The sequence below is a fragment of the Polyodon spathula genome, unplaced genomic scaffold, assembly GCF_017654505.1.
Source record: "Polyodon spathula isolate WHYD16114869_AA unplaced genomic scaffold, ASM1765450v1 scaffolds_1305, whole genome shotgun sequence".
In the NCBI taxonomy this organism is placed as follows: domain Eukaryota; kingdom Metazoa; phylum Chordata; class Actinopteri; order Acipenseriformes; family Polyodontidae; genus Polyodon; species Polyodon spathula.
In genome coordinates this window covers 26,580-97,818 of record NW_024472788.1, presented here as the reverse complement: position 1 = coordinate 97,818, position 71,239 = coordinate 26,580, and the positions used below count along the sequence as shown (strand labels likewise).

The following is a 71,239-nucleotide window of genomic DNA, read 5'->3' as shown; positions in this document are numbered from 1 at the left end:
GCATTGAAAGAGACTTGTAGTCGAAATGTTTGTTCTGAAGGCGGCACAGTGTTTGTCTGCTTGGCTTGGTGTCTTTATAGTGTTCAAATGTTGATAGAGACAAACAGAGAGACAGAGAGACAGGGAGAGACTTACACAAGTTGACCACAGAATTTGTGCAGATTTCCCCCATGCTTTTCCCATGGTTATACTATGCATTTATTATAGTTAACCCTTGTCATGTCTATTAATATGTTCTACCACACCTCTCTGTGCTTTATCGTGCTTTCAATGTGCTTTTTATACTGTACGTTTATAAGGGGTGAGAGAGAGAAAGAGAGAAGTCCCTGACTTTCTAACCAGCATGACTCCTTTGTTCTGCTGGCTCGGTCCCGTTCTCCATTAGCTCTGGGATCATTAATTGGCTACTGGCCTATAAAGATCCTGCTTGGACGATCCCAACCTCCCATTGTGACGAGCGGAATGTTCCACACACTTGAGCTGCTTGTTCCGAAACAGAACTCTGAACCCGGAGCTGGAATTCCACAGCTATGAGCAACAAAGGAGCTCTGTACTGCACTGGAAAACAGACTTAAAGAGAGTCCAGTCGAGCCAAACCAAATCCCTTTCAGTGCTGCACGCCCACCCAAAGGCTTTGTGGTTGTCCAAGCCCCTTGTAAAACCCTTAACATTTCTATATGTTTTTAGGATTATTATTTTACCTGTCAGGTTTCTGGCATTGCAAAGTTAGCAACACCAAACATGAGGACGTGCTGAGTGTTTTATTCCGATTAATTTTTTTAACTTAAAGGAAAAATGCAATGGGGTCTCCATGAAGCGATAATGGATTGCAATTCTGCTTTGGTTTAGATAATTTAAATAGAGCCCTTTGTGAATCAAGATCGTGAAAATCAATGTAATAGCATCCCAGTGTGAGACTCTTCTGTGTGATTAAATCTCACCCAGATGCGCGCTGCCCCCCTCACACCCCCCACCTCCCCATCCCTTACCTCTCGAATCAGCTGGATTTTGGTTTTCAGCAGTGAAGCCAGGAGCACCCTCACTCGGGGGTCTGCAGGGGCAACGCTGTGATCCATCTCAGGGTTCAACATGGGAGAGGCACCCCCCAATCCCCCTGCAGTGTCTGGTCAGCAAGACCAGTGTTGAGGTCCAGACAGAGCCGGGACAACGCAAGCTTGGGCAATCACAAACAGACAACGCTGGTCGACAGCAGAATAATCCAGCTCAGTGTGCTGGTCCAGTGGGTCAGTGCTGGGTGATCTGGTTCGACCAGACAATGCAACCCCAGCCGCTCCCTCTGTGCCAGTCTACTCCAGCTGAGCAGTTCCTGCCCGGAGGCTGCATGCACAGCGACAAGATCCAGACAGCAGCACACAGAGAGTATCTGAGTAAGAGAGAGCGAGGCCAAGTCCTACACCCAGAGAAGGAGCTCCGAGCCAGGGGCAAGAAGCCAGGTGTGCAGGGGAAGGAGGGAGGGAAGGGCAGGCTTTATTCAGTCTGCGTAGGAACACCACTTAAATTATTCTAATGTTAAACAAATATGAAGTAGAAAATTTAAAAATAGAACACCACTCCCTGCTTCGCACCTCTCTGTCTCTGAAACACCAAACAGGACCCCCAGAGTCTTAGCAAAAGTCTTGGAACGAGGATTCTCCCCCAGTGATTGGGATGAAAAAAAATCAAACTGGTCAAATCCCTCGTGTTCCTGATTCTTCTCAAGTCCACACTGTGAAGCCAGTTCCACAGAAGAGGGGTTTTGCTGGTCTTGAACCCGAGTCCTGAGAGTTATGTCTGTGTTGGGAGCCGAGTGCTGGACTGCAGCGAGCTGGCCTGGCTGTTACCAGTCTGCCGCAGGAGAGAGGAGAGGGGGGAGAGAGTTTGGAAGTTGGGAGTTTCTGCTTCCCGGACTTTAGAGGAAATGACGGAGATGGAAACTGCTTCCATAACAATACCCGTTCCAAATATAGGAACATTATCTCCCTCTCCCTCTCTCTCCACCTCTCCCTCTCCCTCTCCCTCTCCCTCTCCCTCTCCCTCTCCCTCCCCTCTCCCTCTCCCCTTCCCTTCCATCCCCTCCCCTCTCCCTCACCCTCTCCCTCTCCCCTTCCCTTCCCCTCTCCCTCTCCCTCGCTCTCTCCCTCTCCCCCTCTGAAACCAGTCAGCCTGAACACTCAGAGTGACAGCGGGGTGTGGATCTGGGTAAAAATCAACAGATTGGTGAGCACAAATCAACAGATTTTTGAGCACGATTCCTGCTCTAACTATTGCAAACCATTGAACTGTCAGCCAGTCACAATACCAGATGACATACTGCAGAAAGCATTATCTCACACAGAGAAAAACCATTGAATGTTTATCGCAATTGAGCTGATTTGTTTAGTGTTTGCCAGATGAGACTTGCACTCTGTTTAGGCAGGAGCCGGTACACAGTCTGACAGGCTACAGATGTCAGCGCTGATGAGCTGATGGAACCCTACCCACACTTCCAGCCCCCAGCTCTGTTCCTACGGCAACGAGGCCTGAAGAATACCCCTCTTGTCTCAAACAGAGAAGGACTGAGGCAGGAGCTGGAGCGAGGAGAGAGGGAGGGAGGGGGAGAGAGAGAGAGAGAGAGAGAGAGAGAGAGAGAGAGAGAGAGAGAGAGAGAGAGAGAGAGAGAGAGAGAGAGAGAGAGATGGGGGTGGGTGGTAAGAGAGAGACTTGGCAATTATGGGTACTGCACTGGGGCTATCTGCTATCCCTTACAGATACCATAGCAGTAATAAGTGAGAAAGAAAGAAAGAAAGAAAGAAAGAAAGAAAGAAAGAAAGAAAGAAAGAAAGAAAGAAAGAAAGAAAGAAAGACTGTCTCTTAGATCAGTAAGACCGGTTGTAACACCACTAAACACAACTACCATTGCTGTCCAGCTGAATTGTGATGTCCAAACAAAGAGCTTCTTCACTAACATTGATTGAATTTGACTGAAGCGCTGTGCTGTGTCTCCCTGCAGAGCTCAGAGCTCTCCCGCAATAGGCTCCACAGTAGTTAATGACAAGTACCAACGTGGCACAGGCTGCTGCTTTGCTATAACAGAGAAAGTGTTCGCGTCTGCCCCAGGTCTCACTCAAGAGACTGAACATGCAGGAATTCAGTGTAATCTGGGCTCAGAATAGTCCAACAAAAAACAACAGAGCTTCCTAATCCTGCTCAGAGTTTACAACACGTTCACTTTCACTGTCAATAACACTTTGCGGTCGGTTTAGAAGGGCATGATCGTAACACCTTATAATGAGGGATGACAGTATGTAGAATCTATCTATCTATCTATCTATCTATCTATCTATCTATCTATCTATCTATCTATATATATATATATATATATATATATATATATATATATATATATATATATATATATATATATATAAATGCTGAGTGTTTGTTTTTATTGATCTGCTTTTAAAGGCTTTCTAGCTACCATTCATAATTCAAAATACATTGTATGACAAGCAGGTGGCACTGTACTTTAAGCAAAAATCCCATAATGATTCAAAACACAAAAGGGGAATGATATCAGCCACGTAACATTGTTTTCATTTCTTTTTAAAAAAGCGATTTTAAAAAAACACATTTTTACGTTTTTTAAAAGTAAAAAAAGAATTATCGCAAACTCACCTGAGCGCCCTAAAGCAACATCTTCAACATCTCCAGCTGAAGACTTTAAGAAAACTACAGGGAAAAAAATCCATAAGCTTTACAGTCCCAGGAAGTGATCCAGAAAAACAAAAAACTAAAAAAAAAACATCCCAGGCTGGTGGCTTTGTGGTTTCTCAGGTGTTTGTAAAATAGTCCAGACACGCTTCTCACTGAGGATTGAAAAAAACACCTTGAAGAGGAGGCAATATACAGAGATGCTCTCTCTCTCTTTATGTATCTCGATGTGTATGCCTCTAACAATCTTTCTTCTTCCTGTCCCTCTCCCTCCTCCCCCTCTCTCTCTGTCTCTTTCTGTGTCTCTGTGTGTGCCTCTCACACTCCTTCTTCTCCCTCCCTCTTTCTCTCCCTCTCTGTCTTTCTCACTCTCCCCCTCTCCCTTCTTTCTCCCTTCTCTCTCTCTCTCACTCTCTCTCACTCTCTCCCCTCAGCACAAGGCTCCCTTTATTACTGCTCCAGAGTTGAAGAAACCCCTGCTTGTTCTCGTGGACGCACAGAGGCAGAGATGCACCACAGTGAACTCAAAATACCCACAGTGTGCCGGGGAGGAGAAGGCTTCTGTGAAATAGCATCAATATCAACACAACTCCGGCTGGATGAAGTGGCTTTTCTTTACTGACAGCGTCGCTCACAAACAGGGTCTTGGATGTCTTCCCAAGAACACCAGATGTTAAGTGTCCCGTCGTGCAGGAAAGTGGAAAATGCTCTTTTTTATAAAGCACTGAGATGACATTTCTTTAAAGGAACTGTAGTTCAAGGATGTGTCTACTTGTTGTCTCTCTCGTGTCTCAATCTCTCCTTCTTTTATGCCGTCTCTCTCTTCCTCTCAGTCTCTCTTCCTCTCTCAGTCCCCTCACTCTCCTCAAGCTAGCTGTCCATCGACAAATCTACTTGTCAGCACATCTCCCAAAACTTTCTTTCCACAGAAAACGGAGAAGAATTCCTTACCCACAAAAACCACAAGCTGGGCAGAAAAAGAAGCCAAAAAAACTATTTCCTCATAAGAAAACAACTTGAGCCAGCGGAGGAAATAGAAGAAGAATATCTGCAGCCGAGAACACAGAGATCATTTTCTCTTTTCCAGCCTGGCTTTTAAAAACCACAGGCAGATGGAACACTCCTGTTGTTGTTGGACAGTCACTCTGAGCTGATCTAATGGGTTCAAGCTGCACTGATCCCACTGCGTCCAGCTTGGCAAGGCCGCCAGCAAACAAAAACTCCACCCACCCCCACCCTGAGCATTGCTAATTTCCATCCCAGTCTCCAATGGAAAGTGCGTGGGGTGTACCAAGTGATTAAACTGGGTGGAAAGTCAGAAACCCTCTGGGATCGGCCTGCAGAAACACAAGTGTTACTTGTGTAAGGGGGCTAAAACAATAGATACACAGACTGGACCGCTCCCTCTGCTGGTCAGTGAGGGACACACACTGGACCGCTTTTAAAATGGTATAAATATCTCTCAGTACGTTTGCTCCACGTGATGGCTTGTGCATTCCATTAAAACCAGTTGCTCATATAGCTAGTCAGTTTATTAAGAACCTTAGTTACTTGTGGTCAATTTCTTTTTTCTGCTTTAACTGTTTATTAAATATAATTGCCAGTCAGGCACAGATATCTGAGCTCCAAACCTCAAGATTTTAAGCAGCCTGGAAAGTATAGTGGGAAGAGAGCTGTGTAAGAGACACAGCAATATCGTTTTGAGGCTTTGGAAAAAAACCAGCCCAGGTTTTAGGTGCAGCAAAATACCCTAAAGGAGGACAAGGTGGAAAATCTTACTGCTAGCAGCATGATCACCAGTCCCCATTTTTTTTCAATCATAGATTCTTCTTTGCTTGTATTTAATGCTTCAGTTTTGGGTAATGTAAGCTTACAGACAACACTATTGCTGCTGTTGCTTCCTGGTACCTAATCACTTCTTGTTGCGTCGCAGTTCAAAATCACACCATGTGAATTAAGAAGAAAAAGGACAAGAGGAAAGATTCTCCGCACCATAGAAGGGAGCCCAGTTATCAAGTCAATGAAGCGAGTAAGAGGCAAGGAAATGCATTTTAAACTTTTGCTTTGCACTCCTCTACGTCCTTAATTTGGGACCAGCAGAGTAAACCCAGCAGGGTCTCTATTCATTAACGGCTCGAGGGAATTTAATTGCAGCTTCGTGTCGCAAGCAAAGCAAAAGTGGAGCAGTAAATATCGACCAGGATTCAATTGAAACATTGATCCAGTCTTGACGTTTCAAATGGACTGAGGTACAAGCAAACTGCAGCTAGTCTTGAGAGCGTCTGTCTACTTCTAACATCACGCCTTAAAACAGTTGCATCTTACAAGATGATATTATAACTTACCTGGTGAGCACTTCCACATGTAACAGAGGGCTCCAATGGGAGGCTTTGTAAAGAAAGATTGGTACAGAACACATGTGTTTCATTTTAAAACATCATATCTGGTACCACACAAGGTGAAAGAAATCTCTGTTTGCAAGCCACGCTTTCAGATGGTACTGCACTTCCTGGAGGGTGAAACTGTCTCACCCCTTCAAACGGCTTCTTTCTTAGCATTAGCCAACTAGCTGCTTCTTCCCCTAATGTGATTCTCTCAACACTGCAGTGAACAGAAATGCAAACCAGCTAAGATTGGCGGAATTATTTTTTTAGCTACAATCCCTCCTAGAGCTCACAGTTCAGTCTTGTACCTTTACCACAACCCTATAAAACAGCACTGTCTGCATTCCCTCAGTGGCAGAGCACAATCCCATTCCACGATATTCAACATGAAACCCAGTCTGCCTTCCAGCCAGCTTGATAGCTGCTACAAGGCTGCTTGCAATATAATGGGAACCACATTTCCAAGGATGCTATCTGCCCTCATCAAGCCCTTCACAGCCTAGGCTGTAATTGAAGGAAAATGTTTATAAAACATCAAAGCAAAGCTGACATGCGGCTTGACTCCTGGCCCCGATCAGATCAGCTCAATTTAGCTTTAATTGAATGGGGGTTACAGAGGGGCGCTCGATATATTTTTGATGCTTTTCCCCATTTTCATGGCGACACGTGCTCAACAGAATCAAGTTGCTTCGAAGCGGTTTTAAAACACCTACTCATTCAGTTTTTGGGAGGACTCTGCTAAACTTTAGGCTTCAGTGGATAACCCATAAGGAAGAAAAAAAAACACACACACACACACATTTTATAAATATCACAGAATCAAAAGGATATAAAAAAAAACACGTGGTTAAATTTCAAAAGCTTGAAAAGCACAATCAGAAAGATTTGTTTGTTTCAATTCCCCGGCAGTTTCTATAGTTAGCATTTTTGTCATTTTTGGACCAGCCTCCTGGCCCTGTCTGTGTTATACAAGGCTGTACGATGATGTCACTCGGCTCGTGGCTCCCTGAGCTGTGCTGTGTGAGAGGTTGCCTTGGCGACCACGTGGATGTTGGAAAGGATGATGCGTTCCAGGAAACGGGGGGGATTGCAGGACTGCTATTCTTAGACTGGCATTGGAGCTTACTGTGGAGGAAGTGTGCGTTACAGACCTTTCATCCACCAATCAGGAAGCTGCATGTTTCCCAAGCACACATGGCAGGTGATCGCGTGACTGGACAGAACTTCAACCAAGCTTTCAGACGACAGTTAAAACAGCAAGGAGAAGCAAAATATAAACCTGCAAATTAGAGATTTGAAATGCTTCCAATAACAATAAGGCATTGTTTACTGGTTTCTGATCGCAGTGAAATTCATCTGACCTTGCCTGGGTAGTTGATCCTGTCTGTGCAGCAGTTCTATAGGACAGTGGAGCAGGAATACTCAATTAATCGCAGTCAGAATAGATCTGTCTTGGTTCTGCTGCTCTTTCCACAGAAGAGATTTTACGAGCTTGTTGGAGGCTGTTTAAAAGCGGAAACGCAGGTCTTGTTCTGGAAAGGTTGTACGAGACACAGTGGGGCGGTGGGAGGCTGCTGCAGAAAGCCTGCAGAATGATATTTAGGAAAGTGTTTCTCAGGTGTTGTTTCCGCTTGTAAAAATCCCACTGCCGTCACCATCTGGGTTCCACATGTTGCCACTCTGCCACGTGGCTGTGGGGTACACGATGGCTCACAGATGCACTGTGGTGTGGGCGTGAGAGGGGAGCCCAGGGATCTGCTATGAGTCAGAACCTCACTGCGACTGGGCACTGCGGTCCAGGAGAGGGGCCAGTGAAGAGCCGCCAGATTAGAGTGGTGAGGGTAGGGAATGGGCCACCTAGTCATGTTGCTGATGCTGAATCACTGGGATCTTCTAAGAGATTAACTATCTACTATTGGAAACAGGTGAGCACTGATGGGCTGAATAGCCCCTAAAGCTTTCTTGTGCTCTTCGGCAGGCACTGGTGTTGCTTCTGAGTGACAGGGGGATCTGGGGTGCAGAACAGGCCACTGCTGCCCTCTGCTGGGCAAGTCCAGAACAATCCCACTGAAACACAGAACTCACACACTGCCTTTGATTTAATTCGAGCCTGGATTCCTGACACTCAGTATTAGAGTCTTAGAAAACTTCAGTTCAACACTTTTATTTTTTTTGTGGGTGACTAGAAAAGATTTTAAAAAGGCTTTTAAAAAATACATTTTCCTCTCGCTTATTAACGCAACGACTGTCCCTCCAAGTGAGTTCCCCTTTCTGCTGTACAATATATTCATGAGCACTGCTGTGCCTCTAATGCACCTTATCAATTTATCCACTGCCAGAACCTGCGCTTGCTGGAGCATCTACACATAAACCTCACCGTGACTTTAAATCACAATTGCACCCCCAACTTTAAACAAGATCCCAGCCTTAAAATATCAGATTGCAGATCTGCAGGACGATGACGTTATCATTCTCACACTGGTGCCGATATTCAAGGGCAAAATGACTGCCTCTCTCCATGAGCTGTATAGAGTCTATAAGTCAAGCAGACACATTTTCAGCTGGTGCCTTCATGGGTTTCTTCTAAGTGTCATTACAGGGCTCCACAGTGGTACTATTTGTGCATCTATAGGTGTTTTTCTGAGGCTGCACGCACCTCACACTGCTGAGGCTGATAGGAGTGGATGGCAGTAACTGTGGTAGAGTATTGGGTTCAATAGCCCCACTGTTCTTCATTGTAGTCCCAGTGGGGTCTGGATGTGGATGCTAGAGCAGAGGTAACAGGCCAGCCCTCAGTGAACGTTTGCTAGGCCCCCCTCTCTCTACCCACACACAACAGGGCTAGTCTGTTCAACGGCCATCGCCGGTCACGAAAAGGAAATTCCTCACCGCCCCGCAGAATGTGCCCAATTTCCTCCCTGAGCCTAAAACGGGACAGTCTCTGATCCCAGGCCAAGGGGCCATCTACAAAATGGGGGGGGGGGGCACGACAGATCACCAGCACACAGGCTTGTGACACGGATGTGTCTCCCTGGGCTACTTTCACCACGGTCCCTTAGCGAGTCCATGAAAGAAAACGGTTTTGAGTTCTCTTTCATGTGCTTTGTTTGCTCCCCTTCCTGTCCCTCTGTTTTTCTCACTCCTGTCCTGCGCAGATGTCGGCAGTTTGCGCAGATGAAAGAGAGGTTAGATGGAGTCAATGTCTCAGCTTCTCGCTGCTTTCTTTAACGAAGCGGAAACTCTTCCAATTCAAACAGATGGACCCTCCAATGACTCACCTTCAAACACAAACACAGGGCTTTGTATTCCTATGGAAGTCTATTAACCTGTGGATGTAATGGTTCATGAATTTCATTCTGTATTGAAATCAAAACGATGTCTGTGACTAGATAAATAAGTACAGCTCTGGCCAAAAGTTTAGCATCATCTAGAATTTTAGGACTGAGACATAATAAAAAAAAATTATAAATTATTTCTTTTATTTAACATCATGTAATCAAAGAAACTTCACAAATGATATCGCAATAGTCTACCGGAAGTCATAATAGTACAGCAGTAAAATATTTCATGTTAGATTTCAAAATGTCATTTACAATTTTTGTCATTTTTCTTTAAGTAGATGGAGAACTGCAAAGCGGTGTGTAATTCAACATGTTAATAATGTAATGTTATCCAACAGGTTTCATTCGACTTTATGAAGCAAAATGAGTTCATTCTATAGGGTGACAGCTGTATACTGTGCAAGAAAAAAAAAACAGAACAATCTGTTTGTGGTCCCTGTTTTGCAAATGCATTAGATTCCCCAACACACTTGATCCACAGCATAGAAATTACAAGAGTAGTTAGCCATTTATAAAGGTGTTGAGTCTATTTTAAAAGCTGAGCATTTCTGTTTAAAAGTGCAGCACAGGAATGGGACGCTGCTGGCCTGAGTGCAAGAAGGAATCAGACAGACTCCTCCATTGATTCAGGGGCAGGAGAGACTAGTCCAGCCAGCAGGTAGAATGGCACTGGGCTGCAGCAGCTTAAAAATGTACAGTTAAAACACAAAGCCTCTGCAAGGGAATGTGCACAAGCAAACTAAGCAGTGAGACTTACTCTATAAGTGAGCTAGCACTGGATCTGGAGCAGCCGAGCCCAGGGAACAATAGAAAACAAAAGCAAAAACCAAAAGAAGTCGCCACATACCTTAAACCTCACTTTCTTTGCCATCCCTGCTTGTGGAGGTCAGTCTGCCCCCCCCCTCTCTCTATCTCTGTAGCTTTCACCGGGACTTGGTGATGCACTGGGTATCACTTTTAAAAACGAGTCTTCTTAAAAGAGAATTTAAAAAACAAGACCAGATCTGAAGCTTTTTAAATAAACTGAGCACTTAATCCCACAGTATTTCAATCCAAAGGCTGCTGAAACTTGCTGCTGTTTCTGTCTTGCTGTGTTGCAGTCTCTCTCTCTCTGTACACAGATGCTAACAAAGCCTGTGACCCCAGCCCCCCTCTTTCTATTCAATCAGGAGACAGAAGCATCAGGACCCTCGGCTCCTCGCCTCTCCCAGCAGGACAGACTGAGCTACAGCTGGAGACAGAGCTATAGAAATCCACCATGGAGAGCAGCCGTCTTCAAACACTTCTGCCTTTTGACTTTCTGATTTCTGATTTCCAAATCCTCTTTCTCTCTCATTCTCCAAAACGTAAACAGGTATCACAGTGAAAAAGAGGTCAGGACAGTATTAATACCCCCTCCCTCCACACACACACACCACTGTGCTGTGTCGTAATCTCCTGTATTAAAAATCAAAATAAAACAGGACTTGTCTCTGAGAATGCAATCAATCCTTGAATGTGTCTGAGAGATCCACAGCTCCATGCAGTCTCGCCGGGGTCGAAGGACAGTTACCTTTGAAAGCATTGGAATGTCAGTAAGCAGCCAGGTGGTTCGAGAGCAGTTTTTATTGAACTGGAATTAATTGCACAGCAACATCTGTGTTTGTTGAGATTGCTGCATTTCCTCTGTAGTTAAACACTGGTGTGGGTGCCAGTTACTCCCTGCACTCAGAATACAATTGCTTTTCACCTGTTAGAACTCTGACTGGTCCCAGTGTAACACCTCTGATGGGAAACCTGATACACAATGCCTAAATGCATTGGTAAAGCTTTTACACTTCCTGTTCTTTGGCCAACTGACAGCTCTATGCCTTATAAAGGGCACTGTCAGGTCTCATGATGTGCCAAAGCTGTTTGTGGTGTGTGTGTGTGTTCCAAATAAAGTTTCTAACACCTGCTGGACTGTCACTGCTGTTCCTAATAAAGTGGCCACACTTTGCTCTGTCACTGCTGTTCCTAATAAAGTGGCCACACTTTGCTCTGTCACTGCTGTTCCTAATAAAGTGGCCACACTTTGCTCTGTCACTGCTGTTCCTAATAAAGTGGCCACACTTTGCTCTGTCACTGCTGTTCCTAATAAAGTGGCCACACTTTGCTCTGTCACTGCTGTTCCTAATAAAGTGGCCACACTTTGCTCTGTCACTGCTGTTCCTAATAAAGTTGTCACACTTTGCTCTGTCACTGCTGTTCCTAATAAAGTGGCCACACTTTGCTCTGTCACTGCTGTTCCTAATAAAGTGGCCACACTTTGCTCTGTCACTGCTGTTCCTAATAAAGTGGCCACACTTTGCTCTGTCACTGCTGTTCCTAATAAAGTGGCCACACTTTGCTCTGTCACTACTGTTCCTAATAAAGTGGCCACACTTTGCTCTGTCACTGCTGTTCCTAATAAAGTGGCCACACTTTGCTCTGTCACTGCTGCTCCTAATAAAGTGGCCACATGCACGCCACTGTACCCTGCCATGATCTCCCTGTGGGAAACATCGGAAAACTTGGCTCTGCACTGATAGCAATTGTTTAGTCTTGGGTTGAAATTGGAATGCTGTTTAGTCAAGTTCTGCCCTGATACTGCGGCTCATTTTCAGGGTCATTCTATTGGCAGGACACCCCTACAGTACATTATAGTATGTGCAGAGAACAGGAAGGACCAGCCTACATTGCACACAGGCCTGTCAGTGCCCTGCTGGTAATGAGATGCTTGCAGAGCACTGGCACTGCTCCCTGCCATCATTTACACAATTACATTGTCTGAAGAGACCCACCAAGTGTTCAGACAGCTTCCCACTGCGGCATGCCGTGATAAACAGCATAGCAAAGTGTAGTGAAGCACCGAAAACACAGCGATGGCACTGCACAGCACAAACAAGCTCGCTGAATCACTGGGAAACATAGGAAGCCACTTAACAGAGGGACACATATATATAGAGATGCTATTGCTTTATCTGCGGTAGCATTTTGGCTGTGAACTCCTGTTAAATGGATTGGAACAAAAGGGAGGGGGTTACACACAGATGCTGACTGTGCTTAGCATTACAAAGCATAGTAACCCCTAACACCCCATTCATCAGTCCATCCACTCACCGTCCTTTTACACTCGTTAAACTCTGCTACCCTCTGGTGGTTAGTCCAGAGAACTGCGATCCTTCAGTCATTTCCAATGCTTCAGGTGCAGTTAGCTCTGGATATTCCTACTTCAGATGTCTCACTGATGTTTTACAACACAGTTCAGAACAAGCCTGGCAAATGCTCAAGCATGGTACAAGGTGCAGTGTTCTAGAAATCCTCCCAATAGAGCACTAAGCAAACCACATGATGCCCGGTACAGACTGATATTTCTGTCTGTTTTTCTGAATGTGTCAATCACTTATATAAATATATTTTTCACTGTTATTGTAGATTGGCCCACACAATTATTATATAGAATTTATTTCTAAATAAGTGTTAAGAATCCTGCCCTTTATATATATGCACCTGCATGGCATATGACAGTTCTAAAATAGGGTGTCTCTTATTAGAACAGGCTCCACTTCTCAGTTTGATCTCATTTTGATTCTAATAAGAACAACAGACACAGAACACTTGTCGTTTCAACTTATAACACAAAAACCTCTCTTGCGCTGGGCCCAAAGCCACAGGAGCTTGAGGGTCAAGTTTAATAGCAATGTTTGTGTTGTGCAAGTCTGCAGCTGTGGGAAGACAGCTCTCCCAGAACTGGCTCTCCTCTGTTCTCATGCAGACAAGACAGACACACACAGCCCCCCAGCCCTCGCCCCTAACACACACAAGCTCCCCCTTAAGCTTGCTTGGTTACTGACAGGCTCTCCTGCAGGCAATAGAAACCACTGCACTACCCCTTCAGACTTCAGTTAAAAATGAACGCATCCAATATATTAAAATACAACAAATTATACTATTTATTTATTTAGATTTTTTTAAATCGGTTCGGTTGAGAAAAACAATGCAGTGCTATTAAATCAGCAATCTGTGTCGACAGACGCCAAATTGCAGCATGGTTTGCATCACTACATGAACGACTTAATGTTCAAGAGAAAAAACAAGTTTACACAAAAAAAAAAGGCACACTCAGAATTCCATCTTTTATAATACACTTTAATCGATTAAAGTTTTTTTTTTTTTTTCTTTATTTTTTACAGTGGAATGTTAATTGTATTCCCCTTTCTAATGATACTTTTACAGGGTTACAAAACCATTTGAAATCGCCCCCCCCCCCAAAAAAAAAAAAAAAAAAATCCAAGAAAAACAAAAAATAATTTCTTTCTCCAACTGAAGTCGCCAACCAGCTAAAAGTCAGTTCGCAGACGTAAAGGACAGGAAACTAAGATCTGGGGCATCTGGAACACGACTGGGTAAGAGTGGGGAGGCGAGGTTACAAAGAGCACCTCCTCCCCCTGAACGGTAAGAACAGGTATTCTGTACAGAGCAAAATCAAGCAGGTTCCCTCCTTCACTGCCTCTCTACAGACCGTGCTTACAAGAAAGCACATTTCAGGTTATAATGCAGGCATTACAGGGGCTCTGCAATCCAGGATTGCGTTGGTGCTTTCAATTACTCGCAAAAAAGTTACTGGACAACAAGCGATCGGGAACAGAACAACTCCACCAGGCACTGCAGTCGGACCAAGCAAAACAAATCCGCAGTTCAATGTGCCGAGCAGATGTAATGAAGTTAGCAGATTTGGGATCGAGTTTGTGAAGGGACAGGGGGATATGGAGTTTTAAAAAAACGGGGTAGGTGGGGGACAGGATATTTTCCATAAATAAAAACCCCCCATCAATGAAGAAGAGTTTGATTAAAAACACTGGAGTGGATCAGAATTTATTTTGTCTGGTCAGTCTGGCTTTTATTTCTTTTATTTCATGCACAACAGGAGCCAAACCTGTGTCTTAAAAACAAACCAATCTTCAGAATGACTTGCACTGGGATCATCCTCACCAAAACAAACAGAAACGAGGGGATTCAGAAGGGAGCAACTTTGTACCGTAATGCCCAGAGTCACAATCTACTGTTTAACAATCAAAAACATCTGAATTTATTTAGTGTTTCGCCCAGGGATGTTTAATGTTGTGAGGTTCATGTTTAAAGAAAAAAAAATAATAAAAAAAAAAATTTCCCTGGGCAACATCAAGGCCAAGTTGTCTGAATACCCCACGTTCTCTTTCAGAATGAATAAATCAACAAGGAAAACAAGATCACACATACTGAAAAGAGAAAAGGAAACAAGGACCGTGCTGCACGGAATCGATATGTCCTCTGATGGAACTGCAGAAGACTTTACTTACAGGAAACCATCAGGCGACAAGTCAATTACCCCCGCCCCGCCCCACACAAGGACTGCTCTTCCACTTATTACCTGGTTTTTGATTCTTGTTTCTCCTTTGCTAATGCAGCGCACACTGTGCTTCAGGGTGACATTGACATTTTTAACACATATTTATATATAAAGGTATAAATACACCAAATACTGTGCTCCACCGCAATGGGCTTAGTTGGGCGTCGTCCAGCTGAAGGACTGTTGTTTCTTGAACACGTTATACAGGCGGTTAGACTAGATCTTTTACGTTTTCTTTTTCTTTACAGTATTTCGTATTTGTCGACGACGAAGGACGTCTCTGTGGAGAACCTCACAGGGCTGTTACCGTCTACTTGACTCACTTTGGAAACCTGGACAAAGAAATAGATAAAATGACTGATTCCATTTACACCATTCCAAACAGACGCAATCGTTACAATATGCAGGCATCACTGTTTAATGTTTTAATCATGTCCTTTAATCGAAAACACTGACCAAGCCCTTGAACACTTCTGGCTGGTTTCACTGATCCCGGTCAGCACTAATCTTGCACTACTTTACCTTAGGCAAGGCAGTCTCACATTAATACCAATAGGCGGTCTTTCAAACCCGCTTATGGTTGCGTATCAGAAAACCTCCCGACAAAAGGCACAGCAAAAGGTCCCTGCATCGTACGGTTGGATGACAATGACACTTTCAACTGCTGATTATCTTACACCATGTGCAATTGCTTTTGGATTTTTAAAAATACTAATGTAATGTAATCTCTACACACAATAGAGAAGAGGGTACATTTTTCTTTATGGACAAATCAGCTATTACTGGGAAGGAGGGAGGGGGAATAAAAAAAAAAAAAAAAGTGGTGCTGTGATCCTTTTCATCTTTAGATAGTACGCTCATCTCTAGTAACTTCCAGTACGATACAGGGCTGGAAATAAGATTCCTATTGCATAGAAGCCTGATCCATTCCTGGTTTTATTACAAGTTTAATAAGACACACCTGAGTTTGTTACCTATACACTGGGCTAATCAACCTTGTTGCAAAACCTGGAATGGGTGTAAGTGCTCTGCAATAGGAGTCTTACTTCCACCACTGCGATAGACAATCAAGACTAAACAAATCTATGGCTGTGGGCACAGTCCACTGTCGCTCGGAGCCCCCTGTACAGTACCTGGATGTCGCAGTAGTTGCGCTTGGACACAAAGGACACGTTGACTGGGAAGAAGTCACTGGGCTGCCCCGCGATGCTGAACTCCATGCTGCCCGACTTGTTCTTGGCGTCGATGATGGGCAGAGTCCACTCCAGAACGTTCCGCCGGCTGTCGTGGCGATACTCCCCGTCCAGGTCTCCGATCACTGGGGCACCCACGCCCGAGCTAAGCAGAGAGGAGACATTTTAAAACTTTCTAACACAAAAAAAACACATGCAAGATCCCTACCTAGATGCATCACAACGTCTGCAACCGATCAGAACAGCCATCACAGTAGTGCTTAATCGACATGTATACATATAACTTGTATATGTGAGTTTATGGTTATAGCCTGTGTAAATGACTATAGAAATTCTTAATATATACATACATTGACCAACACTGGCTATGTGAAGCACCTATATTTGGCCTGGGTATTTTTTGAAAATTGGTCAAAGGTTAAAGCGAAATTCGTACTGTCTAACGTTTAACCATTTGCAGTCCTATGTCGGACCAGGTCCGACATTACTGTTTTCCCTTTCCAGTCCGATGTCAGACCCTGTCCGACATCAAAAAGCACAGATCTCTAGTCATTTTTTCTCCGGAAAAAGCAGAGAAAACCTTTCAATGGCCGAATGAAACAGGAAAAAAAAAAAAAGGGCGTATCTCACAGCCCCATGCACTACAGAGATAACACGGACATAAAGCAGAGAGCCGCTTCTGCATCCAGCGCTCAAAGAATACTCCAGACATTTGCAGAGCTTTTTTACATGGTATAGTAATAAAATAATGACTTGGATCGCATTATTGAGGAGTCTGGTGATAAAATAAGCGATCAGGAGAAGATTTATCAGTATGCACGTCTATAAAAAGGTATGTGAAAAACACAGTGGTGGGGATTGGCTGGAGATGCAGTACTGAGTGTCCTTTTGCGATTCAGTGCCTTTCAAACCTGTTTTACTCTGGAAAAAAAAAAAATTACAAACAGTGCGTGTAAAATAAACAGCGCGCGTGAAAATAAATTGGACCCGACGTGCCTGACAAGCGCTGAATAAATGGACTGCAAAGGGTTAAAGTGTAAAAGCACAGTTAACAGCCCTACTGCGTGTGGGTCTGCCCCGTGCTCCAGTCTGTCCCGGGAGCGTGTCCTTTGTACTTACGGCACAGGGATGGTGATGACCACATCGTTGAGTTCCAGACTCTCCTCCTGCAGCTCATACTCAATGTTCACATCGCAGCCGTTCCCACTCTCCGAGGGCCAGCAGTTTACTGCAGAGAGGGGGAGAGTTAAACACCACATCATCGGAAAAAGGAGGGGTCAGGAGGAAGATTCGTCCCCATCCTGCCTCACAGCAGCTGTGCAAACGTTCCGAGGCTTTTGACATTATTACTTCCTAAAACAGTCCAACACAGATCCCTTTATGAGTTCTGGTGCTGCCCTAAGGAGAAATGCACAAGTTAAATTTTGTATTTTCATAGCTGGACCGGACACGAACAATGGTGTCTGTACAACTAAACATACGGATTTTTAGTCAAGGCATCTTACTAAAGCACTTTACTGATGCATGTGAATTATATTGCAGTTACTGAAAACAAGAAACCCGTTCCAGAGCAGTTTGATCCGCTCTTGGTTTTTATTAGGAGTTCAATGAGACTTGTTGCCTACACACCGTGGATAATCAAGCATGTATTAAAACCTGGAGAGGGAGAAACTGCTATGCACTAAGAGTCTTACTTCTGCCCCTGTATTGCAAAGCACAAGGTCTGCTAGAGATAAAGTCCTAGACAGCAGCAGTGCTACTCATTTCCACATGTTCTAGTCTGGAGCAGTGATACACCATTAGAGACAGCTCTCTGCAGCACTCACTGGTGAGAGGGATGTGGGACTCTTCAGTGCTCTGTAACCTCCACTTCAGCACGCCCACGTCGTTGTTGAGTGGAAACGATTTCTCGGGGTTCTTCAGCCCAATCACGGAGTCCGCTGCAAATAGTTTCTTATCCACGTTGGGGTGGGTCTGGAAATACGGAATTAACAAAACACTAAAAGCTCTGTGCTGTTTAATATTTATTTCTAACTAGCATTGCTAAAAACTTACAGGAAGCTATGAAAATCATAAAGACAACAGTCAAAACCTTAACCTGCTCCAATGTATAATGAACAGCTAGTTTCACTGACCACGATAAGCACTAACCTTGAACTACCTAGTGCAACCTTACAGCTTTCAATGCATAGCAGTATGACCCATTCCTGGTTTTACTGCGAGTTTAATTAGACTCACTGGAGCGTGTGGCTTACACACTGTGGCTGATCAAGCTTGTTACAAAACCTGGAATGGGTGAAATTGCTATGCAGTAGGAGTCTTACTGCCGTCGCTGCCTTAGGATTCAAGAGCTGTGAAAGCAGCCGTCAGCAGGGTTGCGGTCAATTCCAATTACTTTTTAAAATCAATTCCAACACATCACTGATCAAAATTAGCAGGGTTCTGTTAAACTGAAGTCACTGTTAGTCAATTAAAATGGCTTCAAATGAAAGTGACTGAACGATCCCAACAGTGATCAATTCCAATATCAATTCTAATCCCTTCGAAGGAACTGGAATTGGAAATGCATTCTGAAAAGGAATTGTGGCTGTCAGTGTCCCAGCACTTCAGTGTACCTGCAGCTGCAGTCCCTTCTTGTCGCTGTTGTCCACGTAGACACGGATCCTGCTGGTCTTGTCGTCGGAGACTCTGAGCGTGATTATCCCGTGAACCTCCATGTTCTGCAGCCCCCCGTCTCTCCCGCATGTCAGGGAGATCTTCTCCTCGATTTTCAAGTGCACGCTGCAGAGAGACAGACAGTCAGGAAGGCAGTCAGTACCTCCACAGCAAAGAGTCCTCATTCCCTGTGCGAATTTCAATCATCCACTACTCACGATCAATTTGGAAACACCAATAGAAATCTATTATTAAGTTAAATGACAAACAGTTTGGCTAGAAGTCGCTTTCAGGGTTTTTTTAGATGGCACTCCAGGACCTATTACAATAGCCTCTATATAAAATCCAGCATATACTAGATATTGATATTAATGTTATAGGGCCATCTGAAATGTCTTTGTATCAGATGGAAACAACGTCATGTTAACATAAGCTATACTGGGTGTGGCTCAGACCAAGAATTTCTCCGCTGACTCGAATCACAGATGAAATCTACTCTCTAGCGCTCCGAGCTGCTCAGCGGGAGTGGAACTGAGTAAGCCGTTAAGTGGGTTCTTTCACTGAGCTGCTCAATTACTTAAAGCACCCACTGTTTAATTACTCTTACTTCATTTACTTTAATATATAGGGCGCTGTGCAAGATACAAGACGGTTTTCATCCCACTCAAGATCAGAGTGGCTAGCAAGCTCGCAATGTGCTGCACCCAATAAGATCTTCCTGCATGCAATCCAGGTAAACGGCACCCCCTGGCTGCATTCCCCTGGAGCGAGCTGGAGCCAGTGACAGGGTGCCGTACCTCTCCATGTTGACAGGAGGTGGCAGCACCTTGGCTGCCTCAGAGCTCCTCTTTCCTGAGCTGGACAGGATGATGTTCTCCCCTTCGGACTTCAGCTTGTCCACGAAATTATCCACTTCCTTCCCTTTCGCTCCCAGTTTCAGAGCTTTACTGGGACCTGTCGGCCTGGAGAAAAAAAAGAAGAGTTCATGTGCACGATACATTCAGGTCCCTTCTAGCACCTATAAACGGCACTACTATAAACAACACCTCATTGCCTAATAAATAAAAGAGATTCACTCCACATACTTCTTCACAAAAGAAGAATCTGCTGCGTTGACAGTTTAGTAAATGCTATTTATTTTTTAAATCTAATTTATTGTGTGTTCTCTTAAGACCACGAAACTCCAGATAATTTTTTAGGCAACTGCCGAAGCAACTGGTGGATTGTGACATTTAATGAACTTCCATCAAGCTGATGAAATCAAGAATGATTTGACATGGTTCTGAACCCCTGGACTGTACTTCATTAAAAAGGTAGCTCTGAACCCCGGGACTGGGTGCGGCAGGGCTAGTGCCATCCCGCTCCCCCCTCGCAGTACCTGATGGTGGCGGGAGTGCTCTTGGGCTTCTCCTGCTCGATCAGCGTGTCTGTGATGATGTTGGCGGAGTTGCTGCTGGTCATGCCCGAGCTGCCGAAGCCACCGAAACCGGGAGCCTTCTTCCCAGAGCGCTCTGCGTCCCGGCGAGCCTGCTGCAGCTCCTTCGCTTTCCGCCTCATCTCCGCCTTCGCCTCGCGCTCCTGGGTCTGAGGGGGGGGAGAGAACGAGGTCATCACAAGACCAGCGCAGCATCCACAGAATAGCAAATGAAAAGAGAAAAAACTGCAAGTCAACAGGAATGGAAGTCAGACGCCCACTACATAGCAGTGTGATCCATTCCTGGTTTTACTGCGAGTTTAATAAGACACACCTGAGCTTGTTACCTAGACACTGGGGCAACTCAAGCACACATTAAAACTTGGAATGGGCGAAACCGCTATGCATTTAGGCATTTAATTTCCATCACTGCTGCAGCGAAAGGAAATGTATATTGTCTGCAAGTATACTGTTGTAACAGAACAATTACAACAGTATACTTGCAGATTAAAGCATCATCCAAAATATTATTATTAATAACGTCTACTTGACTTTAAATTTGATAGCCTAGAAATACATTGCCTTACAATACACACGACCCCTGGTTAGCATTACTCTTGGGGCTCCCTAACGCGGTGCTAAGATTGGTCTGTGAAGCCAGCATACAAAGCCCAAAAATCCAAAACAGTTGGAATACTCGATCTTGGTGTTTTCCATCAAACAGCCCCCCTGCGTCTCCGCCTCTCCTCCTCCTCCTCACCTCTCTGACTGCTCTGAAGACCTTCTCCTCGTGAGAGTCCATCTCAGTGAAGGTACGGATCTGCGCCAGGTTGACGTTCTCGCGGTACCCCAGCGCCACAATCTCGTCGAAGGCGAAGATAAGGTCGAAGCAGTGCTCTGAGATCTCACTCTCCTCCAGCACACGGCAATACTCTGGGATCTGCGCACAAACACACACAAAAAATTAATTGTAAAATTAGACAAAACTAAGATATAGTTAGAACTGTTATTAGAAAGATAGGCGCCTGATCCAAGCCTCTCTTAGCCCAGTTATCAAATCATTTGAGAATGTAAAATATCCCGACAGTGCAGTTACTGTGCAGTTAACCCCACAGCGGAGAGCACACTTCTGCTTGCCATTAACTTTATTCTAAGAGGTTGTGCCAGTCTACATAACCCAAGAGAAGAAAGGCAGGGTGCTGCAGTATTTTAAATACTCATTACGCATCACGGCTCCTGGCAAACTCTTTACCTTAGAAACCAATGGCTCCCAGGCCAAAAACGTTGCCAAATCCAATTGCTGCAGCCACTTCAGGAGCAAGTTGGTTGCTATGGTATTTAACTCCTTAAAATACAACAACTTGCTAAGACAGTAAAGCGATACAAACCCAGACTTGCTTACTCGCTTGTTCGTCGCCTCGTTCTGCTGAGTCTATGCTGCTGGTGACTGCAATGAACTCAGAATGTTTGTATTTTTAATATTTTGCAAGTGTTGTGTGTGGAATTGCTGACCACACCTTTAATTGTGTCCAGCTGTAACATGGGAAACAGCACGCTGCAGCTCCCATGCTCTCTGTCAGTGAAGTCCTGATCTGACAGCATGTAACACACGCAGCTCTTATGATTACATGCTACTGTTTACCTTTCAGCAAAAACTATTTTAAAATTGCACCGAATTCTATCTGCTAGATTTACGATATTAAATACACCACATCAAGAACATTGCCATATATTCTATATATTTTCATTAGCACTTATAAATTGCTCTTTTTTTACTGCAATCACGTAAGCTGCAGTACACATCATTTTTAATTACCTCAAATGTTTTTTTTTTCCCCTCTCAGCAGTACACTTTCACAGCCCCAAGTATTTTTTTGCGTTCTGCTTCACCTTTCTTAAAATGATCGGTTTGAGAAATACATTTTTCCCTGTAACAGCTGACCCTGCTTTAGTACAAAACTCACGCTACATTACTGCTTTTCATTATGATAAATTACCATGCCTTGCTTTGGCTGAAGAGATATTATCATTATAGGGAATCTGCAGCACAATTCAAACTTCTGACGGTAAACACTGTAACAAAATCTATTATAAATGGGATAGTTGCAGCTGCTGAAGATGCATCTGACAAAAATAAGTGTTTGTTGACTCAAAACTTTACTTAGGCACCCTACAATATGACTGGCGAAAGAAAAATAGTTTATTGGAGTTCACAAGGAAGAAAATGCCAGCTTGATGCGGTAACCTTTTCACTTGGCAACCATTTTAGTCGCAGTCAGGAGCCCCGTGCATATATAAAAGATCAATACTTGTGATTAATTCAATGCAGCAGGGATGGAAATAAAACTCCCACTGCATAGCAGTTTGATTCATCCCTGGTTTTCCACCGAGTTTAACAATACACACCTGAGTTTGTTACCTATACACTAGCAGTACTCAACTCTGACCCTCAAGGTCAACTCCAGTCCATGATTTTATTCCAACCAGGTTCTGAATTAGTTGACCTTACTGGTTCAATTTACTAATTTAGGAGCCGGCTAGAATAAATATCTGGACAGGAACAGATCTTCAGGGCCAGAATTAAGAACAACTGCTACACACTGTGGCTAATGAAGCTCATAGTAAAACCAGGGATGGGTGGAACAGGAGTCTTCGTCCCCTCCCCGAGCAGGACGTTGCTCTCACCACCCGGGAGAAGAGTCTGAGGGTCTCCAGGTCCTCCAGGATGTTGCTGTTCTTGGTGGTGATGAGCACCATGTAGAGCTTCTCCAGCGGCTGGTACACATAGCGCACGCTCTCCGTCTCCACGAAGGTGTGCTGCTTCCCCATGTTCATCAGCTTGGGGAAGGCAGCCAGCAGCCCCTCAACGCGCGTCCGGGTCATCTCCACGAACTGGCGCGACACGATCGCCTTCCCAGCCTTGGTGCACACCGCCGCTGCCAGCAGCACCTGGGGAGGAGGGGGAACAGTGGAGCAATGAATAGGATCAACTTATTCACAGTGTGCCGCCATAACCATCTCAAACTAGGGGCTTCAGGGGTAAACACAGCTAAAGAAGTTTGCAACCAATCATAAAAGCCAGCAATCATGCAAACGCTACTTTATAAAATAACTGCAGCACGTTGCCTGTCTGTGTAGAAAGCTGTGAAGACACATTGAAAACAGACAACTGGCACACACTGCTAGGGTTTACTACTATTTAAACCCTCATATTTACAAGGATGGAACTAAAACATCTACTGCAGAGCAGTTTCATCCATTCCTGGTTTTACTGTGAGTTTGATCAGACACACCTGAACCTGTTACCTACATACTGAGGCTCATCAAACTAATAAAAAGTAATAAAACCTGTAATGGATGAAAACTGATATGCAATACGAGTCTTATTTCCACCCCTGTATTTGGCTGCAACCAAAATCTACCACCATATTGGTCTTCTGTTGTCATCAGGAGGGGAAAAAGAAAATAATGAATTAATTGCAGCCCTGACTCTGTCTATATATATATACACTCCTGAGCTTAGGTAACACAAGGAAAAGTTGTTGTTTTTTTCATGTCGTACTGTAGCGATCTACTTCTAATACACCTGCAGAATGTTTTTCTGCTTGGTGGTTGTTATTTGGAGTTAATATGTAGTCAGGAATATGCAAACACATTTAACGTCATCCTATGTACAGTTTAAACATCTTGTGTGTGTGTGTGTGTGTGTGTGTGTGTAGCTACAGGAGTGTGTTTAGTCGAGTCTGCTGTCATTGAAAATGCCTTCCCATGAATCCACAAGAACATCAGAGGTGTAAACCGAAGTTTCCAACAAAAAAATAAAAAAATAAATATAAGCAATGACTTCACACGCATTGTTTTGCATGCAAACAATGAAGTTTAAATACAGTACTAGCACCATTCCAATTTTAAAACAATACACCCCTTTCTTAGTATCAGTAAATACTTTATTATAATAGACTATTATAATAGCTTTAACCTTATTGGTCTATTGTACAGAAGTATATATAGGCAGTGTATTTACAGTGTTTTTGTGGGGAACCAAACAAACATGCCTAGGGCTGGAACCACCTTTGTGATTCATCATTTCGGACCAATGCAGTACGGCAGGGGCAGTAAAGGGCACAGGATTCATCACACCAACTGTAGTGTGTATCGTTACCCATTACTGTGTTGGGAATATATAAACGAGGCTTCGCTTGGCACATTTAACACAGATGCGAGGGCACTACATGTAATGCCTATACAAAACACAAATACGTTTAAGAATGCAAAATACCGCTTCCCATCTTTAAAAACTAACCGACCCCCACCTATAACTTCAAGGCAGGGTTGCAATCATCAACACACCCGATGTGGACGCAAACAAATCAATAGAAAGCGATACATATGTTTCAATCTGAAAAAAAAAAGGAAACATTTTAAATCCCTATTCCTCAATTCGGATCAATGCTGTTCGGTAGTTCTCGCAGTCGCAGGGATAGTACAGTTATTCTAGTTTCAGTTAATGTGTTCACCTTCCCGTCAGTAAGAAGCCTCTGCTCGGCACTCCGGCAGATTCGTACCGAAGCAGCTCGCTTTATCTAAACTTGCGCTGCCGTTTCAGACTAACATCTCTTACCGTTTCATAATCCATCATGTGATAGATACACCACGACGTTAATATCGCCTAATGAGTTTGCAACAGGGCCTAGGCAATTCGTGATTATTCTCTCCAAACTCGGGTTAATAACCACGGAAACTGACACGACTTCCCCCTCAAAAAATAACCCCAAATCTCCAGCCCCACGTCTAACAACACCCGCAGCTTTAAAACAACCCCTTTTGCTATCCTACAGTTTGCAAGCCGCGATTTTAACTCATGTTTACAAAGATTATTATTTTTCCCCGTTTAATTTCCCAGGGCTGCCATTATGAGCCGGAACCTGTGCGACACACACAAGAAATCAATTTTTAATAGCAAAAAAAAAAAAAAAAACATGCTCTTAGAGGGGACTCCTGCTTACCATTTTCGGTCTGTGTGATAGTTAAAGGGTTTAGTTTCCTAGTCGCGGCGGTCCTGTCGACTCGAACCAGTTTTAATCGGTTTATATTTTGCGTTTCTCAGCAGCTCCTCCGTCGCTGTATCTTCAATATGGCAACCCAGAGCCACGTCTCCAACCGGAAGCAGCTCGTCGGGAGTCAAGGTGCGCCGCGGCGGGGTGACCATGTGGAGCTTTCCGCATCGGCGGGGCCATGCAGGGGGCGGCTGGGGAGGCGGCTGGGGTCTCTCCGGCCTCAAACCGCCTTTATTCTTAATGGCCTTGGTGGGAAACAGTAAACGTGTTCATGTGTTTAAGTTCTGTTGTTGTATTCACATTTTTTTTTCAAAGTGCAGTAGTGTTCCCTGCAAGTCAACGGCAACGTATTAGGTTGTCTTAGCGACATTCACAAATAAAATGAACAGCGTTTTGTATTGTGTGTGATTTCCTGGACCATGTCTACTTTTTGTGGTTTTATCTTGCTGACGCCATAACCGTTTAGGTCAGTCTCAATTGTGTCTTGATCATAAATATTTATGATATAAATATCACACGACCAAATGGTAATATCTTATCCAGATGCCCCGGTTTTTCACCCTTGAAATCTGGTAACACTACCCACAGTGCAAAGTGCCACCGTGCCAGCGCTTAATAACAGAATTGCGCACACTGCATGCTAATTGTAACGATTACAACAAGACCGGAGTCCACTCTGTTGGCTTTCTCATCTTCATTACATACACAACCTACAGCACTGTGCAAATACACATGATAATAATTCTCTAGAGCCTCTGAAACGCGATCCCGTACAATTACTACTACGACTGCTGTTATTATTATTATTATTGGGGATTATGTTTCTGAGGCTCTAGAGAAAACGTATATAAACTTGTTTCTCTTTATAGAACGTTTTTAGCAGAATAATACAACAAACACAAAGTAGCACACAGTAGTGATCTAGTGTTACTGGCGACGCTGCCAGTTCTGCTAGTAACTGCTAGGGGAGACTGCTCTGAGACCCCGGGTCCACCCCCGGCTCCCTCCACTCCAGCTGAGACAGCGTGCGTCTTTATTCAACTGTCCCATCCACACTTCTTGCAATGTGATAATGTGGATCCCGGGTTATAGTGAGTGTCTGTTGCATATTTGAAGAAACAGGACACTAGAAGCCAGTATCACGCAGTGCTTGAAACCCAGGCAGCACATTCACCAATATAAATAAGAAACTATTCTGCGTGCATAAAACATTGCAATAAAATGAATAATCAACGCAGTGTGATGTGTTCGCACAGTACATCCTAAATACAGTAAACACGGTTGCACACGCTGCAATACCAAATTATTCCCCCCGGGAGGCTGTACTCCAGAGCCTCACTGTAAAGTACCGCTGTGTGCGGCTGCACGGTGCTGAACACAACCCCGTCCAAGCGCTCGCCCGACAGCACAGGCAGCAGTATAAGGGTTTACTGTGTTTACAGCTCGTTTAGGGACGGACCTGGCAAATCTCACTCGTTTTATTTTTCAGGGCCCTTCAGCCTCAGTTTTAGCAGTGTAAACAGTAAAGGAAACGATCGTGCATTTTCATCCTTATCTGTTTTAAACCTCGAGCACAATCCGATTCTCTGACCTTGGCAAATACTGTTTTGTTTGTGTCTGCATTCTGTTCCAGGCAGAAAATGATAAAAAAAAAAATAAAGTGTATTTTATTCACGATGATCTATGCAGAGTGACTATATAATAATAATAATAATTTTGATTTCTAATCATTGCGCAGCAGTCTGATAAGGGTGTTTGGGTGATTCTCTTTTATTATTGTTATTTATTTTGTGTTTCTTTGCCGGAAGTGACCCCCTCGCAGCCGGAGGAGGCGGCCACTCCGGGTTTCATTCAGAGAGCACAGAGCACAGCTCCCTCCGGCTACAGAGAACAACGAGCTCCCGGGACCGGAAAAAAAAACACACACGAACTAAACAAAACCAACTGGAAAAACAAAACAAAACTGCATTTCTAAACCCTCAAGAGCGGAGATGTCGGGAGCGTCCGCAGCAACCGCGGGCAGCGAGGTAAGGACGCCTGAACACACACAGCGCTTAAGCACCGCCTCTAGGGCATTGTTATTGGCTATTTGGTGGAATCCCGGCGGCAAGTCGGCTCTTCTATTGGTTGGCGTTGAAGTCGTTCTTAAAGGTGTATCTGTGCAATAGTCCGAGTAAGCGTGGGTACAGTTACAGTGATACTGAAATATAATTGCCATGTACTGTGCACCACACGCTCCACGCGTGTTATGTGGTGCGAATTGGGGTTGTTTTTTTTTTTTTTTTTTTTAATACGGCAATGCAAGTTTAAAGTAAGAGTCAGAATCACATGTTGAAAGTCCAGTGGGCGAACGTTTTAGGAGTTTCAATAATTATTACCGGCACTTCCTCATGATCAGCGCGGTTTCTTTTTGCTTCTGAGATAGGCTGTGTGATTACAGCAGTTTTACTGTACCGGTATGTGTTACACTTATTATCATTTGTTTATTTAGCAGACGCCTTTACCCAAGGTGACTTGTATAGTCTATGGGGTGTGTGTGTGTGCTGTGCATCAGCTGCAGAGTCACAACAACGTTGCACCGCGCAGATTTACATAAATAACACGATCAGTGTTTTAAATGAAATTGAACAAAATCGAAGGACAGATTGTGCCCCTTCACCCCCGTACACACACGCATGATCCAGCACCCTGCCTTGATGTGTGTATATACCTACCAACCCAGGCGTCTCATTCAGAATACCAGCTATGTGATTCTGATCTGGGTCTGCATTGCTTATATTAGTGCAGTCCCAGTAGTACTAGAAGGACACAGGACAGATGCAGCTGCATAACTGTACAAGGTCACACTCTGTATTCACAGTACTGTACAGTGGCCCGGCTGTTTCTCTAAAGAAGGCTGTTTTGCACACTCTGTCTGCATTCACAGTACTGTACAGTGGCCCTGCTGTTTCTCTAAAGAAGGCTGTTTTGCTATTAATGGTACAACTATACTCATGTTCAATACCAGTTTTGTTGATAATTATCAGCAGATGTACCTTTACACATAGCAAGAAGTATCAGTAAATTATTTGATGAATCACAGTAAATCAGGACAGTTTTCTATACTACTGTGCTGCTGTCTTACTATTAAACACTGCAGAGTTAATAGATGGTAATACAGTCCATCTTTTTAACATGGGATAGCTACCCCCTGCACACATACAGATCTGAACTTTTTTTTTTTTGTTGCTGTGGCTGTGCCCCACCCTGCCCTCCCCAACAGTCAGAGTGAATTGGCAGTATTCTCTTATCTCAGGGGTCCCAGCCGCCCTCCCTTTCTGGGTGTAGGGGGGAGGTTAGCGAGTTCTGAAAGGCACATGGTCAGACACCCTCAGATGAGCCAGACCCTCTCTCAGCACCTCCACACAGGCAAGACCGGAGCCCCTTCGGAGACATTGACCATACATAGTAATTGCAATAGTAATCATTGAGAGACATGGAGAACGGATTAGGGAAATACATTGAGGTAAGCGTGCGTGTGAGCAAGAGTTTGAACCAGGCTTGTGCTGGGCTTTCCCCATGCTTTCTAGCATGCATTACCAGTGCTTGTCTACACTTGTTTATAAGGCAAATGAAGGGTGCTTGGCTGGTTTATTGTTTCTAGTGCAGGATTTTAGAAGTTCTTTTTTTTTTATTATTTTTTGATCAGTAATGACAAAGTGATCTGAGAATTGTCCTGAAGCAGCCAGCAGCTTAGTAAAGGAACCCTGGAAAGGGTCTGGACACGGTGCTGTCTACAGTAATATGAGAGACGTGAATGGACGTGCTTTGTGTTTGATTGCAGGACGGAAATGGAAGAGCAACCCGTGTGATTCGAGTGGGGACTAGAAAAAGCCAGGTAAGTGTCTGTGTCTGTTCTTTAAGAACCCCATCATTGTATTATCAGTAAAACTGACATGAGAAACAGAGCCGTAATACAGTCCTGTTACAGTGCTGCCGTCAAGCCAAGGACACCCACTAAAGTCATTCATTCATTCATTCAGTGTCACCTGGGGCTTCATTTCATTCATGTCGTTTTCTTATGCTTTGATGTTGGCTATATTCTCTTCCTCACTCCTGTGTTCATTTATACAGGTGTGGATTCTCATTCATAAAGTGTTTTTGGGGTCATTCATCGCCAAGCTGATTTACCTGATAGAAACTCTAAAACTTGCTATAACTAAATGTATTTCTAAATGTAGACACTATTATGTACAGTATTCAGGATCTGTTATAACGAGGTTCAAAATATCTGTATTAATCCAACTCTGGTTTTCCACACTCGTTAGCATCTCAACACACAATTACAAGAAACAGTAATGTTGGCTCTATAAAGGAGGCAGTACCAAGATCCTGCATGACCGTACAACTGGATATTTTATGATGAGTGTTTAAAGTTATGTTATGGAATCATCTGAAAGAAGCAATACATTTAGAAACAGCAGTGACAAACCTAGTCTTTTTACAAAATGTCAGTTAAAAGCAATATAGCATTTAATACCAAAGATTACCCATTAAATGAATTATTAGTCATACAAACATATATTGTGAACTCCTAGGGGTGGAAGCAGATTGTTTTAACAGGAATAAGGGAGTGGCCAAAAGATTGAATCAGTGAGACGTGATGGCCATACGTTGCTGTAAAGAGGCAGCTGTATTATATGCACTCACACACAACATGTGAAAATGTTTTACAGCAATGGGCTTGTATAATGTAATGAGCAAATGCATTGACTTTCTGTATAAACATTCATTTTCAAAAACAGTAACATTGTTCTATTCAAACAAAAAGCTGATCAGCTGGAATGTTATGTTATAGAGCGAAGTTCTCCTTAGCAGAGGGCACGCAGTGACTGAGAGCCGGGGGAGAGGGGGGGGAGGCTGTGGTGCAGACAGATAAGCATCCTTCCTGCCCTGCTGTCTCTTGTGTGGAGATACCCTGGCAGTTGTCTGAAAGTTGCCTTTTGTTTCACAGCCTTGCAGTACGAGTCCTTCGCTCGATAGCCCAAGTGGAACTGAACTGGCACGATTTTAATATTCAATGATCGATTGAGCAGGGCGCGCTGCCTGTTCATGACGGGATCACAGAGGGAGCGGTGCAGCACAGCGTGGAGCATTCCGCCTGGAACGTTGATGCGTTCCATTCAGAACGATGAGCGTGTCATTTTCACTCATTTACGTTTTGTGTTGTTTTTGTTTTCAGCTGGCCCGAATTCAGACAGACAGCGTGGCTGAGAAGTTAAAGGATCTGTACCCCGAAGTTCACACGGAAATCGGTGAGGAATTTTGCAGGTGTTCTGTGTTAATGAGCCAAAGTCCCCCTCCCTAAAATATATAAACCTGATTATTCAGCATTATTGAATATCAATCAGTTGATCAGTAAGTCACTCCTGGGTAAAAACTCCAGCTGGATTGATAGTTAAAGAGGTCCAGCACTGTGGAGGGGTTATCCAGTGCAGTTATGGCAAATGCAATGCAGTATACACACATGTGTTGAATATCTAATGTGTGCTGGTCATGCTCTCCATCTGTACTGCATGCACCAGGCATCGTCAGTGTTTGCATAGGGTCCACAGTGCTATATGTAAGTGATGTGTTTGTGTTGTTATACCTCCCTGGGTAATGATGAAAGTAAGCCTTGAAACTCTTCCAGTCTAAGTTGCTCATGTAGTTAAAGGGCTCCTGCTTGCAGTGTAGGGGAACTCATGCAGGCACGGTTCGAAGCCCGCTCATGCCAAGTTGCCGATCTTGGTTGGGAAGAGAGAGGAGCTGCATTGGGCTTTGTGCTCCCGCTGAGTTAGGGAGGAAAGTTGCCTGCCTCCTGCTGCTCCCCACCAGTGCAGGTTGGGAGCATGGAGTCCTGGGGTTCAGTAGATTGGTAACTGATCCATTGCCTTGGTTCGGACTGGGATTAAAAGGGGGCTTGGCTTGAGGTCCCCACTTGATCATCAGTCCTGAATACTGTGAAACATGAAATGTTTGCTGGCAAGAAATATGCATAAATGTTCACTTAAAAATCTGTAAAATATACGTGCCACAGAATTCTCATAATTACTCCATTTAGTTTCTATAGAGTGTATGTATCGTTTACATGCTTAAACATGTGGGGCTGTAAATATGTCCACAGCGAGACAGACGCAAAAGAAGTTGCCGCTGATGTTTCCAGTTTGACAGTAGTTTGACTGTAGCTTTAAATGGCGGAGGGCTGTGCTAAAGTGTGTCACTAACTCGGCCAAGTCTTAAGAAAGCCAGCCAGTCGGTCAGAATGCCCTCGCTTCACACTTCGTCTTTCTCTCTCTCTCAATTAACAAACGATGGTTTGTGCGCTTCGTAAAGTGCAGGATTGTGCTGCTTGAAGCTTGTTCCAAAACTGAACTGGTGGCTTTTGTGTCCCAGTATGTGTGGATCCATTAAAACAAAACTCATTTCCAAGACGGTATCACTGAGGAAGGGGTCAGTATTAAAGGATTGAGCTGATCGTGGTACGTGTTTACTGGTCCGGCATTGTTCTTTATGATGACGACTGATTTAGTTTATGGGTGGATATATATATAAAGACTAAAGACCTGCTTCAAAGTTTAGCCCTCCCTTTGTTTTAAAAAGGTTTTACATATTTTAGTAAGATATTTCATATCTAAACCCATTTTGAAAATGTCTGTGTTTTCATTTATAACATCCTACCGCTGAAAGCAGTAGCAAGAACATGGACAGTCCCCGTGTCTCATTCTCTACAACAAGAACTATCCAAAGCAGGCTCTTCCACTCCTGGTCTTTGTTCCAGCCCTGTTCTAAATTGTTTAATTGAACCAATTAAACCTCCATCCAGACCTCCAGGACTGTGATTGGATACCCTTGCTCTACAGCTAAAAACTACCTCTGGAGAATGTAATTGAACTGGACTGCTAACAAGGATTCCGATGACTCCAAATCGTATTCTTATTTCTGGTTAAGATTGAACAGGATTGTGCGAATCTGCAGCTGTAAGTTCACTGTCTAATTATGTATTGTTTGCATCTGTACAGTTGCCATGGCTACCACCGGGGACAAAATCCTGGACACAGCCTTGTCAAAGGTGAGCTTCGGGGTGCTGCCCAGCTCCCTGCCTGGGCACAGTGAATTCAAACCACAGAGAGCAGGGTTACAGAGCGCTGACCATATGAGATACTTTAGCTTTGTTTGTATTCATTTTATTTTTTAATTTTCGGATATTCATTTACTTTCATTCTTCCTCCTTGTTTACTTTGTTCTCCTTGTAATGTCAAAGAGAAATTGCTTTCTGGGTTAAGATAGTAGGATCGTTTATATAATCCTGAAAATGTTGTTTTTTTTTTTTTTTTTTTTTTTTTTTGTGAGGTGAGTTACTGATTACCTAGTTTACCCCCATCACTAAATACCACGAAAAAAACCCCAAAAAACAAATGCTGAATAATGTTAGCGAGATGGTTTATATATACCAGAACTGTTAAACATTTAATAGCGCTCAATCTAGAATACTAAAGTATTTTCAGTATAGGTTAACTACTAATGAATTGTATATTTTTTTAATTGTTTTCAGATTGGAGAGAAGAGCCTCTTCACGAAAGAGCTGGAGAATGCTCTGGAGAGAAACGAGTAAGCTTGCAGCTTGAAACGCATGGTTTCACGTTATATTTACATGCTGTAGTTCTCTCTCTACACCTCTCTAGAGTCTTATCATCCAAATCTACCCCATAGCGTCCAAATCTACCCCCATAGCTCCCCCTAGAGTAGCTTCTTATTAATCTCATGTCTGTATACTCATATAAGTATATCTGTACTCTAACAGATCACGCAACTGGTCCTAGTTACAAAACTGTAAGGACTGTTAAAAACACAAGCATGAGAACTAACTAATAAACTGTATAAAACCGTTTAAAGGGGTTTCATGAACTGAAAACTCTGTGAAAATGTGTGTGTGGCTGCACAGTGTGTGTGTTTTAAACTCCTGGTGGTGGTCACTGTTTCGTTTGCAGGGTTGATCTTGTGGTGCATTCTCTGAAGGACCTCCCTACCACACTGCCCCTGGGCTTCACCATCGGGGCTGTCCTCAAGTGAGTACCCCCTCCGAGCACCCCTAGGACCCCCCTCAAAGCACTCCGAGCACCCCGAGCACCCCTCCCCTCCCTCTGAGCACCCCGAGCACCCCTCCGAATACCATAATTAACACTGTTTACAGGTGAGGGATTCTCACTCCATCACAGCCAGACACACAGACACACGGGCATTGCACACACAGACAGACACACAGACACACGGGCATTGCACACACAGACAGACACACAGACACACGGGCATTGCACACACAGACAGACACACAGACACACGGGCGCTGTGCACACACAGACAGACACACAGACACACAGGCACTGCACACACAGACAGACACACAGGCACTGCACACACAGACAGACACACAGACACATGGGCACTGTGCACACACAGACAGACACACGGACGCTGTGCACAATCAGACAGACACACAGACACACGAGCACTGCACACACAGACAGACACACAGACACACGGGCACTGTGCACACACAGACAGACACACAGACACACAGACACACTGACACACACACACACAGACAGACAGACACACACAGACAGACACACAGACACACGGGCACTGCACACACAGACAGACACACAGGCACTGCACAGACACACAGACACACAGACAGACACACAGACGCACGGGCACTGCACACACAGACAGGCACACAGACACACGGGCGCTGCACACACACAGACACACAGACACACGGGCACTGCACACACAGACAGACACACGGCATTGCGCACACAGACAGACACACAGACACACGGGCGCTGTGCACACACAGACAGACACACAGACACACAGACACACGGGCATTGCACACACTGCACACACACACAGACACACGGCATTGCACACACAGACAGACACACAGACACATGGGTGCTGTGCACACACAGACAGACACACAGACACACGGGCGCTGTGCACACACAGACAGACACACAGACACACGGGCACTGCACACACAGACAGACACACAGACACACAGGCGCTTACACTCTGACCAGTTCATGTCTCTTGTAGACGAGAAAACCCCCATGATGCCGTTGTTCTGCACCCGAAGAATGCTGGGAGAACGTTACACACGCTTCCAGAGAAGAGGTGAGGAAAGAGTCCATGTATTATTATTATTATTATTATTATTATTATTATTATTATTATTATTATTATTATTACGTCCTCCCTGTCTCTTTCCCTCTCTCTCTCTCTCTCTCTCTCTCTCTCTCTCTGTGCAGTGTGATCGGGACAAGTTCTCTGCGGAGAGCAGCTCAGCTCAAGAAGAGATTTCCTCACCTGGAGTTCAAGGACATCGTATCCTTTACAGAGCAGCTGTAATAAACTTCAGGCTGAGTGCAGCTGCCATCATACTGCAGTCTAGCGTACCGATCGTGTGACAAAGTACACTGATATTACAGTATGGTCCTTCACAGAGCAGGTGCCAGTGTTCAAGCAGTCCGGTCCCTGGTCAGTAAACAAGATGTAAGGATTGCAGAGCAGCTTTAACCATTCCAGGGTTTACAGTGAGTTTAATAAGACTCTCATTGCACGGCAGTTAGATCCATTCCAGGGTTTACAGTGAGTTTAATAAGACTCTCATTGCACGGCAGTTAGATCCATTCCAGGTTTTACTATACGTTTAATAAGACTCCCATTGCACAGCAGTTAGATCCATTCCAGGTATTACAATGAGTTTAATAAGACTCTCTTTGCACAGCATTAGATCCATTCCAGGGTTTACAGTGAGTTTAATAAGACTCCCATTGCACAGCAGTTAGATCCATTCCAGGTATTACAATGAGTTTAATAAGACACTCTTTGCACAGCATTAGATCCATTCCAGGGTTTACAGTGAGTTTAATAAGACTCTCATTGCACGGCAGTTAGATCCATTCCAGGTATTACTGTGAGTTTAATAAGACCCAGTTCAGAGCAGTTTGACCTATTCCAAGTTGGGTTTAATAATGGCCTCCACCTCCTGTCTGTTCTACTCAAGGTCTGAGTAATCAAGCTCCCAGTAAAACCTGGAATGGAGTGAACAGCAGTGCAATAATTGGGAGTCTAATTTCCGTCAGCGGTGAGCTCGCGTCCTTAACCGTTTGTGCACCAGCGGGGGAACCTTAACACCCGTCTGAAGAAGCTGGATGAGAAGGACGATTACTCTGCCATCATACTGGCAGCTGCCGGGCTGCGGAGAATGGGCTGGGAGAGCAGGGTCAGCCAGGTACCACCAGTCTGACCAGTATAGACCCAGAGTGCCGATCGTCTTACTCCACACAGCTACAAGCACAACCAGCACCAGTGACAGTTCTAACACATGTAATGAACGCAACTTAAGACTGGAATATAACAAGCGACTTCATTGGGTGTGCTGCTTGGGAAGATTTGGGAATCCAGCCCTAATAGTTTTTTTTTGTTTTTTTTCTCACTGTTTTAATAGTTTAAACAGCATGTCACATCCTTAGCCCGGCCGTCTCATAACGCCTGTTTTGTGTTTTAGTTGCTGGGCCCTGAAGACTGCATGTACGCTGTCGGCCAGGTTAGTATTGTTTCATCTGCAGCTTCTCTCCTTTGCAATTGATTACAGCGCCACATGCTCATGGAAATGTTGCAGTTTGTCACAAACAGATAAGGCTTTCACCTTGCTGCCTGTCTGCAATAGTATAACAAAATGCATATGTAATGTCAAATCCCATCCAGCTGTTCATTTTTAACAGAAGAGTTTTGATTAAGTTTCAGCAGCGGGACTCCTTTAACCCTGCAGTCCCTTGCTGTGTCCACAGGGGGCGCTGGCGGTGGAGGTGCGGGCTCGTGACAGGGATATCCTGGACATGGTGTCTGTGCTGCACGACCCGGAGACTGTGCTGCGCTGCGTGGCTGAGAGAGCCTTCCTCAGACACCTGGTAACAACCTTGCTGCAGTGCTGTAGCATCAGAGAGGGTCTGTAGACTGAATACATACAGGCACCAGGTCAGCCTCACTGCATCTCTGATCTCCGAATATAGACAAGCCCCTGGTCAAGCTCACTACCACCATAGAGTAGCTACATGTACTTGGGCACCTCACAATATCTATCTCAGAATATATACAGGCACCTTGTGTTACTGCATCTTGTAAAGCGCTTTTGTGATGGTGGTCCACTATGAAAGGCGCTATATAAAATATTGATTGATCTGCTGTCGCAGACTATCTACAATCACATGCAGTCAACCTTACTACATCTACCGTCACTGGATAGCTGGAGGCACCTGGTCCCACCCCTCTGTATGCTGCTGTATTGTCTGTCTTGTTGAAGTGTTGTCAGGGTGTCAGTGTCCTTCTCTTTGTCTCCTGCAGGAAGGAGGCTGCAGTGTTCCAGTCGCGGTGCACACTGAGCTCAAGGACTCCCAGGTACTGAGATTCTGCTGAGTTACTTAAACTCAGCCACACGTCAGTCTGTCTTTTAGCTCTGCTAGTCACCTTTGTACAGTAAAATGCAGGGTTGAGTGGAACTGCACGCAAATGCCAGTACAAATGTGGTGTGTATTTCACGATCGCATTTAAATGCAAACCCAACCCTGATCAAACGTGAGATCTTTCTATTAGGAGAGGTGTTGAGGGGAGCGTCACGCTAGACTAGTCTCCTTAAAAGGACTGGATTGAAATCCTGACCTGTGTTTGTGTCTCGCGCAGCTGTACATGACCGGCGCTGTGTTCAGTCTGGACGGCTCCGACAGCATCAAGGAGACCATGCAGACCTCCATCGTGATGGACGCTCAGGTCAGTGCCTCCGGACAGCTTCACACTGTCCTGACTAACACTGTCCCAGAGCCTGGCCCTGGGATGCACAGTCCCATTGGTCGTCTTTGGAAATGTGGAAGTCCCACAGCTAAGTGCATAGACAAATTCAACGGCATTGAGCATGCGTGATTTACCTGCTCCGTCCTACAATTGTTAGTAAGTGGTGAAGACTTTGCCCTGGCTGGAGTAGAGGCATAGTAAACCGGGCCCCAGGGCTTTTTCTGAGGACGTCGTTATTATGTTTAATTTATTTTGAAAGTTGTGGATTAAGTTATGTCGTACGACGGTGCTCAGAACCTCGTTGCGATTCACTCCCTCTCTCTCCCTCCCTCGTTTCTCCAGGAGGAGGAAGGCCCGAGCGATGACCCTCAGCACGTGGGCATCACTGCGAGGAACGTGTGCTCGCGGGACCAGGCCTCTGCTGAGAAGCTGGGGGTAGACCTGGCCTGCCTGCTGCTCAGCAAGGGGGCCCGCGAGATCCTCACTGTGGCCAGGCAGCTCAACGACGCCAGATAGCCAAGCCCGGGCCTTCCCCCTGACCCACAGGGAGGCACGGTCACAGAGGGGACTCTCCACTCCCATGCCCAAGAGCTCGGGATTCCTTCACAGCGGTACTGCCTCCCACCCCCACCTCAAACCATCAGTTATAATGATTTCACATGAGGGCGAGGGAGAGGTGTAGGAATGCCCCTCCATATTCTGTGTAGTCAGAATGATGTGAATCTGTTTTTTTCTACCATCCAAAATAAATATAAAATAGATAGGGACATCCTAACGCTTAATGTGAAACGAATTCAAACCGGGCCCCTAGAAAGTCTGTAAAAGGCAAGCCTAACACTTCGCAATACTGTCCTAAACAAATAACTGTTTTCATTAATATGCACAATATAATAATCACGTCAAGCTGACAACAGCCCAATGTGAACTTTGTGGCTTATGATCATGAAGTGAAAATAAATATCTTAACAAGACAATAATCACATTCAGCCTGAAAACCCACTTAATGTGAAAAATGTGGCTTAATGTGATTGTTATGCTGTGGTAACCAGAACCGCGATGTTTGGACCAGTGTTGGGAAGTGCTAAGCTTGCTATCTGCAAAGTTTCTTGGGGTTTGGTTTGAATTTAAGCACATTAAGCATTTTAGGAAGTCCCAATAGATGCATCCTTCAATTTTATGTCCTGAAAGTTTGCAGCTGAAATCCAGATCCCAAGTGTGCTTTCTGAATGTGGGAGTGCGCTGGAGGGAAACGCCTGCACTCGTGTGCTCGTGTCACCAGCCAGATTAAAGTCACCTGGTGACGGATGCCATCAGCGCACGCACCTGACCCCCGCAGCGTGTCTTGTCTTTAGCTTAAAGGCTGGCATGGGGCTGTGGACTCGTGCTGAGGTATTGAACACCTTTGTGCAGTATTAACACGACACCTGTGAACTCCTGTTGCAATCTCAGCCTGTCTGAAACTCCGGGTGTCTTTTGAAGCGTGTTTTTAGATTGGTTGTGTACTTGCTACGAGAGGTTGATTGCTATGCTTTTAAGTCAAAGTGGTTAAATGTTTTTTTCATAAAAGTGCTGCTGCTGTTTCTGGAGGTTTTTGGATCCGCTGTGCGTCTGTGAGTTTCAGTTTGAGTGCCTCCTTTCTTCCTATGCATGTACGGATAAGCATGTGCTTATCTTCTCTGGACTGCTAGTAACATCTGGGTGTGGGAGAGAACTAGGATTAGGACTGGAGCTCCAGAAATCAGTAGTTACAAAAGAAGGGCGATTTACTGCATGGGTGATTAGAGGTGTTGTGAACTTCAAGCTAAAGGCTAGTTGCCTTCCCCTGAGCAACACTGATAGCACTGTGAGCCCTGTGCATAAAGATTTATATAAACAGTTAATGGATGACTTTAGGTCCTTTAACAGAGTGCTTTAAGTAACTCATGAGTTAAACCCTAAATAGCAATAGGATGGAGGGGATGGGGCAAAGCAAAGGGTTATGGGAGATGTAGTTTTGTGAACCCTTAAGTGCCTGTGTATAGTAAAAACATGTAACAGACTACATCTCCCAAAGACCCATCCATTGTCTTGCCTCCATACTGAGGGATTAGACCAGCAGCTGTGCAAAGGCATGCTCAGTTTAGAGTGGTTGGGATCTCTGAAACACCCATGATGCTGAATGCAAGAGTGCCATCTGACTGAAACACACTGGCATCAGTATGAACTACTACCTGAACATACTGATATATAAACATATAACGTGATCAGCGTGATTGATAGCTATTACAACAGTGTGTATATGTATATATTATATCTGAAAAATGTACTCTGAGTGCGTGTGTGTATATATATATATATATATATACACACACACACCCCCAAAGAGAAAATGTTCCTGTTTTGCCTCTTTTGGGAATAGCGGATTGGTTTTTCCTGTTGTCTGGAATATTCTCAGGTCCTGAGATCGTAAGATTCAGATCTAACCCATCTCTCGAGGTGTAATGAATACTGCAAAGCCAGTTTGCTGAATCACACCCATAAAACCAATTTTGCTCCAGAAACGTTGCTGACCTGTTGCAATATACAAAGTATGTATTGTTAGTGGAATTTGAAACTCATACAATCACCGCCCCCCATGCACAAAACACACATTGAAAGTCTCACAAATATTTCTGGCTTTACAGTAAGCCATTATGTACGCTGGTTCAAAAGACAGTCTGGTAGTGCGAGAGCAACGCTGAATGAGTCCCTGGTTAAAGACTGGCCTCCGAGTACATTAAAACCGTTATTCCTACAGTTAACAAAGACATTTAAGGGCCATATAACAATGCAATGCCAAATGTTATACCACTCTCAAATACATGAAAAACAAATAAAATGGATTTTACCCAGCTGTGATCAGAATGGTGTATTTATTTGACATGTGTACTTTGAATTGCTCTGATGTGCAGCATGAAAGCTTCCTTTCCTTAAATGTGGAGATGTTTTTATTGTTATTAGAATGCTCCTCAAAATCCCCTTTAACCTTTTAGTTTTGTGATTTCTCTAACAGGTATGTACTGTATTTTATAAAGATGCTTTATTAAGGGAGACCACTGGAGGCAGAAAAAGAGGGACCTCTGAACAGAAGGGTGTTAAGTTGAAACTGTTTAGAAATCCTATATTAATTCATTAGGAAACATTGATAATATTGATACTACAGTATATCATTTCATATTGTATGCACGTGTAACTTGAGCTCAATTTATGGTATTAGTGTCCTGGGAAGGGCAGCCCTAATGTTATTAACATCAACCAGCCCCAATGATTAGCATTGCTGAAGATCAAGAGAGAACCCAGGTGTGCAGAGAAGTGGGCTCCGTCTCAACCGTTTCCAGTGCAGACGGTTTGCCACCTCTTACTCAGAGCAGGAAACACCTGCAATTTAACAGTTACACTGCACACCTCCCCGCCTCGAAAACAGGAACACAATGAGCATCTTATTCAAGACAAGGGCTGGCATTTGTACACGTCCTTGAAGCCCTTTTCCCATTACAAAAACCACACGTGTATTACTAGATCGTGCTTATTAAGCGTATAATGTATAGCATTAGAGGCGATAGTGCTGTAGACTGGAGAATGACCAGCGCCTTAAACAGTCGCTCTCGTTACTCAGTCTTTGCACAAAAGCAACGCCGGGGTTTTAACCCGTGAGTCATTATCGCAAAAGCTTGGTGGTTGTAAAGAAACCGAAAATGTGAAGGGAATCGTGCGCGATGGGAGTCTTGTACTAATTCTCTCCCATAGCAGGAGACTGGAATAACCTCCCTGTGGAAAGCAAATTTACTATGAGGGGGTGGAAGAGACGTATGGATCAGAAGAGACAACCGTTTATATCTGCAGAGCTGTATGAGTAAAGCGCCACGATAGGAGTTTAAACTATTTAATATAAAAAAATCAAGTCACATTAGGATTATACCTAGACCAGAGGGTGCTTTTGTTCACTACGTGATGAAACATCTTGCTCGTAAACACGTACGTAAATGCAGTCGCAGTCCGTTTAAGACCGGCCATTTTATGCATGGCAGATCTCAGCGTGTGCAATTCAACACGAACCTACAACACTGAAGGGTAAAATGGACATCTCTTTTCACTGATCATGTGGGTGGCCCTTATAAGGGCCTTTGGGTTCGCTTTGCTTGTTGCAGTTTTAATGCAGCGATGTTCCGCCGGTCTCTTCCTCGCCGCTCCCTTAGTACTCCTGGGACTGGGAGCCCTTCTTGCCCGCCTTACCGGTGCTGGCCACAGCTTGGCCGGTCTTCTTGGGCAGCAGCACGGCCTGGATGTTGGGCAGCACTCCTCCCTGAGCGATGGTGACTCCTCCTAGCAGCTTGTTGAGCTCCTCGTCGTTGCGGACAGCGAGCTGCAGGTGACGGGGGATGATCCTGGTTTTCTTGTTGTCCCGGGCGGCGTTGCCAGCCAGCTCCAGGATTTCGGCGGTCAGGTATTCGAGCACAGCGGCCAGATAGACCGGGGCTCCAGCGCCGACGCGCTCGGAGTAATTCCCTTTCCTCAGCAGCCTGTGGACACGCCCGACAGGGAACTGCAGCCCGGCTCTGGAGCTGCGAGACTTGGCTTTAGCACGGGCTTTACCGCCGGTCTTTCCTCGTCCAGACATGATCTCAAATCCTCGGCTTAATCTTCACTCTCAACTACACGAGTTCAGCGCAGATTAACAAACAAACCCGTTCTAGCGCTATTTATAGAACCAGCGTCTCCATAAACCCGGCCCACGCTTCAAAACTATTGGCTGGCGTTTTCCGCCTCATATTTGATTGGTCAAAAAAGCAACAACGAACGCGACCCGAAACTCTTATTGGATACTTTCAGGTGTGCATAATGAGATTGGAAAATTGACCAATCAGCGTGTTGTACAACCCACAGGCTAGCTGGGTGTTCGGAGTAGACTGGTTTCTTTCCTAATTGGGCAATGATCCTGTCCATCACAACTCCGCCAGTTTGGGCCAATGAACTTCAAACCCGCGGGATTTTAAAAATGCAATATGTATTTTTTTTTTTTGTTAATTTAAAAAAGGCGCCGATTTCAAGTTGTAAATCTCGACTAATACACATTTAAATACACACATTAAAATAATACAACATCAAGCGATGCTATTTTATTTAATTCACCGTGTTCACTGCAGTTCTCCTTTAAACACGTGTTATGATTTATTTACAAGTTACTGATTAAAATTACCACGAAACAAAACAAAAACAAAAACAAAAAAATCTTCACATCGTATAAAGCGCGCAAAGCAGATAACCTTTTTTTTTGTTTCGTTTATTTGTAGTAATTCGGCCACCTTGAACCTTAAGCTAGACATGGCTGCCTATTCAAACGTGTGTTTTCATTACCTTAAACCTCTACACGGATTCAATTAAAACAATTGCAACGTTGCCATTGAAAATGAGTACCGAAATACTTCTGGACAGCACAATTCATAGTGCAATGTAATGGGAACAGAGCACGCTTTGATTTGGAGGGACGGTCTGAGTCAAACTTTGTGTTTTGTAATCAGTAGACGCATTGCTGCAGGGAACCCCGTGGCCGGCAGATCTGCAGATACACACTAGCTGGTGCAGAATGCACGGTGCGCTTTCGTCTTTAACTGGTGTTGCAATGCATCTACTTTGTGTTTTTTCTTTGCAGGAGCAAAATATTCACTTACGCGATGACTCGATTTGTGTAGAATATCTCCTCGTTACACCTTGTTTATAGAGGATCGCATCTATTATGCAACATCCTAGTGGTATCGTCTTACTTTATCGATCTAAACCACAACCCTCATTTTAATCCCACCATTTACTGACCAAAACCAGATGGGCAAAATTATTGTTGTTTTGTGTGCAGGCAAATTAGGTTTTAGCGATAGAATCGTCGGCTACAGACTTGGTTGCTTTAAAAAAAAACATTCCTTTCTACTTAATGTCTTGTAACTCCCCTTTTTAAACGAGTCTGCATCACTGTCGCCCATCCCCCTGCAGAGAGACGGGAAGGGGGCGGGGGAGCTCGCATTGCACATTCTCGGAGAGCAACAGTTTCAAGCAATAGCCGGACAGAATACTCTGTGGCTTTCAATAGCCGTCTGTCCCTGGATTACCAAATGAGCAGCCGTTTGCTCTACCTATCTCATATCTATTAACAATCTTTAAAACCTAATTAAAAGTGTCTAACATTGTTTTACAGCTTGTCATAGTTTTAGATTGTATTATGATTATGATTATGATTATGTCGAGGCAAGTCAAACAAGGCCTCACCAATAATTCCCAAAGGCTCAAAATACATTGAGCATATTATTTGTATGTAATTGATCAACATGCAATCATGCATATATTAAATAAAGTTAAGTCCCGTAGAACTAGTGACATTATTTAAAATGAACAATTCGCTCTAACCAGTACTAGCGAAAGCGCAGCTCCAGCAAGCTGGAAGAATGCTGCGTGAGGCCAAACCCTTGCAAGAACAAAGAGCGCGTCACAAAGCAGTCTGTTACCACGGCAACTCTCCACGGCGGGGAGTCCCTTTCTAAGGGCGTTGCTATAGAACCACAGCTTGGTGAGGCACGGTCTGGATTTGGAGCAGTTCGCGTCTGTGCGGTTTGAAACTGTTTCTGCAATGGCTTTAGTTGAATCCGATATTATATGCGAGCTGATGGAGATAAGTTTTACAGCAAGACCCCCAGAAGAGAGGCGTTCAATTGTTAAGGACGGCAGACTAACACCTGCACTGGAGATTTTGATGAAAGACGGCAGACGGACACGGCAGTTCCAGACATCTTGGTATGGAGTCCACAGCTGGCTAACAGGCAGCGCTGTGAGAAACAAACTATACTGCTGGCCGTGTTTGCTGCTTTCAACGAAGAAACACATCTGGGCTCATGCAGGGTACTGTGACTGGAAAAACCTGTCACGGAGCGCTTTTTTACACCGGTCATCACACGAGCACATCAGAAACGAGGTTTCCTTGAAGCGCTTGGAGCATGAAAGCGCAGCAGCCGTCGCGTTGCTTCGTGAGCAAAGGCGCCTCGCCACCTTAGCGCACAACGACAAGGTCAGGAAGAACAGAGAGGTTTTGAAGCGGCTAATCGACATTTCGGTCGTTTTATCTCGTCGGGAAATTACATTCCGTGGCCACTGTGAGGCAGAGGAACCTGGCAGCCATTTCACTGAACTTACCGGTTCTTTTTTTCGTCACGACGAGGAGTTGAATGGCTACTGGCAGAAAAACGCGCCCGTTTTTTCCGGCCTGTCGAAGACCATTCAAAACGAATTGGTCGAATGCGTGGCTGAAGAAATGGCATTTCACATCGACCGTGAGATTGAACCCTGCAGCTTTTTTGCTTGTGAGCTAGACGAAACAACGGACGTGTCTCAGCTAAGCCAGCTGGCACTCGTGTTGCGTTACGTGGACAAGAAGGGCAACACGCAGGAACGGTTTATGGGTTTTAAAGATGTTGGCGCAGACCGAACCGCGGTCGCTTTGAAGCACTTTCTGGATTCAGAGCTCTCAAAATATGACTACAAAAGAAAACTCGTGTCTCAGTCGTACGACGGCGCTGCAGTGACGGCTGGGGAGCTGGGCAGTCTTCAAGCCCTCATTAAAAAAGACGCTCCCCGAGCTCTGTTAGTGCATTGCTTTGACCACAGATTGAATCTAGTTCTCCAGCAGGGGGCGCAGTGTATTAAACAAACGCGTTGCTTTTTTGCAACTTTGCAAGGCTTCCCCACATTTTTCACACGCTCGAGCAAATGCACGGCGCTGCTGGACCGAATTGTGGGCAGGACACCCGCCCTGAGTGCAGCTGGGTGGACATCTAACAGCAGAGTCCTGCACGCCATCGTCTCGGAAAGAGTGAAGCTGTGCCAAGTGTTTCAGGAGATTGTTGATGGCAATGGTTGGGACGGGGAATGCCGGCGACAGGCTGCAGGGTTCCTGGCAAAACTAAACGACTTCCAGTTTATCTTCTTGTCCTACGCCTACCGCGCCATCTTCGGCATTACTGACGTTCTCCACGACGTTCTTCAGAAGAATACCGCTGATGTGAATTACTGCAGTTCGCAAGTGCAGTTAACAATCACCATGATTGATGATCTGCGTAAGGAGGAGCAGTTCAAAGAGGTGTTTAATTCTGCAGTCACCGGTCTTGCTGACATACCTTCACCTCTAGCAAACAGACTGAAGCTGGAAGATGGAACCCCTGAAGATGGTCAGAATTATTTCCTACTCTACAGTGACATCATTGACAACATCATCGTTCAGCTTTTGCTGAGGTTTGCAGACATCAAGGCTCTGCAGTTTCTCGAGCTGTCGGACTCCTCCAGATTTCTGGCTTTCAGCAAGCAGTTCCCCACAGATGCGTTTACCTCGCTCGCCGACTCTTACGGCAGCTACTTTGATCTAGATCGTCTCAAGAATGAGTTTGGTGTCGTCTTCAAAGATGACCAGTTTCAGAACCGTTCTGTTAGCGACATCCTGCGTTTAATCAATGAAACTGGGCTGTGTGAGGTGCTGGTGGAAGTGTACCGCTTTTTCTGCTTGATTGCCACTATACCAGCAACAGCAGTTAGTGTGGACAGAAGCTTCTCTTGCCTTGAGCGCATCAAGGCGTACTTGAGGAGCACCGTGGAGCAGAGTCACCAGAGTGCTTGGGCCACCGTATCCATTGAAACAAACCTGCTGTCTTTCCTGGAGAAGCAACCCAACTGGTACGATAATGTGATTGCACGCTTTGCTTCTAGAAAAGAAAGGCAGATTGATCTTAACTACAAATAAGGTACGGTTACATCTCTTTTAATGGACGTAAAACTGCCTCTTGCCGTGGCATGACAAACTGCCTTGTTAGTTTTGAGTGAATGGCGTTGTGATTTTGTATTTGCGTCTTTATTATAGTGAATGCTGCTCGCTGGTGTCACGTAATGGCTTGTAGAACTAAATCCTGATGTTAAGGCTCTGTTTTGTCAACTGATTGAATAAACTTGTATCCGTAATTCTGTACGCTGTGTATTGTTTAAAAGCGCTAATGTTGCTTACAATGGGGCTATCAGCAGGGGGGGCACAAGGACGCTGTGCACAAACACTGGTGCATCCTTCATTAAGCTACTTCACAGGTCAGAACAGCGCTGCTCAAGTGAGTTACTAGCACGCTTACTTTATAATGCAGCACAATTATTCCCCAAAGCGATAGCAAGTGAAGAGAAAGTCTGAGTGTGACTGATAAATGTTATTTATATTAACCAGAGAAGCAAAGTGTGAAGACACAGTTGAAAATTAAGTGGAAACAGACTTGAGACAGACTAGGTAAGGAGAGACTTCTTCACACAGAGAGCGGTGAGGGGTTGGAATGGGTTACCAAGCCACGCTGCTGATGCTGAATCGCTGGGAACCTTGAAGACCCGACTGGACAAAGTTTTGAGATCACTCACTGTCTAGGAACCGGATGATGCTTCATGGGCTGAGTAGCATCCTCTGGTTCATACATTTTCATCATGCTCAGCAGCCAATCTATCCCCCTTGACTCCTCTTACAGATTATACAGAATGTAGACAGGTCATGATTATACCTGTAATGCAAGCAGATAATGGTCCATTTCCTTCCAAATAAACATGCATTTTTTTTTTTTTTTTTTTTATTTATTTATAATAAGTTAACAAGTGAAAGCCATCACAGTAATTTAAACCTGATTCCAAACATTTACAAATGTGTACAATATATACTTTGTATCATTGCATTCTTGTATATAATAATAATAATAATAATAATAATAATAATAATAATAATAATAATAATATTTCCATAAAATTACAAACTACTACAGTATTCGGGAGAGGAGGGCTCAGAATAGCAGGTAGGAGGATTCACTAGCCAGCACACCAGGGCACTAGTGCAATGAAGGTACTAGTTAGTGCAGGTAAGTTTCTGGTATATGCAGGTAAATCACCAGTCACTCCAAGTAAGGTACAGGTAACCAGTGCAATTAAACCACTAACCATATATTGAAGTTACTGAACTGCAGGTACTTTATAAATAGGTTGTGTGAGCCAGTACTTGGAGAGCTCAGGGGCCGGGAACCAGTGCATCTTAGTGGTAAAGTGGTTAGAGCTGGGGACTGGAAGGCATTGTGTTCATAGCGATTAGACCTGAGGACTGGCACAGGGGTTAGAGGTGGGGACTGGGAGGTCAGCAGCACGGTCGAGTGGTCATAGAGCCGATGGACTGGGTGGTCTAGTGCTTTTGCACTGATGGACTGGGAGGCACCATGGCCTAGTGATTACAGAGCTCAAGGACTGGGAGGTAAGCATTGTGGCTGAGTGATTGGGACTGGGAGAAGGGAGAAAGCGTGGTCTCTACCGTAGCTCCACTTTATGCATCATATATAAACAGACACACTGGAAAGGGGCATTTGGAACATTCAGTACCTCTTGAATCCCCCTGAAACATTGCAAAGCTGTATGAACAGGTCGTACAGAGGAGCTAACCAATACCTTCAAGAATGAATTTCCAGCATCGCTCCATCACCCCCGCACTCATCATTCCCGTTTTAAATATTCATATAACTTAAAGCACGTTCATTCCCTTGCCAGACTGTTTTTCCTGATTATCAATTTAAGGTTTACAATCAACCCCTCCTCACTGTACCATATATGACACAAGACGAGTGAGCCTGTCCTTTCCGGTGATATCTACTGTACTAGAAAATGTTCCCTTTTTATTCACACCCCCTGGAAAGAGTTGCTTTTGAAAAAGTTTTCCATTGCTATAAAATCAGACTGCAGTATTGTCAATTGTCACAGTCCAATATTAAAGGATGAAGAGTACCTCACAGGGTCCTGTGGTCCTTTACCAACAGCTCTGTAAACAGACCCCGTTCATCTCTTACTGATCTTTCCAAACAGAATGCATAATAAATACAATAGCAACACTACGTCACCCAAAAATGTCACTGGGTTTTCAACTCATCATCCCATCTTTGGTTACCTCTCGCAGGAATACAGAGTCTTGTCTTGTTTGTTTATTATTAATGATTTGTAGTTTGTGTTCCTTTGCTGGTGCTGGGTGGCTCAGTCGACAGCGCAGGTGCCCTCCCAGGAGGTTCCAGGTTCAAATCCAGGTCAGATCAGGACAGGGTTTTGCTTCACAGCACGAGGTGGGAGGGTAGAAAGGTCTCATTTTACATGGCATGCTTCAGATGGGGGATGCTTACCTGGGGAAGCTCTCAAGCTGCTCCAGGAAAAGCGAACATCTGTCACTCTGGATATCAGACTGCTGGCAGGCAAGCTCCAGACTTTCTGATGATTAAACGCTTCTGTGTACGGTAGACGCTCGCAAACATACCTCTATCATCTATCTAGCTTTTAATGAAAGGCTTACTATATATACTGGAAATACTACAGGAAACTAAATCAAATCAATGATAAATGTTTCAATTAGACATGGCATTTTTTAGTATGACACAGATTACGGTCAGTGACTCGCTGGAAAGGGTCTGTTCCTCACAAGTTCAGATAAGAGAGTCTACTGCATTAGGGCAGACCCCATCATCACAAAATCCTGGGCTTGCCGTTAGTCTGATATTGATGACAGATCGCTGGAACAAACCTGTCATTCAAAAAAATGAGGAGGAGGAGCCGGGAAGCACCGACTGGACCACTGTCTGTATGGGGGGGGGCAGGGTCCTGAAACCATCATCAAACAGCTTCCCTGTACTGTGTGAATATCTTCTCTCCACCGCACACTGCAGGTATGAGGACACTGAAGCAACTGCAAATGACTCCCGTTACAACACCCCCCCCCCCATCTCCAGTTAAACTGCAGCGAAAGTGCAGTAAATCGAGGCAGGCTAGTGCTTCAGTATATACTGTGGTTGCAGGTGTATTCTCTATAGCCACAGTTACACAGTGCAGTTCTGTGCTTTGGATTTTAAAAGTGCAGTAAATGATGCATTTGAACTTTAAGAACAGCAGCCTTTCCCTCACTCAGGATATTAACTGCAGTGGAAATGCATGAAGGTAGGGCTGAAAAAAGTAAAGAGAAACAGTGACGTGTGTGTGGGTGGGTGGGTGTGTACAGTTTGGATGTGATCTTGCTTTTATACTTCTCTCTGCAGTTCAGCATTCAACCACAAGGTGGAACATTTTGCTTTTGAAAAAAAAACAAAAACACAAGTGTTGTTCTGAGTCTTATCAGAGGGAAACTACAGTACTTATAAGCGCTCCCCTTTCTGGCATCCCGATTAGATGCACTGAAGTTTAACTGCACTTTCCCTCCAGATGAAAGGTAAAACTAATAGAGAATAAAGTCATGTAGAGAAACGCCTCAGCCCGTGCCTTCTCCAGTGTGCTGATTCCCTTTGTATTTCTCTATCTGACTTCCACATGAAATACTGAAAACAGTCAATTAGTGATACAGGAAAACAGGATTTACAGTTTATCTTCAACATAGTACTACAATTCTGAACTGTTAACTATCGAGTGAATGCTGTACTGAAGAAGGCACTAGTCGAAACACTTCAGGGATGGAAATAAGTCTCCTATTGCATAGCAGTTTCGTCCATTGCAAGTTTTACTACGAGCTTGATTATCCACAGTGTACAGGTAGCAAGCTCAGGTGTGTCTTTCTAAAGTCATAGTAAAATCAGGAATGGATCAAACTCCTGTGCAATGGGAGTCTTAGTTCCATCCCTGCTACCTGACTTCTAGTTTTACCTTACAAGTTTTCCGATTAAGCTTTTTGAAATTACGATTGCCCTTTCACTGCAGATAAAACTACAACAGTTTGTTTGTTTAACACGTGCCTGGTTCTTGCATTGCCCTGCCCGGCTCCCCTGCTCCCCGTGCTCTCTCCTCCTCCTCAGTTCTCACTCCCCGCCGCTCCTCCGTTCGCACTGGCCTTGCCCTTGGATTTGGAGCGGAAGGAGAAGCGCTTGATGAGGCGTCTGGAGAAACCTCCAGATTTCTTGCACGCAGCCGAGCCGTTTCCCACGTTGGTGACGTCCTCGTGTGATTGGCTGAATCCCGGGTCCTTCTGGCGATGACGGCGACGGAACAGGAGCTTCGTTCCGCTGCGCAGGAACCCGACTGGAGCAGGAGAGAGGGGGAGAGAGTGGAGAGGGAGAGAGTGAGACATGGAAGAGTGTGAGAGGAAGCGGGAGAGGGTGAAAGAGTTCAAGTTAATTTAAAAGACTCCAGTGAATACATCCAAGTTATTTTCAGTGTGCTGAGTAAGGCGCTAGCCAAAATGCTTGTCTACTTGACTTAGTTTCTTAGGAGTAAAACCACAGTGCAGTCTATAGTTATATAATCAGATCATTTACCATCACACACTAATGTGTGACACCAACGGTACAGCGTTCAGTTCACCCATTCAGACCCCTGAAACATGGCATCAGTCTGGTAGCAGAGTTTGCAGTGCCCACCACAGCCTCCCTGCCCTGCTGTATCAGGAGGGTCCCTACCTTTGTGGTCCTTGAGGCTGCGTGTCTCAAGCGCCCCGGTCGAGCCAGTCTCAGACTCCACGTCATCCACTGAGGGCCTCTCTGAGATGTCAGACTGGGTGGTCTCATCCGTGTCCTGCTGCAGTGCACCCTGGGAGCCGGTGGGGCGTGGCGGCTCGGCGTGACTGGTGGAACCGGAGGCTCCATAGGGCTCCCCCTGCAGGGCGGCGTCCATCGCTGCAGCATAGCCGGTTGAGACAGACGTGTTGTCCTCCGCTACCGGCACCTGCACCCCACGATACAAAATCAACACATCGGAATCGGCGTCTGTACATCTCTGTGCATGCGCATGTATAAACACTGTGGACATCTGTACATGCGTGCAGTGTTCTCTGTCTATTCCGCTAGCTGACTTGCACATCAGGAAAAGGCAACATATTGAAAACCGTTAACGTACCCTAAAATATGGTGATCCACACTGGGTTAAAGTTCTGCATTCACGCACTGAACAGCTAGTGAAGTCCATGCTTGTAAGCTCTCAGCACTCTCACCTTGGAGACTCCGGAGATAATGAGGGTGCTTCTCTTGGTAGGGGTCTTCTTAGCTGCCTTGCTCGCCGACTCGGTGAGCTGTCGGATCGCCGTCTCTGCCACCGGGTCCAGCCCATTGGAGAGCTGACTCTCTGCTGTAGGTCACAAACACCCAGAGCTGTCACCAACGCCAGGGCAGGGCGCACAGCTGCCTTTCCTTAGAAACTTGTTTCACTTGTTTGGGAGTGCCTGGTTTGAATCAGATCCCAGAGGTGAAAGCTGACACTTTATTTCTGCACAGTATTGTCTGCAGTTTTACCATGCTCCTCCCCCCCACCCCCAATGATTTTACCACGCATTTACCATAGTTCACCCTGGTTTGCCATGTTTGTTAAAATGCTTTCCCATACCTCGTTATTCTTTACAATTCTTGCCTATGATTTATCATGCTTTCACTGTGCTTTATGATATTTTGCAATGCTTTTTACAAGAGGAATCTTTTCTAACAGATTTCAAACTTAGGATAGTTTCATTTCCAGTGGATAAATGCAATACCTACATTGCTACATAAAGCAAAACACAACTAAACTGCATGCCACAGCTATCTTGATACAGCATGTGTTTGTATGTATGCATTTGTTTGTATCAAAATGCAGGATTTCAGATCGTCTATACACTGTTTAATGGCAATAATGCATGACCCTGAGGAACATCAAAGGTCTGTATCACTCAGGTGTCAGAAGAGTCAACAGTTACTTTCACACCTAGAGCAGTGACTTCTCTGTATGAAACGCTCAATAACGCTACATTCAGAAATACTAAAAGGATGAAAGCCTTTCAGTGTCTTCAATTATGATCGTTTTGAAACCACAACGATGCGTTTATTTACTGACAGGAGAAGGAAACGTAAACTTGTGTGTTTTTGAAGGACGCCCCCCTCTCCCAGTGAAGGGTATTGCTACTGGTGTGACTGGTGTTGCTGGTGACTCACTGCTGGTGGTGGGGGTGACCCCGTCCTGGTATTCCTCTGGTTTCAGCGCTGGCCCCCGCTCTGTCACCTCCACCTTGGAGGGGGAGCGTGAGGGAGAGTCTGCAAGAAAACAGCACATGAGGAGCAGTCGGGGCGCTGCTGGATAGAGGCGGTCTGCAGGAACAACTCGCTCAACTCTCGCTTTGTTTAAGAAGCGCTTTTAGTTGAAGTTCAGTGTCTAGGAACACTTCCAACCGGCTCTCTAATCCATACCCAGGCAATCCGTACTCTTTGGAGTCTGATCTGTAATCCCAACTCATAATGAAATGCATGGGGACAGCTGCTGTAGAAAACGAACTTCATCAGGGGTCTGAAAAACATTTCCAGCGGCCTCTGTACTTTTTATTCATTGTTTTTTGTAATGAAATGTAAGTGCCGAAACGGACCGAGAAAGTATTCTGGAATACTCAAGTTGTACTCAAATAAATCAGTCTCTAAATAAAATGTTTTCTGCGCAGTATCTGTAGCCGATGCCCTGTCTATATTAATCTGATGTCTGGACTCTGGAATGCTACACCTCTGTGTTCTGGTCTTACCAAGTTTGCGGTCCAGCTTGGGGCGTGACTGGATGGTGGTCACCGTGGTAACAATGGTGCCGTCCGGCATGACAGTTCGGTCCCTCTCTACCTTCTTGGTGGGGGTGAGGGAGGTCAGCGCTGATCCTGGGGGGTGAGTCTCGCGGGGGTCTGCAGGCTCCAGGTACCTCAGCTAACAGACAGACAGGCAGACAGGACGGGAGCGCTAAACAATCAAGTTTCTAATCATAACAATGTGGACCATCTGACCGCTGGCGAAAACAAGTTCAGTCCAGAACAAAATGATCAAATGGTCAGCAGGGGGGGCTGACACTACAGGAATACATATTCGGCAATGGGATTTTCAGCAATAACACTGTCCAATATTTAGGGAGACAAAATACTGTAGCAGAGCTTATTCACTTTATCACAGAGAGGTAAGGGATTTGATTCTGAAGACTCGGTTAGCACTCCTTTAAATCCAAACGCATTTCCAGCAGGATTGCTGGTAACCTCCACACATACCTCCAGGGAGACAGTCCCGGCAGACACCCCTCCTGCTGCAGGACACAGGGACAAGACCTGCCGGCCAAGAGGGAGGCCCCTGGGGGGGTCCAGAGGGATAGCAGCCTGACCAGGCAGGGGATCTGCAGAGAGAGTGACACAGAGAGACACTGCAGTCAAACCAGGACTCAGACCAGGAGAGAGGCACAGAGAAACACTGCAGTCAAACCAGGGCTCAGACCAGGTGTGAGGCACAGAAAGACACTGCAGTCAAACCAGGAGAGAGGCACAGAAAGACACTGCAGTCAAACCAGGGCTCAGACCAGGAGAGAGGCAGAGAGAAACACTGCAGTCAAACCAGGAGAACCAGCTTCCAAACAGATAAGACATCTGGCTCGGGAAAGTGCTTCAATGACAGTGTTGTGTGTTTATGTGCATTTGAGAGCAGGTATGTGTACGCCTTTATTTACTCATTATTATACAGGATAAGCAATTACAACCCAAGCGTGCATGCAGTATACATTTACACAGTATTGCTTGCTGGTCCAACTCAGCCAAAGGACTGTTTCATAGTGGGATCCTGCCCTGCAGTTCAGTAAAACAAACTAGTGTTCATGTGAGGGACTGAAATTACATACGTTCTCCTTGACTGGTTCTCTCCACAAGACTCAGCTTCAGCTCCTTGGTCCTCAATCCCAGCTCCCTGAAACAGCAGAACAGGCCAGTCAGTGACAAGGCTTATCGTTTAATTGCACTCAGTCCACTCAAGGCATCCTTAAAGCCCCTGTTGGCATCAGTTACTAGCAGGCAGTACGACAGCTTCAAAGCACTGCAGGTGCCCCTCAACCCCCTCATTCAGCACTGGGCTTCCACACCACCACACGCATTTCACTTGTGATCTGAGCCGGATCGGATCCCCAGATTCCAGAAACAAAAAGACATTGAAAGTAATCTAGCCCTGCATGCGATCAGCTTGTCTATGAAGACAGAAGAAGGTGTCGGTCTCACAGCAGGATCTCCTCTCTCCAGTCCAGCTCAGAGCTGGGGTTCTGTGGAGCTGGCAGGAACTGGGTCCTCTTGATCTGAGAGGGGTTGTCAAGCTCCAGCACACAGCACAGCTCTCCTTGACCTGAGAAAATACATGTAGATCAAAATGAACACGTGCCACTTTATTATACCTCTCTAACTGGACTTTAATTAATTTATTAATAATCTATCTATGTACAGACTCATAATCCGTTACGCTAGATGTGTGAGTTAACTTAATATCTAATTTAACCCTTTGCAGTTCATTTATTCAGCGCTTGTCAGGCGTGTCAGATCCAATTTTCACACGTGCTGTTTATTTTACATGCGCGGTTTAAAACATATTTTAAAACAGGTTTAAAAGGCACTGAATCACTGAAAACAATCAGTACTGTATCTCCAGCCAAGCCCCACCCTTTGTTCGCTGTATTTTTCACATACCTCTTTATAGACGTGCATACTGATAAATCTTCTCCTGATCACTCGTTTTATCACCAAACTCCTCAATAATGTGATCCAAGTCACTATTGTATTACAATAATATCTCAAAAAGCTGGAGTGCTAGGATTTGTGATTGTGTCCTTTGTGTCTATGGAATCCCTCACCTCCTTTCTCTGCCGTGCTGATGTTAGAAGCCCTCAGCTGTCGAACCTGCAACCTGTGTCCTGGGACCCCCCCTCGGGAAGGGGAGGGCAGCCCCCTGACTAGCCTCTCTCCTGGGACCTGGGGGAGGGTGGGGAGGTATGGAGAGGAGAGAACACAGTAAACATCTCACTTGGTTGCAAGGTGCTCAATGAGTTGAATTGAACATTTAAGGCAACACGAGACGCTACCTCAATAAGACATGACATTTCATTTATTTAATTAGCTCACCTTATAAACCGGTAAAATCTGCAAAGTAGTTTTGCTTTTCTCATGGTTACACAATGCATTTGCCATAATTTACCATGGACTGCCACGTTTATTAATATGCTCTACCATACCTCTGTGTATTACAATGCTTGTCTATGCTTTAGGCCCTTCAGCCCCATACAGCTGATTGATCTCCACAATATGGTTCTTTTGATTTCGAGTTGAAGGCTGTAATCTTTGGCAGAATCAAGTCTGAATGCAAAAAAGAAACTGTGAAACATGCAGCCCTGAAGCAGTGTGTAGTCATTTTCAAGCACGTTGTTTTTTTTAATAGCTCTTTCTTTAGATCCCTACTGGAGCGCTCTTTGAGACGGGCAGGCTTGTGCGCTCTGGGTAAGTGTGTCTGTGGAGGGTCAGGCTCTCACCACACTGCTGGACTCGCTGGACTGCAGGTTGATGATCATGGCCGGCTGGGTGCTCACGAGCGTGTCTTCCACCAGCTCTCGGATAGTGCCCACATCCACCTTCTCATCACTCCCCTGCAACACAACGCACGCAGCTGAGGGCACCCGCAGGGGCTGCACAGGGGCGCCATACACTCTCACCTGACCATGCAGTGCTGGGCTTACAGGAGGACTGACCAGCTGCTGTCTTGTCTGTAATCTACACCATTTCTATGTAAAATCAATTATTTGATTTGGATTCTATTTTAGATGTAATGAAAGTTTTTTTTTTTTACTCTTTTTTTCAATGCCATGGTGTATCTTAGGCTCCTCCAATGCCTGGATGTTTGAGTGAAACTGAGCAGAGCTATTAAAACAGTGTCCCCGTTGGGTTACAGCAAAGGGGCCTCACTCACTGCTCTCTGCAGCAGTCGCGGGGTGACAGTCAGGGCCAGCACGGGGCGCTCTGAGAAAGTCCAGGACACCAGCAGCCCCTCCTGCAGCTCCTCTAGGCAGATCTCCAACTGCAGGGGCAAGGGAGGGGGGACAGGATTAAGGAGTCCACAAAAATCACTAAAAAAACATAGCACTGACCCAATACGTTTTCTAACCTTCCCTGCACTACTACAGTGCTCTGCAGTGTTGAGAGTGGAGTTCTCTTTCCTATACTACAGGAGCGCTCTGCAGTGTTGAGAGTGGAGTTCTCTTTCCTATACTGCTAGAGCGCTCTGCAGTGTTGAGAGTGGAGTTCTCTTTCCTATACTGCTAGAGCGCTCTGCAGTGTTGAGAGTGGAGTTCTCTTTCCTATACTGCTAGAGTGCTCTGCAGTGTTGAGAGTGGAGTTCTCTTTCCTATACTGCTAGAGCGCTCTGCAGTGTTGAGAGTGGAGTTCTCTTTCCTATACTGCTAGAGTGCTCTGCAGTGCTGAGAGTGGAGTTCTCTTTCCTATACTGCTAGAGCGCTCTGCAGTGTGGAGTAATCTTTCCTAGACTTGTATACAGGCCTGCAGTGTTGACAGAGGTAATGACTTTTTTCGTACAGATTTTATATCCTGGCATGAAATGTTCCCATTACCTGAGCCTCCAAGGGTTCCATGGCAACCTGGTACATATCCATGGAAACAGCAGCTGGTGATTGTTGAGTTACAGTCACTGGAAATGTCACCGTGTCAGCTGTGAAGCGACACTGGAGAACCTGTGTGTGTGAGAGAAAGAGAGCGAGTGGTGTGAGAGGGGAAGACAGAGAAGAGAGGGAGAGGAAGTGGGAAAGAGAAGGGGAAGATGCTGAGAGTGTGTAGTGGGGAGCGAGAGTGCTAACCACTGCACCATCACATACTCACCATTCTGTTCTTCGATTGGTCCGTGCAGGTCACATGACTGATGCTGGCGGAGACGGGGAGCTGTGGACTGTCCTCAAAGGTGATCTGAATGGAGCTCTGAGGAAATGAGAAACACAGACCTGTAGGAAACTACTGCTGGGACAAATATGGGAATATTGCAACTAACACTGCTGGAAATGCATTTGTGGCAAAAATGACCACGCTGGTATTCCCTTGTACGACAGGATTCAGAAACAAGGCACTTACCCCAACCTGTTCACAAAATGATGCACGAATGATGTCTGAAATAAACACCACAAATTTCACTGCACAGAACAGGGGTAGAGATGAGAAACATGGGGCCAGTAAATGCCACTCGCCCCTGTGGAGCACAGGGCTCTGATTAAAGGCAGATCGATACAGGCCCTAGCAAGTTGCCAGAGCGGACTGTGCTGCACAAAGTCTACTCTGAGGACATCAGCTCATTGCACTGCAACGCTGGAAACAGCGCAAGGAAAAATAACAACTGAGCATTTCACTGGTGCCAGCCTTGACTGTGCAGTTTTGCAGATTTAGTGCGTGACTCTTTGTCCTCACAAGACAGCCCTTGTAAAGGTTTACCACTGTATTTATGCAATGTTCTTATGTAGTTTTCCCATGCCTTTCCATTGGCTATACTATGCATTTACCATAGTTTACCCTGGTTTGCCATGTTTATTCATAGACATTACCATACCTCTCTGTGCTTTACAATGCTTCTCTATGCTGTACCATACCTCTCTGTGCTTTACAATGCTTCCCTATGCTTTACCATACCTCTCTGTGCTTTACAATGCTTCCCTATGCTTTACCATACCTCTCTGTGCTTTACAATGCTTCCCTATGCTTTACCATACCTCTCTGTGCTTTACAATGCTTCCCTATGCTTTACCATACCTCTCTGTGCTTTACAATGCTTCCTTATGCTTTACCATCCTTTTGTGTGCTTTACTATGCTTCCCTATGCTTTACCATACTCATGTGTGCTTTACAATGCTTACATATGCTTTACTATGCTTCCCTATGATTTGTCATCCTTCTGTGTGCTTTACAATGCTTACCTATGAATACTTCTGGGCACCTCTGCATATACAATGCATGCTTTTCATAGTTGTCCCACAAAGGGAAGCAAAGGCAAGCATGGCACAACACAAGAGACAGGGCAGAGTATGGGGGATGCATACAGCAGTGAAGACAGGCAGTGGGGCTGAATCCGAACAGGGTGTTCACATGTAATCCACTTCGGTTTATTCAAGGCAATACCAAAGAGACTGGTATAGCCATGCTTGTTTATCAGCGGAGGAGTGGCAATCATTTTCAGTCCGTATTTGTAAAGGAGGTTGGCCTCTGAGCACCAACACCACCACCAAAAAAAAAAAAAAAAAAAAAAGAGACTAGATTGGCACAGCTGTTTACTCCAGAGAGTCGGCAGCAGAAAGAACCACGTACCCAGTAACGAGAGCAAAGCAAAAGAAACTACAAGACACCAGAGTTAGGAGGCTGCAAGTAACGATTGCAAGTTATAGCATTGTAACTGTAATACTGGAAATAATCATGCAAGTAACTGTTAATCCCTCATGCAATTAATAAGTACTGGGATTCACACACGCACACGCAGTATATATCAGTACTTATCTCCTCCGTATCCAGTGATGCCCTGTTATGTGTATATTTAGAGCACTCAAACTACAAAGCCAATGTTTCGCACTTAGCTGAATGCAAATCAGCCTGCAGGTAAAAAGCAGAGCTGTAAACAGAGCTATGACCAAACTCCAAAAAATGACATCATTAGACTTGTGCTGACAAGGAAACATGCTGTGATTTATTATCCGTGTACCTTTAATGACATCGAAATAAAATGAATAAACAAGCAGAAAAACAAATCTGTTGGTGCAGCTGCACTGTCTGTTAGCAGCGTGGTAGACGCTAGCAGAGTTTGCATGAACGCGAGTAGGAAGCCAATTTCCATTGAAAGTGACGTTTGCAAAAAAAAAAAAATGGAAATCAGGCAGCATTTCATTCAGGAAGTTGGAAAAAATAACCAAATCAGTTCATCCCACACAATTAGCTTACACCAGCAAGAGCAATGATTCTAATATTGAGCCCTTTACACAAACCAACCCACACTAAAACTGAAATTACACATCCACACTGTCATTACCAGCACCTTAATAACAATGAGAACGAAACACTCCATTCTCAGCTCTCCAGCGCTGTCATTACCAGCACCTTAATAATAATGAGCGCTAGTCTACACACTCCATTCTCAGCTCTCCAGCGCTGTCATTACCAGCACCTTAATAATAATGAGCGCTAGTCTACACACTCCATTCTCAGCTCTCCAGCACTGTCATTACCAGCACCTTAATAATAATGAGCGCACACACTCCATTCTCAGCTCTCCAGCGCTGTCATTACCAGCACCTTAATAATAATGAGCGCTAGTCTACACACTCCATTCTCAGCTCTCCAGCACTGTCATTACCAGCACCTTAATAATAATGAGCGCTAGTCTACACACTCCATTCTCAGCTCTCCAGCGCTGTCATTACCAGCACCTTAATAATAATGAGCGCTAGTCTACACACTCCATTCTCAGCTCTCCAGCGCTGTCATTACCAGCACCTTAATAATAATGAGCGCTAGTCTACACACTCCATTCTCAGCTCTCCAGCACTGTCATTACCAGCACCTTAATAATAATGAGCGCTAGTCTACACACTCCATTCTCAGCTCTCCAGCGCTGTCATTACCAGCACCTTAATAATAATGAGCGCTAGTCTATACACTCCATTCTCAGCTCTCCAGCACTGTCATTACCAGCACCTTAATAATAATGAGCGCTAGTCTACACACTCCATTCTCAGCTCTCCAGCACTGTCATTACCAGCACCTTAATAATAATGAGCGCTAGTCTACACACTCCATTCTCAGCTCTCCAGCGCTGCCATTACCAGCACCTTAATAACAATGAGAACGAAACACTCCATTCTCAGCTCTCCAGCACTGTCATTACCAGCACCTTAATAATAATGAGTGCTAGTCTATACACTCCATTCTCAGCTCTCCAGCGCTGTTATTACCAGCACTTTAACAATAATAAGCACTAGTGTAAATACTCCATTCTGGGAGGGTCACACAGTGGCCCTCGCCAGCACTATTCCCAGATGCCCCCTCATCTGAGGCACTGCGAGGCAGCTGGACCAACCAAACATATCTCTTCCCTTCAGGCTGGGCTGAAGAGACCCGGCTTAACTGTGCAGCTCACTCTCTGTGTGAATGAGAATGCGTCTGTGTGTGAGGGTGTGGGTCTGTCTGCATGTATGTATGTGTCTCTGTGTATTTGTGGCCATCTGGGTGTGTTTGTGTGGGCCTAATTTTCCTTTTCTTTCCTTCCCCCTTCCAATTACAACTACATGCATCATACCATATTGCGGTTACAATACTGAGGACTGCAGCAAAAGCAGAAATACTGTCTCCAGAATGACTCTGGATAGCTACTGGTAGGTGCGTGTGCTTTTGAATGTAGTACTGAGGCATCCATTTATAACAGCATGGTCCACTACATAACAGAAGCAGGGTGGTTTTAAGAACACAATTTCTCATTTCTGTGGATTTCTATGGCTCATGTCAGGGGGGCTGTGAGCCGTGCTGGTATTGCTGAAGTAGTTTAGCTGCACTGTCAATGCAGTTCTAGTGCACAACCACAGTTGAAATGTGGAGAGAATGATGCAGAATTTCATTTACAGATCAGGTATAGTGAAGGTGCAGTTCAGTATTTAAACTGCTGTCTTAAACACGATGTGTGTGTTTCTGTGTGTGTGCGTGTGTCTGTGCGTGTGTCCGTGTGTGCGTGTATGTGTGGACGGCACCCTTCTTATCCAAACGCCATGCGTCAACCAGCTGTACCAGAACCTTCTGCCAAATCCCTGGATTATTGGGACGGAAAGCCTCTTACCTCGGAAATCACTGTCTGTTTGTTTTAAGAGCTGGTCTGGAAACCAGTGCTAATACCAACACAGCGAGGGAGCTCACAGCTGCACAACACAAACGAAACCGGGAAACACAAATAAAATAATCCGAATTAAAACCAACCGCACGAACATATACTCTCCAACAAACAGACGCAGAAACATACAGCATTTTAACACAGACAATCCTGAAATTACCTTGGAAGTACCCTGATGAAACTCCCAGCAACTGCTGGCAAGCTGCTGTCAAACAAGAGTTGGGAACGGGCAACAGGTTTGAGTAGTGTTTTAGCTCAGTGGTTAGAGAATGAAAGAAACTGCTGGGCTACAGTGTGGAAGGGCGTGCAGGGATGTCAATAAGACTCCGATTGCATAGCAGTTTCATTTCAAATTTTACTATGAATTTGATTAGCCACAGTGTATGTGTGGGTGTGAGTGAGTGTGTGTGTGTGTGTGTGTGTGTGTGTGTGTGTGTGTGTGTGTGTGTGTGTGTGTGTGTGTGTGGGGCGGGGGTGTTTGAGGTTTCATGTCACGGTGCTCATTTTTTGTTTTATTTTTAAACAGTTTCTTCTCTCCGGGAGGTGGTAGTCAGTGTTTAAAGACTCTGGGGGTTCACAGTGTGTGGGAGAGTGACTGATAAATGAAAGAGCAGAGTGCTCATTACCCAGGAGAGCTGTCACTGGAGACAAACAGGCAGGCAAACCCCCCTGACGAGGAGAGAGGGGGGAGAGGGAGGGAACAGCAACTGGGGGAGGGGTAAGTATGGAGAATAAAAATACTAATTCTAATGGAGGCATAAACAAATATAAAGCAAGGAAGGAAAAAAGAGCCCCCCATTGCATAGCGGTTTGATCCATTCCAGGTTTTACTATGAGTTTAATAAGACTCACCTAAGTTTGTTGCCTACACACTGTGGCTAATCAAGCTCGTAGTAAAACCTGTGCACTAGGAGTCTTATTCCCATCCCTGTAATGTCAATATTTATAAAAGTGCAGTAGCATTCTGACTATCTGCATAAAATAAGCAACACACCCTAGCAGATGGATCTTGTGGGAGCATGGCATGCAGGCAGTGACCCCCTAACCAACCCCCTGCCCTCCTGCAGTAACGCTAACTAGCCTGGAGGGGGCTGTGTGGAGACATGGAGCACAATCCACAGCTCAGCACTGATCTCATCATACCAGCGATACCCCACTGGCCACCACTGTGTGCTGGGGAAACAATTCCCCACTACTGGACCATAAAGATCTTTGTTGAATTTTTCACTGATAAAAATGAACAGCCTTCAGGATGACATTCACACTGGTGCTCACACTAGTGGTCAGGTATACAAACACCTCTGCATCCCTGAATTCAACAGAAAGAGATATTGAAAGATGTTTTCAAACCCCCTTTATATAAATAAATAACTAGTGGGCTTCCTCGTTTATTGATCAAAAGGTGACATGTATATCCTGCTACTGCTGTAAGCGTGCCTGTTTGGCTTACACAGCGACATTGTGAAAAAAACATTTGAAAAAAAAACCTAGAAGAAACCTACAGCTTTGCTGTCAGAAGAATATACACAAACTAGACTGTCAACAAAAAAAACGAAGCATAATTACAGTAATGCTGCCAACTTTCTAAAGGCTAATGATGGAGAGAGACAGATATCTTGAGTCTCCCGCGGTGTCACTCTCTCACCTTACAAACACAGACAGAAAAAAAGATTCCCAAACGCACAGCAGTCATTTAATTAGTCTATTAGTCACAGGTCAGTCCGTCTAACTCATAATCAAATTGAAATGGCTCAAACTGCTCTGAAATGCAGAGATAGAAATAAGACTCCTATTGCATAGCAGGTCCATCCATTCCAGGTTTAACTACGAGCCTGATGAGTTAGTGTAAAGGTAACAAGCGTAGGCGAGTCTTATTAAACTCCTTGTAAAACCAGGAATGGAGCAAACCACTATGCAACGGGAGTCTTATTTCCATCCCTGCGATGCTGGTTTATATTACCGTCCTTGCACCCAAAGATCACTTTTAAAAGAGATGATGACAAAAAAAAGAGAACAAGTTAACAGCTAAACAAGCATCTCTGCCTTGGAGCCAGTTAACTGGATGGTACAATGAGATACCACTCCAGCACAGGACCTGAGAGTGTGTGTGTGTGTGTGTGTGTGTGTGTATGATCCCATCCTTGTCTGCCTGCAAAGCAGGTGTTACACGAAACAAGCACACCATCACTGCCCTTTCCTCCCTCCCACACTGCAACCCCACAACACAAGCTACACCTACACATGCAACGCACGCACTGACACAATGCCAGAGCCACTGCCATGTTGTGCTATTATAAACACGCTCAATGTGCTTCTCCATGCACCCACACACTGAGCACCAGATTCCACACACATACACACAGCCAGTGAACTGTACCAACAAGCACGCAAACCCTGACATAGGTAACCCTGCTGAAAATCCCAGCTTGAACAGTATAACCATCTCCTCCACCAGCACGACCAGTTGAAAAACCAGTGAACTCCCAGCACAGACCAGTACACACCAGTCACGGTCGTCCCACCCCGCAAACACCACCGGTAGTACTGAAGGCACGTATCCTCTCACAGCCCCCAAATAAAACTCACCCCGTTCCGACAGGCTTGCTCATTGAGCGCTCGAACCCAGGTGCGCTGCCAGCTCTCCTTGAACGACTTGAAGGCGAACAGCGAAGACAGCAGCCCCTTCACCCCGGCCCCGGGTTCCCCTCCAGCAGCGCCTCCTCCTCTTCCTCCTTCCCGGCCGAACCCCAACTTCAGCAAGGAACCCCATACCCCCCAGGCCTGTTGATGGGCGGGGAAGGCCCCGGGTCCGGCTGCCGAACCGCAGGTGTTCGGCTCTTTCCGACCTTGGCGGCGAACGATTCCGAGCGAGTACTGAACGAGCCAGGCCAGAACCGTGAGCAAAGAAGCAAAGAAGACAGCAACCAGGAACAGCCAGCTGAAATCCTTAAAAACAAGCCCGGCCATTCTTAATTTCCAAATATCGTACGCAATCAGTAGTATTATTATAACAATAACTATTACTATTATTAGGACAGTTAGACGGGAATGACAGCTCCTCTTCACAGAAGCTAAGAGTCAGCAAAAAAAAAAAAAAAAAAAAATTCTTCTGTATTGATATGAAGTACCGCAGTCGCATGCCGATATATTAATACAGCCTATAATATACATAATTATAATGGCTATTGTTATTTAAATACTAATAACAGCACGCGCGTCACTGGTTTAACAGGGTGATGCACTTGCATGCAAGTCTTGCTGTCTCTGCTGTCCATGGCGAGATGCAGCGATCAACATACAGGATAACAAATAAATACAATATTAAAGTAAAAACTATTTATATATGTATATTGTGCATGAATTAGTAACCATAATGCATCAGTATTATTATTTTCAAAGAGACCTCTGTTGCAAAAATGCAAAAAAATAATAACGATGCCTGCCTATCTATCTATTTATTTATTTATTTATGAGGATATGTTGTTGTTACGTGTTCTCCGGTGACATGGTGCCGGTAGTCGTGCTGTAGTCGATGCCAGCATTGCATTAGCAGTCCCGGGTAAGCTCGCTCCAGAAAGTCGTCGTGTTTATTTCTGAACTGGTGCGCTTAAAACAAAAAAACAAAACAAAACAAAACAAAAAAAAAACAAGGTTCAGCCAGAGTTGAACTTGTCCTTCTCCTTCAGCCCTGTTGGGAGTGAATGCATGGTCTTTTACAGCCCCGCACCACCGGTACACACACTGCAGCTGAGGTGCAGGGCGGAAAGCACCGAACGACACAAACACACCCACCCCCTCCCCTGCTAGTCCGAGCACTCCTTTCAGAAAGACCGAGGGCGCTAGTCGAGTTTGCCTCGGTTACATTACAGCTGTGAATTTGTTATATGCTGTCATTCGCACAAGCCGTGCTGCGACCCTCCATTGCACTGCGACAAATGACAGCGCGTCGTGTCTCATTAATTATCGTTTCTAATTAAGATGCTTAATCCTGTTTAATAATTATTATTATATATTGGTCTTTGCATCCTTTAAATCGGACTTCAAGGTTATAAAAAGCATAAGCAATGACATCCTATTATTATTATTATTATTATTATTAGAGTGATGGTAACGATCCCACACGCATGCTGAATGTCGTTTTCATTTAGCTCTTATCAAGCGATGTCTCTGTCTCGCTGCGATCGCTCCGTTAGCAGGGTGTGACGACGGAACAATTCGGCAGCATTTATTTCCCACCACGTCTTTCAAAAGGAAATTATATTTTGATTCTCCACCAGCAATGGCACAACACAGCCACTTGGCTGAGGGCAGAGCTCCCCACAATTCACAGCGCCTCGGTGCGTAAAGCAGTGCGCAGGAGCCGGGCTGTCCCTGCTCGCCGGGCGCAGCCCGCAGGCTCTTAAAGGTGCAGACACCCTTTACACCCGAAGCATTCATCGGCAAGGCTGCCGTGCCAAGCAGCAGCGCCATTTCAGATTGAATCCTGTGTTTTTGCTGATAATAAAAATCAGTTTATTACGGGGGCATTTGCTGTGATTATGCTCTATGTATTTTTCATAATTCATATGGTAACACAATTACCGACTCAACATGACAAACAGGCAACTTTTTAAAGCGAAGCAATACAGACCAAATGAAGCCTTATTTCTAAGGTTATATATAAGTCGAGAACACATAGGAGATAATATAGAAAAAAATAAGCAATCACTAGCATAGTTTTGTCGCTAGTGGCTTGTAATGCACGTTTTAGTTATCAATGCTAACTAGTCTGCAGTGACACAGGGCGGTATTTTTTATTGGTGGAGTTTGAGAGTCGCTGCTATAGAGGGTGTTGTCTGGTTTAAAAAGTTCTCTTGCTAGGACATGTTTTTTTCAGACGAGGCTCGAGTTCATTAGGCTACACGTACAGTTTCTATTGTGCATGGCTTCCCTCATACACAGGGGGTACAGTTTTGTTCAATGGCTTTAAGCACCGCCGCTATAACAATTGTTCCCGCGCCTCTGTACTTACTGGAGTGATGCAGAGTTAACATACTGTGATGGGAAAAGAAGTAATGTCAGCGACATTTCACTGTCAACTGTGATGTGACTAATGACTGATATATATATATATATATATATATATATATATATATATATATATAATATATATATATATATATAATGGAGCGCCGCGTCAGTGAAACAGAGCACCAGGAGAGATCCCACAAGCGCAAGGCGCCATCTAGTGCTTAAACGTTGAAATATATTACTTTATGTGTGACCAGTCTCTGTTGAACGATTTACTGGAAGCGGCACAGAAAACAACATCTGCCGAGGGGAACTGTCAGATAAGGCTACGACAAGACGTGGGTTATCTGAAGGGCAGGATCCCCGATCACCCTCCTCCTTATCTCCTGGGACGGAGACATTACAAACACAAGCAGCATTACTGTATAGAATTACCTTGCCATAGCAGTTAATAATGGGCATGACAAGAGAAAAATAAACTAGTAAGTTAATAAGTGTATCCCAGTTTGCAGATGTTTTACTGGAGAGGATGCACAGCACCGAGATTAATCACTGAGGTAATTACTGACAGCTCTACTGCCCCCTGCTGTTCAGGGTAAACTGCATTGTAACTGCACCGTGTCTGCAGAACTCCCTCTCCCGCCCGACTCTTTTCAGTTATATCATGGAACTAAACATATTTTAAGAGTAAAAGGAAACTATGAAACTGTGGTAATTACAGGAATTGCCATTATAGGATTTTTTAAAACCTTATTATTACAACACAGAAGAAAATAAGTTCCAATGAGATGTCATCTATCAAGATCGTTACTCTGAAGTGCAGTTTCACCATTCTGTGGTGAAAGGGAAATGCAATCGCAAATGGTCATAAACAAATAAATCCAGCAGGAACTCAGAAGGCTGTGCTTGGGATTTGAAAGTGGGTCACGCTGTAAAAACAATGCATGTTAACTGTGAACTGTTAGCAGGTGCTTGGATGAAGCTTATTGGGTTTTGAAACAAGTCCGGGTTCAAGACTTGCTTAGGTCACTGGGGGAACCACAAACACGTGACTGGCAGCTTTATTCCTCGGGAAAATGCCCACACTAGCTATTTTTGGCAGAAGCGTATTTTTAACGAGTTCCCAGTTTCAGGTACCCTGATCACAGCCGGATTTTCAGGGAAACCGGTCACCGCTGCCAAGGACGTTTTAGCAGCTTGGGAGTGAGATAGGTTTGGAGTTTGATAAAAATAGATGGTGAAGCTAGCGAGCGAGCTTACACCCACCCAAAACACTAACGAGATGCAAGAAATGCAGCTACACGTGTGTGTGTAAATGTGAAATGTGGACTGGAGAGGAAAATTATTGACCCCAAGGAAGACAGGGGGCTATAATGCGTGAACCGCAGGGGGTAACAATAGTCTTCTCGAGGGGCATTTCATTTAGCAGTAAATATGACTTGATACACTGTAAAGCCATACATATTTACGAGCCTTTTATCATGTGTTTTTCGCGTTTGAAAAAAAAAAGTAAACATTTTTGGCAGGAATATCTTAGTGCTGTACATATAATGAAGTAATATACTACCACCAGTGCAACAGGACAGCAACATTTCTGGAGCAAAACCGGTTTTATGGGTATGATTCGCCAAACGTTTAGGTCGGAAGTATTTATGGCTTTGCAGTATTTTGTTTAAATAAAGCTGATACAGCAGAAGTAAATATGGTAACCAAATAGCATAAATAAATAACTGAAACTGTTTTTGAAGTTTATACCGCCAGGTTTTATGTATTTATTTCTTTTTGTAGTGTGTTTTGTGATTCATTTTGTGTCACAGACTCGCCGTTCAGCTGTTTTTTCATTCAGTCATGTTCTCTTCCTGTTGTTATGAGTGGAGGTCGGGAGCCAGTCAGCACTGGGCCCGTGTTTGGGAGTCTCCAGCTGCCGGGTAATAGAAGGGCATTTCCCAGTGGAGGCACTGAATGCCAGGTACTGTAGTTCAGCTTCACTGGAGCACCAGGGGATTAAAAAGAACATGCAGGGATTTTTACTGGAAGATCTTCACCAAAAAAAAAAAAAAAAAAGTGCAGTACATTTTCAGCCCTTGTCTGAGCATCAACCCACTTTCCCAATCAGAATGGCAGCCTCATAATACTGAAGCTTGCCCTTGTGCTGCCATTGCCCCTGTTCTGACCTCGCAGTAAGCCCAACGCACCTCCTAGGACAGAAAATAAGTACTCTGCATTAGTTACACTGTTTGAAATGCGTGTGTACACCTTTAAATGACAGCTTTGCATTAATGCATGTTGGCATTTGGAATATTAGGGTTTCTGTGTGTTGATTGGGTTGCTTTTTATGTAGGGGATACAGGGAATGAGAGAGACACGTGAGTGAGACTAAGGCAGACTAAACAGCTTTGCTATCCCCGCTGTACACCTCCTCCCAATAAACTCCTTTGAACCCACTTAATCTGTATCTGCAATTAATCCACAAGCCTTGCGTCCTTTTAAGGGCCAGAATATTTTAAGCATAGCTCGAAGACAGGGATTTCGTTCTCTCTTTGATTGGCCTAAAAGTATAGCACTGCGCAGCTAAAGATCCAGCCCAGAAAGAGCCCAGGTTCAGTGCTGAGTAACAGGCAGAGTAAGGAGTCAGGGAAGGGGTTTAATAGCCCTCCTTTAATGAGGCAGCCAAGATAATTAGAAACCAACAGCTTTGTTATTGCTCCTACAACCAGTAGAGGGCACTGTTTAGCAAAAAACTCCTGCTTTATCTGTCTACCAATACACTCCTAAAACATGAACCCAGCCGTTAGCCCCTCTATTATTGGATATTAATTCTGGAACTAAAGTATTTTATTGAAGAGAAGGCAGTTCTTGTGCCTGGCTCAAGTTATTTAAACTTCAGACTGCAATAGAAGGGTTTTCAATGCAGCAGATCGGTAAACCAGTACTGGGGTCTATTCGAATGATCTGAACAACGATGCATCTACAGTCAATCCAGTCTCTCAGTATTAACGTGTCTCGGGTACTGGTCCAAGCTAGCCCGTGGGTTTGAGCTGTTCCCACTCATGATTCCAGTCCTGTGTAGGGAGGCTCTCCCGAGTTCTGGAGAGCCAGTGGGGATGTCAGATTGCTGTTCTGCCACCAGCTCTTCTGGATTGCCCAGGAGAGGCAGCGGCTGCAGAGTACACTGCACCAATCAAGGAAGCCCGAGGAGGACTCCTTCTGGGGCTGTATACAGGACAGGATGCCACGTTTATACAACGTTTACACACTGGGTGGTATTGTTATCCACCAATCGGGAAGCTCCAGAGCAGAGCACTACCACAGAGCATTCACACAGAACAGAAGGAAAGCCAAACACTGAAAGTAAATACATCTGCAAATGACACTAAAATAATGACACAGTGTATCAGCTGCTAATGAATAAAGCCGTGGTATTCAGGCCTGTCTGGTTGTTGAGTTTGTCTGCACTGCAGCAGTATGGTAAGGGTGTAATGATTCATCGATGCTTTCTTCACATGCTACAGCGGAACAGAAGTATGTCTCGTTCGTAGCACAAGAGCAGAGCTCGTTAAAGATCACCACGCGGTTCTTGAATGAAGAATGTGTGTTTCATAGCTGGTATGGTGAATACGTTCTCTCCTTGTCTCATTTCATTTTTGCCTTTTAACAAAATGTTGTGCTCATGTGGAGCAGGGGTATAGAAGCACACACATTGCTGTCGTTCTGTTAAAAGGCTATTTTATACGAGAACCTCCATTTTCTGACAGACACTGCTTTGCTAAATGCAGTCAAACCAATCAAGCAGTTACTGTTCATGTTTTAGCTCTGAATTCCTTGTGTGGGACGTGGCTTCCGATATACCACAGAAGACCTCTTGAATGCAGGAATGATCAATCATAAAAGCAGACCTCAGACGGCACTCCACTCACGTAGCATGTGATGAATTATGAACCCACGAGCCAATCAACACATAATGGAATTGTCTTCATTGAACTGCAAAACCCTTTTTAATTCACTGTAATAAAAACTACCTGGCCTATCTAAAAGAGTGCTTTCAGGTACAATAAATCTAGTCAGTTAACCCGAATACCATATGCTGGTAGTGCTTTACTGGTAACTCAATGGGGAAGAAGGAATCACCCATTCATTATGATACCTTGCCTATGTGATCAAAGCATTATGACTCTTGCCAGAGACCAGTGATTCTTTAAAGCCCTTAATAGTCTAGTAAAAGTAATTCAGCATAATTACCTAAAGCTGAAATTGATTCTGCCCAAATTCCAATATATTAATGCTGTTTTTTTAAATTTATTTGTTTGTCTAATTCGTGGCTGATCAATGAAACGCAGAGCTCACCAGTTGTGTAGCATTCAAAGAGGATCCTATCCCTTAATGGTTTTTGTTCTCTATGTAACGTGCATATGAGGTTAACATCCCTATTTGAGTGCTGCACCGCGACATTGTTGGTGATATTTCTGTGAAATCAGTTGATTTATTGATCTATTATGTAACACTCACATCAGCCTTACATGTAATGTGATTGATGAGAAAACGGTTTTCACGTGCAACGTGTCTCCTGCCGTAGGCACCAGATGTTATGAGCCCCCTAAAGGTGTTAAATGAGGTTGACGCTCCTCAGGGAGAAAATGATGTCATCAGGGTCAAAGGACGCTGTCACTTATCAATAAGCGTCACCTCGACAGACAATTAAAACTGTCACACTAAATGAACTGCATTAAAACTCTGAGTACCTGCAGTCTATTAAGAGGTAAGCGAGAGAACGTTTCGGTCGATGCCTTCATCAGGGTTGTGCTGAAGGGATAGCGTGGGGCTGCAACGAATCACCAGTGTCAAGGGATGCCAAAGGCGGAAGCGCTCTGTTGACAGTCGCTATCTGCAGAGCCTCCAGCACCACTTCATTCACTGCAGCTCCAGGTTTTCATTGAAGATCCAAGCGTTAACCTGGGGTCTGCTTTCCTTCTCAGATCCGAGGAGATCACAATCCAGTTCATATTGGATGCTGGTAAAAGTTGAATACCTTGCAGAGCATGCGAGTGATAGATTTGCATCGTGTTCATTTCTGGAGCAATAAATCACAGGTTAAAACACTCTTTTTACTTTAGTACCCGATTGATGTGTGTTTACTGGCATGCAACGGCATATCTATTGCTTTTACTAGCAGTGGTAAGGAAAGCGGTAGGCATCCTGTTAAAAGAGTATGGAGATGGATTTTGAGAAACTCATTAAATGCGTACATCAGTACAGAGCGTTCCCCCAGTGTTACAGCAATGTAAAGCAGTCAAGAAAGTTAAATAACTTGGAACAGCACAGTGCAACTATGATGCAGCATATCTAAACATGGTAAAGCACAGTAGTACATACTGGGAATAGCAAAAAAGAAACAGATTTACTATGGCTGCATTGCCTCATCAGTATTGCTGAGGCCGACTTCATTGTGTTTCACTTGAAGTGCATTAAACGTGGCCAAGGAGGTGTCTTTAATGTCCACTCGCCTCATCTGTCTCTA

The 71,239-nt window shown here is 44.7% G+C and overlaps 4 protein-coding genes across 5 annotated transcripts; 1 reads left to right on the top strand and 3 right to left on the bottom strand.

The window, feature by feature from the left end:
* Positions 1–13,729: 13,729 nt before the first annotated feature.
* On the bottom strand, positions 13,730–25,237 carry arcn1a (archain 1a). The gene is made up of 10 exons (XM_041242513.1): positions 25,073–25,237; positions 22,752–23,015; positions 20,827–21,006; positions 20,031–20,236; positions 19,450–19,614; positions 18,613–18,778; positions 17,824–17,971; positions 17,117–17,225; positions 15,938–16,142; positions 13,730–15,136 (listed from the first exon to the last, which is right to left on the bottom strand). Exons 1-10 carry the CDS (start codon positions 25,073–25,075, stop codon positions 15,047–15,049), a joined length of 1,536 nt encoding a protein of 511 aa, XP_041098447.1. The 5' UTR covers positions 25,076–25,237; the 3' UTR covers positions 13,730–15,046.
* Positions 25,238–26,503: 1,266 nt separating this feature from the next.
* Positions 26,504–39,870, top strand: LOC121309533 (porphobilinogen deaminase-like). Of its 2 annotated transcripts, none has more exons than XM_041242509.1 (14): positions 26,504–27,150; positions 28,947–29,000; positions 30,345–30,417; positions 32,164–32,213; positions 32,697–32,752; positions 33,133–33,210; positions 34,247–34,324; positions 34,459–34,534; positions 35,331–35,444; positions 35,721–35,759; positions 36,004–36,123; positions 36,557–36,610; positions 36,893–36,979; positions 37,343–39,870. In XM_041242509.1, the coding sequence occupies exons 1-14, from the start codon at positions 27,115–27,117 to the stop codon at positions 37,514–37,516; spliced, it is 1,089 nt and encodes a 362-aa protein (XP_041098443.1). In that variant the 5' UTR covers positions 26,504–27,114; the 3' UTR covers positions 37,517–39,870. The 2 variants fall into 2 exon arrangements, with proteins under 2 accessions (XP_041098443.1, XP_041098444.1); XM_041242510.1 differs by lacking the exon at positions 26,504–27,150 and adding an exon at positions 28,406–28,628.
* Positions 39,871–40,887: 1,017 nt separating this feature from the next.
* On the bottom strand, positions 40,888–41,701 carry LOC121309534 (histone H2AX). The gene has a single exon (XM_041242512.1). It carries the CDS (start codon positions 41,634–41,636, stop codon positions 41,211–41,213), a length of 426 nt encoding a protein of 141 aa, XP_041098446.1. The 5' UTR covers positions 41,637–41,701; the 3' UTR covers positions 40,888–41,210.
* A 7,911-nt stretch (positions 41,702–49,612) lies between these two features.
* On the bottom strand, positions 49,613–65,036 carry c2cd2l (c2cd2 like). The gene is made up of 14 exons (XM_041242514.1): positions 63,301–65,036; positions 56,688–56,783; positions 56,423–56,542; positions 55,765–55,872; positions 55,331–55,444; positions 54,659–54,776; positions 54,036–54,156; positions 53,666–53,730; positions 53,049–53,170; positions 52,545–52,716; positions 51,970–52,068; positions 51,000–51,133; positions 50,470–50,734; positions 49,613–50,092 (listed from the first exon to the last, which is right to left on the bottom strand). Exons 1-14 carry the CDS (start codon positions 63,679–63,681, stop codon positions 49,866–49,868), a joined length of 2,142 nt encoding a protein of 713 aa, XP_041098448.1. The 5' UTR covers positions 63,682–65,036; the 3' UTR covers positions 49,613–49,865.
* Between the last annotated feature and the right edge of the window lie 6,203 nt (positions 65,037–71,239).

Bases quoted from the DNA above. Each gene is read 5' to 3' on its own strand.
- LOC121309533 (XM_041242509.1), top strand. From the start codon at position 27,115: ATGTCGGGAGCGTCCGCAGCAACCGCGGGCAGCGAG. The intron at 32,753-33,132 runs GTAAGCTTGCAG...TTTCGTTTGCAG, and splicing joins AATGCTCTGGAGAGAAACGA to GGTTGATCTTGTGGTGCATT. The intron at 36,611-36,892 runs GTACTGAGATTC...TGTCTCGCGCAG, and splicing joins CTGAGCTCAAGGACTCCCAG to CTGTACATGACCGGCGCTGT.
- c2cd2l (XM_041242514.1), bottom strand. From the start codon at position 63,681: ATGGCCGGGCTTGTTTTTAAGGATTTCAGCTGGCTGTTCCTGGTTGCT. The intron at 56,784-63,300 runs GTGAGTTTTATT...TCATTTCCTCAG, and splicing joins AGCAAGCCTGTCGGAACGGG to AGCTCCATTCAGATCACCTT. The intron at 55,873-56,422 runs GTAATGGGAACA...TTGCCCCTGCAG, and splicing joins TGGAACCCTTGGAGGCTCAG to TTGGAGATCTGCCTAGAGGA.
- LOC121309534 (XM_041242512.1), bottom strand. From the start codon at position 41,636: ATGTCTGGACGAGGAAAGACCGGCGGTAAAGCCCGTGCTAAAGCCAAG.
- arcn1a (XM_041242513.1), bottom strand. The intron at 16,143-17,116 runs GTAAGTACAAAG...CTCTCTGCTTAG, and splicing joins GTCATCACCATCCCTGTGCC to CTCGGGCGTGGGTGCCCCAG. The intron at 15,137-15,937 runs GTACTGTACAGG...TTCTTTGTCCAG, and splicing joins GCAACTACTGCGACATCCAG to GTTTCCAAAGTGAGTCAAGT.